The 67,340-nt window shown below is 55.5% G+C and overlaps 4 protein-coding genes across 8 annotated transcripts; 1 reads left to right on the top strand and 3 right to left on the bottom strand.

The window, feature by feature from the left end:
• Nucleotides 1-2,207: 2,207 nt before the first annotated feature.
• Nucleotides 2,208-22,209, bottom strand: CDH24 (cadherin 24). Of its 2 annotated transcripts, XM_077314141.1 has the most exons (12): nt 22,061-22,209; nt 13,966-14,281; nt 13,166-13,460; nt 11,136-11,255; nt 9,142-9,309; nt 7,432-7,622; nt 6,588-6,841; nt 6,317-6,453; nt 5,406-5,527; nt 5,192-5,306; nt 4,486-4,734; nt 2,208-3,712 (listed from the first exon to the last, which is right to left on the bottom strand). In XM_077314141.1, exons 2-12 carry the CDS (start codon nt 14,182-14,184, stop codon nt 3,198-3,200), a joined length of 2,385 nt encoding a protein of 794 aa, XP_077170256.1. In that variant the 5' UTR covers nt 14,185-14,281; nt 22,061-22,209; the 3' UTR covers nt 2,208-3,197. The 2 variants fall into 2 exon arrangements, with proteins under 2 accessions (XP_077170256.1, XP_077170257.1); XM_077314142.1 differs by lacking the exon at nt 22,061-22,209 and having other exon boundaries at nt 11,179-11,255; nt 13,966-14,174.
• Nucleotides 22,210-29,093: 6,884 nt separating this feature from the next.
• ACIN1 (apoptotic chromatin condensation inducer 1) lies at nt 29,094-57,103 on the bottom strand. Of its 3 annotated transcripts, none has more exons than XM_077315308.1 (18): nt 56,776-57,103; nt 52,148-52,213; nt 51,232-51,343; nt 47,447-47,535; nt 46,122-47,339; nt 43,848-44,075; nt 43,635-43,735; nt 41,039-41,177; nt 35,469-35,514; nt 34,375-34,517; nt 34,127-34,282; nt 33,889-34,036; nt 32,599-32,744; nt 32,397-32,504; nt 32,076-32,183; nt 31,171-31,489; nt 30,516-30,619; nt 29,094-29,763 (listed from the first exon to the last, which is right to left on the bottom strand). In XM_077315308.1, exons 1-18 carry the CDS (start codon nt 56,911-56,913, stop codon nt 29,461-29,463), a joined length of 3,672 nt encoding a protein of 1,223 aa, XP_077171423.1. In that variant the 5' UTR covers nt 56,914-57,103; the 3' UTR covers nt 29,094-29,460. The 3 variants fall into 3 exon arrangements, with proteins under 3 accessions (XP_077171423.1, XP_077171422.1, XP_077171424.1); XM_077315307.1 differs by having other exon boundaries at nt 30,516-30,616; nt 56,776-57,060; XM_077315309.1 differs by lacking the exons at nt 43,635-43,735; nt 43,848-44,075; nt 46,122-47,339; ... (2 more) ...; nt 52,148-52,213; nt 56,776-57,103 and adding an exon at nt 42,276-42,471 and having other exon boundaries at nt 30,516-30,616.
• A 115-nt stretch (nt 57,104-57,218) lies between these two features.
• Nucleotides 57,219-59,372, top strand: C16H14orf119 (chromosome 16 C14orf119 homolog). Of its 2 annotated transcripts, none has more exons than XM_077315310.1 (3): nt 57,219-57,409; nt 57,776-57,860; nt 58,406-59,372. In XM_077315310.1, the coding sequence occupies exon 3, from the start codon at nt 58,407-58,409 to the stop codon at nt 58,752-58,754; it is 348 nt and encodes a 115-aa protein (XP_077171425.1). In that variant the 5' UTR covers nt 57,219-57,409; nt 57,776-57,860; nt 58,406; the 3' UTR covers nt 58,755-59,372. The 2 variants fall into 2 exon arrangements, with proteins under 2 accessions (XP_077171425.1, XP_077171426.1); XM_077315311.1 differs by having other exon boundaries at nt 57,765-57,860.
• Nucleotides 59,373-64,496: 5,124 nt separating this feature from the next.
• CEBPE (CCAAT enhancer binding protein epsilon) lies at nt 64,497-67,095 on the bottom strand. The gene is made up of 2 exons (XM_077315521.1): nt 65,849-67,095; nt 64,497-65,022 (listed from the first exon to the last, which is right to left on the bottom strand). Exons 1-2 carry the CDS (start codon nt 66,293-66,295, stop codon nt 64,720-64,722), a joined length of 750 nt encoding a protein of 249 aa, XP_077171636.1. The 5' UTR covers nt 66,296-67,095; the 3' UTR covers nt 64,497-64,719.
• Nucleotides 67,096-67,340: the final 245 nt, after the last annotated feature.

Genomic DNA, 67,340 nt, shown 5'->3' with positions numbered 1-67,340 from the left:
ACACACACCCCTTAAATTTCCAGGAAAGTGTTGGCAACCCTAAGAGCATGGCAGGGTAACTTCAACTGAACTGCTTTAGGATGCTTAGGGCTAATCCTGCGTTGAGCAGGGGGTTGGACTAGATGGCCTGTATGGCCCCGTCCAACTCTATGATTCTAGGATTCTATGGCCTGTATGGCCCCTTCCAACTCTATGATTCTATGATTCTAGGATTCTATGAACAGTCTTTCCCTCTGTCTTTGCTGCGTTGGCCAGCCCAGGGCTCCCAGACCCATTTATTACCCGGCTTAAGGGCTTGGCAATTATTTAGGGCGTCTGTGCCGGCGTGTGCTCAGCCTCTGCCTCACTGCAATAATATCACAAACGGTTTCTGAAAGGGGACATTATTGTTTCTTTCCCCGTTGACCTGCGGGGCTTACGCCTGGCGGTACACTGCCGAGAAGTAAACAGCTTTCTGCAAAAATTATTGTGTTTAAAAAAAAACACACACAAACCCAACAGCTCGCCCTTCTGCATCAAGGTGGCCGAGTGCTGTCCGGATATGCCGAACCGCCAGGCCAGCAGTTTTGATCCCCGGTGAAGAGCAACTCCAGCGTTTTGCAAAGAAGGGGCAACTTTGGTTCATTTCCTCCCCTGTGGCATTTTTGATTTCCAAGCAGCGGGAAGAAATGCAAGTCTCTGGAGGGGGGGAGACCGAGGGGAGGGGAAGGGAAGGGAGAGGCAAGGGGGGAAAGGCAGGCTTATTTGGCTGCCCCCAGGTGCCCAGATTGGGGAGGAGTTGAGGAACAGGTCAGGAGTCAAATGACTGGGGTGAGACGCTGTGGGGAAGAGGCCAGAGCGTAATTGGGGAGAGAGCTGTAATTCTGGGGGGCAGAATTCCCCCCGAACAGCCACCTCAGAAGTCGCCTGCTCTCCCTTTGGCGATACCCCTAAACTCACTCTGAATTCAACCTCAGGGCCATTCAAGTACTGCGTTGTTGTTGTTTTTAATTCGAGCCCCCGGGGGTTGTTTTTCAGACCCTGAAAGGCCTCTCCATCCGACTTCATCGGTAACCTGAGGAGAATCCTCTGCTGGCAGGGTTTTTTTTCATACCAAATTGTGAGCAGCCAGGTCCAAAGGCCACGAAAGGCAGCCAGCGTGAATACATCAGCCTGTCTCGGAGGCGGCATCCCACACGTCCAGTCTGTTTTGGTGTTTTTCAAATTTGGGATCAGAAGGACGCAGGGAAAGAGATATTTGGGTACCCACTCCTCGCAACGAACCTGGATTCGAGGCTTTAGGATTTGACCGCCTGAGCATATTTCAGCGGAGACTTCTGGTGCATCTGTAAAAAGGATGCCTGGCCACAAGAGCCAGATTGGGGTCTGAGAGGCCGAGATGTCCAGAATGATAAGTTTTTGAGGGCCTAAGCCCCTTTGTCAAACAGCCAAAGGTTCCCTGTGTCAGAGAGGGAGCTTTGAGACTCGAAATCTTAAAATCCCTGAAAATCTTGCAGGCCTTTGAGGTGATACCAGCTTGGTGTAGTGGTTAGGAGTGCGGACTTCTAATCTGGCGAGCTGGGTTTGAAACTGCGCTTCCCCCAAATGCTGCCAGCTGGGTGAGCTTGGGCCAGTCACAGCACTGATAAAGCTGTTCTGACCCAGCAGTAATCTCAGGGCTCTCTCAGCCTCACCCACCCCACAGGGTGCCTGTTGTGTTGAGAGGAAGGGAAGGTGACTGTAAGCCTCTTTGAGATTCCTTTGGATAGAGAAAAGCGGCAGATAAGAACCAACTCTTCTTCTTCTTCTTCTTCTTCTTCTTCTTCTTCTTCTTCTTCTTCTTCTTCTTCTTCTTCTTCTTCTTCTTCTTCTTCTTCCACTGCCAACTAATAGGGCCACCCTTCAAAACTAGCTAAAAGAAAAGTTCAATAAGCTGCAGCTTTCCTTCCAAGACAATCTGAAGATGTGAGCAGGACTCATGAAAGCTTGTTTTTGTTTTTGTTTTGTTTTGAAAGCCACCTGTTTTGTCGTCTTGAAGGGGCTGCTGGACTTTGGCTCTTTTCTGTTTTCCTAGGACTGGCAGAAGAACCTAGCAAAGCAAGGTCGCACATACCTTGGTGTCCACCCATTAGACCCCAATGTCTAGACTTGGCTGGAGCCAAGCCTTTATCCTGGCTTCCAACAGAACTCAGGAGATAGAGTTCACAGACAGAAAACTCACGTTGAAATGCTTTTCTTTTAGAAAATAAATTGTTTATTACGAAATTATAACATGGATGCCCCCCCCCCACCTGATACTAATTATGCGTCGGCTTCCCTGGAATAAAATTGTCCTGGATACAGAAAGTCCCAGTGTGGAATTTGAAGAGGAGGGCTTTATCCAGGGGGCAGAGTCCCAGCTGAGTCCGGCACCCACCCTACCAGCCCCGACAGGGAGGTCCAGAGGTCCTGGGAAGGGGTGGGGCACTTAAACCCCCTGCCCGGGCTGACCAGTTCCCCGGTCACGTCATGGGAGGCCGTACATTAAATGAGAGGTAAGTCCATGCTGGCAAGTCTGACTAGTTAGGGTTTGGGTGAGGAGAGAGTTTGGTACCAAAGGACGCTGGGAGAGAATGAATGCATAGAGTAATTTATATAGGGTTTGGGGGGACAGGGCCGAGGGAAGGGGAGAAAAACATAATCAACACAGCACAGAGAAGCAGAGGAGCGAAAAGAAGACCCTGACAATGTGAACCCAGACAATGTGAAAGGCGGAGAAACGGAAAAGACGATTTTTTAAAAAGGCTGTTTGAGTGGGAAGGGAGCAACCTAGGCAAGGACGCAGCAAAGGGAGACAGCAAAGAAACGAGGGGAATGTGTGAAGTGAGCTGAGGGGACAGATAATCAAGGGGGAAGAAAGAAGAGAGAGAGTGCGAAGGAAAAATAATTTAAAGTAAAGGCGGAAGAAGCAGGGGAGAGGCGGGACTGACAATGGCAAAGCGACAGTAGGAAGAGACACAGGAAAGAATGCGAATGACACAGAAGCCAGGAAAGAGAGACCGACGTAAACGGGGATGAGAAAGAAAAAAGCGTTCTCCAATCATGGACAGCTTCAACAGAGGACGAATAATTCAGCAAACTGAAGAGGGAGGAAAAGAACAACGAACACAAAAGGGATCGAGAGGGACGGGAGATAGTGCTGTTCCGCCTTCGTGGTTCCCCCCCACCCACGGTTTCTTTCAAGTTGGGGGTGGCCCGTCTGGGGCCCCGTAGAGCTCGGCCAGTGTTCGGAAGAGGGGCCCCCATTCCTCCAGATATTCGTATCCCCCCGCTTCGCTGTCACCGGCGCACGAGGAGCTGGGGGAGCTGAGGGAGCCGGCGGAAGAGCCCTGCCCCTCGTAGCCGTACACCTGGATGGAGTCGTAGGGAGGGACGGAGGGGTCGGCATCCACCTCGCTCAGGCGGGCAGCCAGGAAACTGGCCACGTCGTGGGGCTGTGGGGGGACACGGGTGGCCAAGGAGGGCGGAAAGAGCGGGCGAGGCAGCACGTCACGCCGGAGGAGACGTCGCTGCTGCGGCGGCGGAGGGGCGGCGTCCGGGTTCTGCAGGGCGGCCATGTCGAAGGCCTCGGTGTCCTCTTCGCCCCCGCCCTCATCGTCGTACGTGATGATGTTCTCGCGGACATCTTCTTCTTCAAAGGGCAGCAGCGCCGCCTGCTTCTGCCTCCGGAGGGCGACAAACAGCAGCACCAGCGCTGGAGGGGGATTGGCACGGAGACACGGATGGCGTGGCGGGAATAAAGCAGGCGGAGATGAGTAGGGGTTAGTCAGACAGAATGTGAACCCCTCACACACTGCTTCTCTCCTTTTTGGGGAGGGGGGAGTGCTATGTAGGATTCAGCACAGCGCATCCCTCCCTAAGACTCTTGGGTCCTTGGGCTTCCGTACTATTTGACCTTCCCGATATTGGTGGAGCTCCTCTCTCTGTGGTTACAATCTGGGAATTCCAGACTGACGACCTTTGACACAAACAATTCCTCTTTCTTTCCAGTCATTGCCCTTTCTGGGGAAGGCTCAGTGCCCCTCCCTTTCTGTTAAGCTCCTCCCATCTCCTCCCACCGTTTGGGACGTCGCCATTCAAAGTTGCCTTTCCGTATTGAGGGAGATCCATGCTAGGTTGTATCCTGCTTTTGCTGGAAGTCCAATCCAGGGTCTCTGCACACCCACGGTTCTGCAGGTCCTCTCCCACCCCAGTAACTTGGACGCCACCGTTTCAACCAACCTACGGAGATTATTTTGTTTCCACAGAGCCTGACATTATTAAGAGCATTTGTTCTATGCTCTCTAACCCCTCACTCCTAGGGTATTATTTTAACTAACCCTCTTCTTCCCTGCACTTGGGTTTCCTCTGTGTGCGTAACTCCGCCTTCTGTGGCAGCCATTTTGTGTTTGCGCACACCACCCTCCGTCCGAAGTTGCCCACGGGCTACCGAAGGTCGGAGACCGCTGACCCCACGCCCTTTCTCACCAAGAAGTGTGCCGACGCATGCGAGGATGGCAAGCAACGCTCCTGTGCTGAGGCCGGCGGGAGATCCCAGGGCCTCCGGCCCACATGAGTGCATGACCCCGTCCCGTCGACACCGGCAAATGCTGACCGTGAGAGTGGGGGAGCCGGTGCGGGTGGGGGAGCCGCCGTCCACGATCTCCAGGGGCACCAGCAGGGATCCCCCTTGTGCGGGCAGACGAGAAGCACGGAGAAGCAGAGACGCAGAGTTATCTGGTGGGGGAGGCAGAAGGGAGAATCTAGGTCCCTCCTCAAGGCCGTTCTTGACAGGTGAGGCATGGAAAAATCTGCTGCTTAAAAAGTTTCTGACACATTTTGGGGGATGTAGCTGTTCACGCACTCATTGACCTCCTGCTTTTAGACAACAGCCAAAAGTGAGGAAGGGCCAGAAATGCAGGGGCCAAGCACACCGAGAGCAGTGAGGGCAGCGAGTCCTTAAATAAATCATGGCATAGTTTCTAACTTCTCTGGAGGGCCAGTTGCATTGCGAAGGAATTCCATTTTAATTTGTTAAATAAGTTCCTAAATAGGAGTGTCCAAACTGTGGCTCTCCACTTTTCCACGGACTACAATTCCCACGAGCCCCTGCCACTGCTGGCAGGGGCTCGTGGGAATTGTAGCCCATGGACATGTGGAGAGCGGGGAAGTCAGCCATGGGGGCAACACCCACCCTTGTTGTCTCGCACGGTCACGTTGGGTTCCCTCGTCCCAAGCGGGGAGCGGATGATGATACGGCTCACGTTCCCGTCCTCGTCCCGATCCATCACCCGGATCAGCTGGATCAACTGGGAAGAGAGAGGACGGGAAAGGAGGAACCAAATTCATAATTGTCGGTCGTCTCTCGCTCAAGCCCATTACGCTCCGGCATGCCGGCACATACTTACTTGACCGGGCGTGGCCGTGTCACAGACAAAGGGCTCGTAGCCGTACTCCAGTTGGGGTGGGTTATCGTTGACGTCGAGGATTTGGATGGCCACTTGGGCGTGGGAGACCTGCACGGGGCTGTCTGATAGCAAGAGAGGGGTGTGTGGAAAAGAGATGTCACGCAAAAGCACACACGCAGCGCAACGCAATGAAACACAGCCGGGTGTGGTACGCCCCAGTCCGATGCGGGAAAGACGCGAAATGACATGTAGCCGGCACATACGAGCAACAGTGGATTATCCGAAGGAGTAGACGGAGCCACGTTTTTGAAGAAAGCACACAGCCCACCCACCCCAGGCAAAAAAGTTGCAGCGGGCGGAAGCCAATGAAACAGAATGACACGTGGGACACGCACCACCATCCGTGGCCACGGAACCACAGCGGCCGCAAAGAAGGAAGAAGGCAGAGAGACAAGGTGCAGGGAACGAACGGGCCAGTGAGATGCCACCGCACCCCGACAGGCACCCGACGGCCATGATCAGGAGCATGCAGGAAGTAGCATGGGCACAGAACACCCACCCACATCACGTGACCGGCATGCGACCAGCAAGCCATCCCATGCGAGCAGAACACAGCCGACGAGCAGCCACGTGCAAGAACGCATAAGTTCCCACAGAGACAACAGCCCATGCAGTGGAGCCAACGACAGACCACCAATCCCATAAAATGGATGTGCCACAGCCCATATGACAAGTGGCAGAGATGTGGGCAGGAGGGAGCAGGCAGAGAGGTGCAAGGAAACAAGCCAACCAACATGCAGTGACCGCCACAAGGACATGGAGGAGGAGAAAGACGTCGGGTCAATATTGGCCAACGGGGGAATCTCGCCCACAAGTGGGGCGTTCCCCTTGCAAACCCACCTGACCCTTACCAAGTTCAGTGGCCACCACGGTCAAGTTATGCCAGGGCAGCACCTCCCGGTCGAGGGGCACTGAAGTCAGGATCGTCCCGTCCTGGGAGTTGATGCTGAAATAGCGCTCGGGGTCCGTGTGCGGCAGGACAGAGTATCTAGAAGATGGGGGGGAACCTGGGGTCTCAGGTTGTCGTGGCAACCAGGAATCAAGGGCGTCACTGTCACTCCACACACACCTACACACAACCAGCAGTCCCCCCCCACGTGTACGGTAGCCCTCTGCCGTTACCGGATGACGCTGCTGGGGGAATCGAGGTCCACGGCCGTCACCTTGCCCACTAGAGTGCCCGGGGGGCTGTTTTCGTAGATGGCCAGCCGGTACTCCGGGCGCGAGAAAGCCGGGGGCTCATCGGCATCCTCAACCGTGATGCGGACGGTGGCCACGTCCTTGAAGGGCCCTTTGCGGATGTACTGCGGGTCGATGAGCGTATTGGTAGCCTCCACGCGGAACGTGTACGAGCGGCGGGACTCGAAGTCCAAAGGCTGGGGCAAAAGGCAGGAAGATTTTGAGCAAGACGAAACGTAGGGGAGGGGGTTTGGACTAGATGACCCAGGAGGTCCCTTCCAGCTCTATGATTCTATGAGAAAGAACAGGTTCGAGTCGTTTCAGAGGGTAGCTGCATCCGTCAGTCGTAGAACGGCTCGGTTTGAGTCTATTCACATATTTTTCGGGGTACGGACTTTCGAAGTACGAACTTTCGAGCGCCAAAGGTGTCAAAGGGAGCTTTGACTCTTGCAGCTCATCCTCCCAAAACCTTGTTGTTCATAGAATCACAGAGATGGAAGGGACACCCAGGGTCATCTAGTCCAACCCCCTTGGTCATCTACTCGAGGGTCATCTAGTCCAACCTGTTCTGGGTGGCGCTGAACCCCATTTCCTGAGCACTCCCTTGGCAGCCGCTCCCAGACATATGTTATCCCTTACACCACCACTTTCGTTCAAACATGTTCAGCAGCCTCTGCTCCTGTCCTTCACTGCCCAGGGGTAGAGGGGATCCCTGGGGGTAGGGAGGAAGAAGGGTCAGGGACCCCGAAATCCAAGGTTCATCGAGAACGGGGACTCGATGGCCTACCTTGCGTACAGTTATGATTCCATCCTGCCCCAGCGCATCAGTGTGGACGGCAAACGCCTCTGCGCCATCTCCTCCATCCAGGATGCTGTAGGCTAGCACCGCATTCTCCCCTTCATCAGGGTCGTGAGCCCGCAGCCGCCCCACTGCCGAGCCGGGGGGTGCTGTCTCCACCACAGAAAACTGGTAGGAGCCTGAGGTTTGGGAAGGAACAGAAACCATAGGAGACATCCGTGCACACGTCAGAGAGAGACAAAGAAACACATATATATAACTAATAATACTGAACCCAGAATGATGCTCCCTGCGACAAGGACCCTAAACAGTTCCACAGGGCCTGTAAGGTAAAGGTTAAAGGTAAAGGTATCCCCTGTGCAAGCACTGGGTCATGTCTGACCCTTGGGGTGACGCCCTCTAGCATTTTCACGGCAGACTCAATACGGGGTGGTTTGCCAGTGCCTTCCCCAGTCATTACCGTTTACCCCCCAGCAAGCAAGCTGGGTACTCATTTCACCGACCTCGGAAGGATGGAAGGCTGAGTCAACCTTGAGCCGGCTGCTGGGATCGAACTCTCAGCCTCATGGGCAGAGCTTCAGACTGCATTTCTGCTGCCTTACCACCCTGCACCACAAGAGGCTCATAAGTGGCCATCCAAATCTTACAGGGCCTGTAAGACGGAGCAATTAATGACATTGAAAGTCTGGACTCCCTATTTAACACACCCAACTTGAGGACAAAGGACTCCACCGAGGGTCAAAGAAAGAACACACCTACATGCCTTCTCTCTCTAAAGAGGCCGCCTATCTGGAATTTTAAATCTTTCTGAGATTTATGCTAACCATTCTAGCTTTTGTATGATTTTAGCAGTTTTATTTGATTTCATGTGTTATTTATGACGATTGAGGCAAGCCACCCTGGGCCCTCTGGGGAAGGGTGGTATAGAAATACAAAAATAAATTAAAAAATAATAAAACCACTTTATTTATCACAAACTCAGAGGCATAGAGCCTGGGGAGGACATAGCAAAGGTTTGGCGTCTGTTCACAACCCTGTTTCCAAACTGCCTTTTTAAAGCCTTTGTGATCGCCGAGCGCTCCGTGTGAACAGCAGACTGAAGCAGGCCGTTAGATGGGAACGTCTATTTTGGGCCCCGTTTGCTTGTTTTCGCAAAGAGCGTCATTAAGGAGCCTGGCTAAGCAGGTAGGCCGCTGCAATCGAAGGCCTCCCAAAGGTCTCTTGAGCTCCGAGCCATCTCGCAGGCCGTAGTTAGTAAAACTAATTAACTGATGAACTGTGAAGATTGCAGCTGAGCTGGGCAATTTCTTTGCTTTGTTCCTGGCACTTTGATCCCGCCGGCTCAGCCGGTTGGCCTTCCTTCTAATCTGAAGGGGCCTGGTGTCGTGGTTGAGAGCGGCAGCTTCTAATCTGGAGAACCGGGTTGGGTGCCCCACTCCTCCTTCACGCGCAGCCCGCTGGGTGACCTTGGGCCTGTCCCAGTTCTCTCAGAGCTCTCTCAGGCCCACCTCCCTCACAGGGTGTCTGTTGTGGGGAGAGGAAAGGTAGGCAATTATAAGCCACTCTGAGACTCCTTTAGGTAATAAAACCCAGCTCTTCTTCTAGAGTTCCCCGTTCGGGATACAAAAGGCTGCCTCTGTTTCCCCAGCTGACCGGCATTTCGAACTCCGTGACAAAGACTCGATTTTTCCAACTCACTCTGTGGGAAGCGGGGTGGATTATCGTTGACGTCGCTGAGGGTGACCGTGACGGTGGTGCTTCCGGAAAGGCCCCCCGCGTGCCCCCCCATGTCCTTGGCCTGCACCACCACAAGGAATTCCGGCTGTGTTTCCCGGTCCATGTTGGGGGTCGCCGTGCGAATCACGCCTGCCGTTGCCAGGGAGCAAGAGGAGAAAGGAGAGTATCAGAAAGAGCGAAGAGAACAAGGGCTGGCAGATGGATGGATGCGGAAACCCCCCCACTCCAAAATCATGGTGAATCCCACGCAGTTAAGAAGAGTGAGTAATGAAGAAACCGAGATGCAGAAAATCTAACCTATGCTGCATCAGACCTTGGGTCCATCGTGTTCACTCCTATCTACTCAAGATGGCAATGGCTACCCTTCTGGATCTCAGGCAGAGGTCTTTGCCATCACCTACTACCTGGTCCTTTCAACTGGAGATGCCGGGGATTGAACCTGGGACCTCCTGCATGCCAAGTAGAGGCTCTACCACTGAGCCAGGGTCTCAGGTCAAGGTCTTTCCCATCCCGTCCTGCCTGGTCCTTTCAACTGGAGGTGCCGGGGATTGAACCTTGGACCTCCTGCATGCCAAGCAGAGGCTCTACCACTGAGCCAGGGTCTCAGGTCAAGGTCTCTCCCATCCCCCCCTGCCTGGTCCTTTCAACTGGAGATGCCGGGGATTGAACCTGGGACCTTTTGCAGGCCAAGCAGAGGCTCTACCACTGACCCACGGCCTCTCCGCAAGGGACAAAATGGATGAATGAGAAGAGCATCGATCCGGTGAGCCTATGAATGAATACACGGATGGGGAGCGGAGTTAAAGCTGGACCAGGTGGCCACCAGCAAGCGAACAGCCTCCTCCGCAGAGACAAAGAGGCACCTGGAATTCTGATTGATCTTCTTGAAGCACTTCCTCTAATCACATACACCCCTGCTCCGTTAATGAATACCAGCGCGCTCATCTATCACTCCCAAACCCAGGAACGCTGGCATAGCACTCCCTGGATTTCAGATGATGATAGATCTGCCACACCAGCGGTCTCGAAGTACGAGGCAGAGGAGCGACAATCTCATCCGAAGAAGACAGTGTCTTGTAGGGACGCCAACTCTGGGTCAAGAAGTTCCTGGCTCTTTGGGGGTGGAAGGTGAAGGGTGGTCTTTTTCAGACAGGGCACCTTCGTGGGTCTACTCCTATGAAGTCCACTGTCCAGGGGAACTGATCTCTGTATTCTGGGGATCTGTAGTCATTCCAGAGGGTCGCCAGGCCTCACCTGGAGACTGGCATCTACAGCACCTTCACAACAAGAATTCTGCCCTTCTAACCCAGACTTAATTTGAGCAGACCTCTGAAGGTCAGGACTGGGCTGCGGAAACATGAGGTGCAGACCTGGGGTGGATGGGGGACCTTATTTGAGTATGCTGTGCAGGTCTCTGGAGGGCATGAGCTTAAATAGATTTCTACCAGATCTGTGTTTACAGCTTGGTGTAGTAGTTAGGAGCAGTGGCTTCTAACCTGGCGAGCTGGGTTTGATTCCCTGCTCCTCCACTGGCAGCCAGCTGGGTGACCTTGGGCTAGTCACAGCCTTGATAGTTCTGCTCTCACAGAGCAGTCTCTCTCAGAGCTCACTCAGCCCCACCTACCTCCCAGGGTGCCTTTTGTGGGGAGAGGAAGGGCAGGCGGTTATAAGCCACTTTTGAGACTTAAAAGCGGGATATAAAACCCAACTCTTCTTCTTCATCTTCTCCCAAGCTCAACTGGTATCTGCATTCTACCAGGGGTTGGGCTAGATGGCCCTGGAGGTCCCTTCCAACTCTATGGTTCTATGATTTTCACAACATGCTCCAAACCCATTTGAACCCATCAGACCCCACAAGAGTCTGATGCCTTTCGCTTTCCCCCCCATCTCTCCTTCCCAGCACAATGGGGTGATGTTTGTAATGCTGCCCTCCATCCCCCCTCCCCGTTGTGTACCCGTCTGGGGGTCGACGGAGAAGAACGGCAACCCCTCGAGTACCGTATAGACCAGCCGGGCGCTGTTCCCGTAGGCCGGGTCGTCCGCATCGTGGGCCGTCACCTGGATCACAGATGTGCCTGCGGAAAGGGGCGAGAGCGAAAGAAGAACAGAGCGCTACGTGCCTGCAGAAGGTTTCGGGGACAACCACGTGTGGCGTAATGTGGGAACGCAGGCCTACTAGCCTGGCTGCTGAGCTACCATCTGCGGGCGGCCCATCAGGGAGAAGGCAGTGCGGCCGTTAAGAGTGGCAGCTTCTAATCTGGTGAGCCAGGTTTGATCCCCCGCTCTGCCGCACACAGCCAGCTGGGTGACCTTGGGCTCCTCACAGCCCTGATGGTGCTGTTCTCACAGAGCAGTAACATCAAGGCTCTCTCAGCCCCACCTCCCTCATGGGGTGTCTGTTATGGGGAGAGGAAAGGGAATTGGGTTTGTAAGGCGCTCTGAGACTCCTTTGGGCGGTGAAAAGCGGGGTATAAAAAGCAACTAAGGCAGAATCCATGCATGACGACAATTCGACACATCCGGTAGTTTCGGGTGTCTGACGAGGCCCTGATTTATTCATTTTCCTCGTTGCCATTTGGACCTCCGCTGCTATGCGTGGCTCGAAAGAGTCGGCAAGGCAGTTCTCAGATCTCCATAAAAATCCCAATCAATAAAACGCATTAAAAATGGAAGAGCAGCCATGAAACAACAAACCCAGCAGCAACGGAGACCCGAAAGAGCAAGTGAGGGTGGGAATAGCTCCCGGACGGGGCCGCAGACGAATGCGTGCGGAGGGGACGCCATCTACAGGCAAGCTAAAATTTCCGCTGCCAAACTGCCTGCTGCAAAAATAAAATAAATAATTCAAGACACCTGTGCCTCCCCAAATACCCACCCCGACAGCGGGCTTCCTGCCGTGCCTGAGTCACTGCACTGAGCTTGCTCCCATCCACCAGCCACTGCCGAGGACGGATCCTTCTGCCGGGAGTCAGCATGGGGTGCAACTGGGTCAGCCCCCCCCCCACCAGCGCAGAGATGCAGCAGACGAGACTCCGCATTAGGTCTCTGTCTGAGTCACTGTTCTAACCTCCCGCCCATCAGGAATCAGCCCCGGATCACAGGACAGGGAGGGGGAGAGCAGAGCAACAACCAAAATCTGCATCTGGCGTTTGCAGATACGAGCTGCAGGGCCCGAAGGAGTTCTGGGCAGACACGGCCCCCGTGGCGCTCCGAAACGAGCCGTCTTGTGAACAGGAGCGCACGAGAGACGGGAGCAGCTCCAAAAGATCTGATCCCGATTTGTACCTATTCGTTCGCCGGCAGGAATCCGGAACGGGTTGTGGGAGAAACAAGATCTGGCCCCGCCGTGGCTCTCCCTGAAACTTTTATGGCTGCTGACACTCAAGCCATAAGGCCAGCTGCAGGCGGTTAGCAGCCCGAGGCAGAAAAATCAAACCAGTCCCCTCTCGCACATGAAAGCACATGGAGGCACGCAGCCGACAGAGAGGCCCCAGACCCTGCCTGGGAGAGAGGAGGGGAGGGGTGGACGATCCCATTCTGTCGGGGCCCTGGCAGAACGAGCCCTTCTCCCTCCGGGTTCTGTGTTTTTCCCACAGGGGGAGGCGAGGAGGAGACGAATCTGAACTCGCCTCCCGCTGGGACTCAGCAGGAGAGCTTTCTCCTGCCTCCATTTCCTGGCTTCTCCCGCAGAGAGCGGGCACAAGAGGAGGGCGGGGAGGCAGCTCTGAGCACGCCACAGGCCCAGCTGGATTGAGCTTCTCCCTGTCATTTTTTCCTTTTCGGGGAAGTGGAGAAACAGCCCCGAGATGTTCGCCGTCCAGTTCGGAGTGTCCTTGACGCCTGTATTATTCATGAATCATTCCCCAGGCCTGCCAATCCCTGCAGGTGTCGCTCCAGATGTCCTTCTGCCCCGGAAGGGCACTGAAGGGCATTCTGTGGGTCAACGGGAAGGGGGCTGCCCGGTGTTTAGACGCGCCACACTCACCCACGTTGCTCATCTCGGGCACCGTGGCGTGATAAGGGCCCTGCAAGAAGACCGGCGCATTGTCGTTGATGTCTTGGACTTTGATGATGAATTCGGACGGGGGCTCCAGGGGCCGGTTGGACGCCCGGTCCACGGCTTGAGCCAGCAAAGTGTACTGGGCCTTCTCCTCCCGGTCGAGCGTTTTGGTGACGTGGATGTTGCCCGTCTTCTCGTCGATCACGAAGACCGTGCCCGCCCCCTCTCCGGTGAGCACGTACTTGATGCGGCCCTCCCCACGGTCCACGTCCGTGTGGAGCTGTCGGAGAAACAGAGCAGAGAGGTGGGTGAGCGGCACTGACCTCGCGGTGGCCAGGTGTGCGCAAGGCGCACAAGTCCTTCCAGGGCTCACAGGTTTGCACACAATTTGCCCCCAGGGCTTCTGGATTCCCCCAGCCCTGCCCCCTGGGTTTACTTGGTAGCCTCTGTGAAAGAGGGCAGAACTAAACTTGCCACCAAAGCAATGTAATTTCCACCTGCAGAGCCAATCAGGTCTCCTGGGTTCTACCCAGCTTATGAAAACACCTCATGTACAACCTCCAAGCTCTCAGCAGGTGCCACGGCGCCCACGGGCACCACTTTGGGGACCCCTGCTTGCAGGCTCTTGGGAACAAAGGGCACACAAACGAGCCGCGCAGAAGAAGGAAGGGAAAAGGGGGAAGAAGTGAAGGAACCCTGCAAGTCCAATGTCCCCTGCCAAGCTGGGAATCCCTGCCAATCCAGCCTCTTTCCTCCACCCTCCAGACCGAATCCAGGAGGCTCACCCTCCCGATGAGGACGGGTTCTGGTCCGGCATACTCCTCGATGACGAAGAACTGGTTCCAGACCCAGCTCCGGCGGGACCTCAGCAGGGGCCGCTCCCAGCGCTGAGACACGTTCCCTCGGAAGGACCCGGCTTTCGTTCCCTGGCTGGGGGGCGCCAGCCGGCCCACGCAGCCGCAGCCTCCCAGCCAGGCCAGCAGGAGCTGCAGAAAGCTAGCCATGGCTCGACCCTGCAGTTCACTCCTCCTGCGGCGGAGGGCGCCACTCGACAGTACGGCCCATATATAAAGAAGGATCGACTACCCCATCTGGGCGGACCTGTTGGGTTGGAGGAGAAGAATGGGCATTAGGCAAGAGCTAGCCACCCGTCGCATAAACCCCGGGTTGGCCAAACTGCGGCTCTCCAGAGGCCCCAGTGGACTACAATTCCCATGAGCCCCTGCCAGCATGGTTAACTGGCAGGGGCTCATGGGACTTGTAGTCCCTGGACCTCTGGAGCGCTACGGTTTGGCCAGCCCTTGATTCCAGTCCAGAATTCCGTCTCACGCGGCGGCCAACCAGGCCAACCGGACAGCCAACCGCAGGGCACAGAAGCCGAAGCCGAAGCCTCCCCCGGCCGTGGGGCTCAGAGGTCGACTGCCTCTAAATGTGGAGGCTCCTTCGGATGCCAGACCCACAAACGGCGCCCCCCACCTCCCCGCAGCACCACAAAACCCGCCACTGGTGTGCCTCAAAGCTGCCTTCTACTCCTCACCCCTCGGTGGCGGCCGCCTTCTCTCGCTCCCCTCCCCTCTTCCGTCTTCTCCCCACCCGCTCAGTCCATCTCCTCGAACTCTCCCCCCGCCGTCATCCAGCTGTCCGCAGAGATCTTCAATATGCCCGTCTCCACGTTCGCCTGCCTATCACCAACCTGTCCGTAGACAGCACTTAACTATTCATCGGAGCCATCTGCCCATCCATCCGTCCATCCGTGCAGATTATTTATCTACCCCTCCGCCTGTCTCTCCCCGCCTCCCCCCACCCTCTCTCTCTCTCTCTCTCTCCGTTTTGTTCTCACTTTCTCGTTCTCCATTCCCCTCAGGTCCTGCTCCCCCGGCCGCCCCGGAGACAAGAGAGAGAGAGAGAAAGAGAGAGAAATGATGGATGGAGCCAGGAAAGGACAGACACAGAGAGATAAACGCAGGCACAGGCAAGGGCGGCCCAAGACCGGCAAACGGCCTCAGAGCGTACGTCTTTTGGAAACAGAAATGGCCCCCCCTCCCCAGTACCCGGTATGACCCAGTGGTGCAGATGGACAGAGGACAACGGGGACGGTGGCGGGCACCAGGGACTCGTGGACAAGATATTTCAGACGCGTTAATCTCCCCGCTTTCGTGGCACTGGCAGGACCTCGAGGGAACGGGCGTGTGCCTCCTCCGTCAAGGGTAGCAAGGAACCAAAGCCCACTGTCCTCTCTAGTCGAGGGCCGTGGAGCACAGAGCCATGCTATGGTTGCCGACTCAGGGTGGGAAAATTCCTGGAGTTATGTGGGGGCAGCCTAAGGAAAGGCTCCCGGGGATACCTGGGAAGGTGTCCCGCTGTCAGAGCACAAGGAAGGCCACCAGGCCCCGCTGCAAAGGCCCCGTGAATCCTTAAACTGGCCCTGGTGCTACAAGACCCCCGAATCCTTATATGGGGACTCTTGGTTTGGTGTTATTTCGACTGGCGGAAGAGCTCTGTCTTACAGGCCCTCCAGAGCTGTTTCAAGTCCTGGGAGGCCCTGGTCTCACCAGGGAGAGCGTCCCACCCGGTTGGGGCCAGGGGCGAAAAAGCAAAGGAAGGAGTCTGGTGGTAAAGGCCCCATGCCGAATGTGGGCAGCTGGATTACAGAGGAGAGGAGCTGTGGTTCCAGGGGACCTCCAGACCCGACCTGGAAGTTGGCACCCACGTTGCAGTAGAAAAGAGCGCGAATCCAAGCCGTGACTCTCGAAAGCCCCTCCCCTGCCACGAATGTTGTCAGCATTTCAGCTGCTCCCGGACTAGCTCTCTACTACTGCTACAGATAGACTAGTGCGGCAACCTGTCCTGACCCCAGGCTCCAAATTTGTCCCACTGGGCCCCAGTCCACCTTCCAGCCCAGCCATTGCCAATTTGGAAGGTGGCCACCCTGCTCGCCCCTCGGCCCCCGAATTGCCCTATCCCAGCAGCACCATTCAGCATGCCTCTGCGGTGCCCTCTGCTGGAGGGGGCGCCCAACAGCCCCCCCCCGCCCCCCGCCGCACGGCTCTCTCCCTGCGCCCTAATCGCCACAATTCATTCCGCACGACAACAGAGTCCGTCCCTCGGCTGCTCCTTATTGATTGGAAACGAAGATAAACAGCAAGGAAATGAGCAGGGGGGGGGAGTGCGCAAGGAGGCAGAGGGCGCGGGTCCAAAGGGGTCTTCTTATCCCCCCCCCCCGCTGATCTAATTTGAGACACCCGGAGGGGGTGGATGAGTTGGGGACTGATCCTGGATTCCTGGCCTCCGTTTCTGTGCTTGCAGGGGCCGAATTCTAGCCTTGAGATGGCTGGCTGGGTGCATACATGCATGCGCTCAGGGGTCTGTGGCTTCATGTGCTGGCATGGGAACAGGGGTGTGGAGGGGGGAGACAAAGCCTTCGACTACAGGGAGTTGAACTTATGCAAAGCATCCTCCCCTTGCCCCTGGGAGGCTGCTTTGCCTCCTCTTTCCCTCTCTCCCTTCCTTCCTTCCTCCTTCCCTCTATTTCACTTCCTTCCTTCCTTCCCTTAGCCCTGAATCCTCTTCTCCTTCCTTCCTTCCTTCCTTCCTTCCTTCCTTCCTTCCTTCCTTCCTTCCTTCCTTCCTTCCTTCCTTCCCTCTATTTCTCTTCCTTCCTTCCTTCCCTCCCCTCCCCAGGAAGGAGCCCTTGTCTGCAAAGAGCCCTGTGCACCATCTGGATGTTGCCCCAGCACAGGGGAGGGGGGGCCTTGGGGCCAAGAGCCAGGCTTCTCCAGTCCCAAATGTCTTTGGCCAGTCCCTGAGGAAAGCGGGATAGGTTGCAATTTCCCCCCTCCTCCAAGGCTATCCGGAGGTGACAGATTTCAGATACTGGAAAAAGGATGTCGGGAACAGGAGAGGGAGAGTAATAGTTTGCCTTATCAGCCGCGGATAAGGGTAGGAAGCAACAGGTTTAAATTACATGAAGATAAGAGAGTCCAGACAAGGAGGGGGGGACAGAACTCCCCTTCTAATATTCTTAGTCGCTCAGCCACCCAGCCCCAGCAAGCCCAGTCCTGCCAGATCGCAGAAGCCAGGTCCTGTTGGCCCTTGCTCGGATTTGGGTGGGACACCTCAGAGAAACGCTAGAGCAGGAGTAGTCAAACTGTGGCCCTGACCTGAATGAAGGAGAGCTGGTTTTTATACCCCACTTGTCCCTGCCTGAAGGAGTCTCAAAGCGACTTCCATTCGCCTTCCCTTCCTCTCCCCACAACAGGCACCCTGTGAGGTGGGTGGGGCTGAGAGAGCCCTGGAAGGACTGCCCTGTGAGAACAGCGCTATCAAGGCTGGGACTAGCCCAAGCTCACCCAGCTGGCTGCATGGGGAGGCGTGAGGAATCAAACCTGGCTCGCCAGATTAGCAGCTGCCGCTCTGAACCACAACACCACAAATGGCTCAGGCTAGTCCGCCCTGAAGCAGGGAGACCCCACCAGGCAAAGCCGTCTCCTGTCTCTTGTTTTGACCTGGACGGCCCACAAAAGGCTGACCTCAACAGGTCTCGGAAGTGATGGCCAACCACCTCTGGGCGAGTCACCGTAAATTGGCAACTGGACGGCACTCTCCACCCCGGTTCTGGGCCTGGCCCTCTTCCCCGGCCTTTGTCTCTCCCGTTTGCCTTTTGTCCCCAGACGAAGCGACAGGTTGCTCTCGCTAATGGGAGCTGGCAGCGGCCAGACAGGCGTCGCCAGAGTAGAATCGCCCAACCGGGCCAGGCAAAGCAGGGTCAAGAGTCCATTATGCCGGTCAGCAGGGAGTTCCCCTTCCCGCGTGACGTTTCTAATAAGACATTATTTCGTTTTTACGTCTCACCCTTCCCTAGTCGGCTCAGGGCGGCCAACGGCAGGTTCCAAAAAGCCGGCGCATAGGACAAATATCAACCCACGCTACGTTTCAGTTTAAGCTAAAACAGCGTCTTCTCCCCGATTCAAAAGTCCTGCTAGGCGGCTTCCGGAGGGATCTCGTGGGCCGGACGGTTATCGAGCAGCGAGGCCGGCGTCTGGACCCGGAATCCAGCCTGCCCTTGTGAAAATCCCCTTTCTTCAGTGTCGGGCCTTTCCCAGGATAGTCCAGAGCCCTGGGTGGCCGCTGGATATTTAGTTAGCCGGGCTGCTTCCTCCCCCCACCCAGGCCTGCCCTTCTCCACTGGCAGTAAACCGAGTTTGGCAGTCCAGCTCCTGCCACCGCGTTCTGCACACGCATGCCTCTCAGCGCCAGGGAGGCAGGGACACGGAGGGGGCAGAACTCCGGCCCAGATGACAGCGGCTCCTCGGCTGTCCGAACCATGACCCGGTCTCATCGGATCCGGCAAGGTGAGCGGGAGCAGCTTCGGCTGGATCTTGGATGGGAGACCACCGGGGATCTTCGGAGCTGCTGTGCAGAGCACCCAAGGACGAACCAACCGGCTCTGAACGGCCCCGGCCCCGAAAACCCCAGCGGACCCCCATGAGTCAGCTGTGAGTCGACGGCACCATCGGATCATCCCAGAGGGCTAGCTGTACCGCTCTGCAGAGGAAGGGCACGGTTTGAGCCCGAGGGGCACCTTAAGGACCCCAAGGTTTCCAGGGGAGAAGCTTTCCGAGTCAGAACTGGGGGGTCTTTAAGGCGCAACCGGACTCGGACCCCGTCCCTAAATTGGCACCCAAATCTACTGACTGCAGAAGGGTTTCGGCCCACGTTCAAAAAGGGCAGGCCTTGCCAAAAACCAAGGCCTGTGGATACAGAATGGGGAAAGGGCGGCCGTGGATTAGCAGGCCCCTCGAACACAACGGTCACCCTCCTATTGAAAAAATCTGCACCATCAGTCTTTCAAAAGTGCCAAAAGGCAGTATTCTCTCCCCCCCCCCTCTTCTTTCAATGCACATTTGATTGGCCGGGTGGCAGCTCTAATCTGTGCTAATGATTGCCTGTGCCACACAAAACGGATGGCCGTTCTTCCAGATGACTCAAAGCGAAATAAAAATGACTTATTCCGTAGGCACCCCGCCTCGCTCCTGGGTTAAAACGGTCTCTCTCCCCTCAGAGCCTTCCCCGGGAGATCGAAGGGCCCCGTCTGGGATTGTTCTCTGTCCAGACTCAAGCGCCAACCAGCCCGCACCCTAGCTCTGCTCCACTGAGGGCACTTTGGCCATGCTCAGAGCACCTCTTTCTGTGGCTGAGTCCCCTGGCTGAGTCCGTCCACGTTAGGAGCTGAAATCTGGCACCGACTGAGAGCATTTTTCACCTGTGGACACCTTCTACTCTGGAATGTGACACATTAACGTTATTCATGTGGAACAACCGAAAGCCAGGCGGCCAATTTTTAAAGCTCCGACGTCCGGTCTAGTCCAAGTCAATGGAGCATTTCTCCCCCCGCCCCCGTTTCATTGTACAGATCTAGGAAATGCGCAGAAAGATGATCTATATTAATTATCCAGTGTGCCAACGAGGGAATATCTAGGAAGCCTGGTTCTCCTCCGCAGCAGGGGCTGCCGTTTTGGAAGCAGGTATTTATCCTGGATTAATTAATCCCGATTTAAAGGCACCGATTACGGCCACCCATCCTAATCGGCTTGAAGCAATTTCGAGCCACCGTGCCCAGGGCTTCCGTCCATTCTTCCTCGAAAGGGTTGCCAACTGTTTTATGGATCCCGCTCCTGTGCAGAGCATCATCCGGCGATTGGAAACAGAGCCAGCCAGAGCTCTGCTCGAGATCACAGGGGGGCAACGGCTAACCTCCGACTCCATTCCTCGGATTACATCTCCCACCCCACCACCACCTTAAAATGCCCCCCTGCTTTGGCATAAGAGCATCTCCTTCCACCAGGACACAGGGGCAGAGGAACAGTCTTAGGAGCTGCGCATGGGAGAAGGCCCACCCTCCCCACACGTCTGCAGGAGGAAAGTGCTCGGCTTTTAATTTATATGCATAAATATTCAAAAGAAGAAAAGTCCACATATAAATTTTGCATGTAAACCACTGCTGCTTAAATTAACGTTTTTAATAGGCTAATTTGGAAGGAAGGAAGGAAGGAAGGAAGGAAGGAAGGAAGGAAGGAAGGAAGGAAGGAAGGAAGGAAGGAAGGAAGGAAGGAAGGAAGGAAGGAAGGAAGGAAGGAAGGGGAGATTTGCACCCAAGGATTCCTAGATGACTGCTTAAATCATCCATAGGTCCGAATGGGCCCCCTGACAATGGAATATTAATCCCCCACAGTTTCTTCTCTGTTTCCTCCCCTTCCCATTTCTGTGCTTCTGCTCAGCCCCCCTCCCCTCCTGCCTCTGCTGATGCATTTCCCCCTCCAGCCTGCTCTCCCACTCCCCCCCCCTTCAAATCTAAGCGGATTTTTTAGGATTAGTTATTCCCAGACCCTAGGAGAATAAACTCAACAAATCTTATTTCGCCTCATCAGAAAATTGACTCCAAGCGACAGGGGGGTGGGGGCGCTGAAGCTGGGAGTGTGCGCATTTGCGCGCCGGGCTCAGATGTGGGGAAGGGGACCCATGGCAGGAAGGGGATCAACGTGGGATAAGGGGAAAGAAGGGGGCTCCGGGCAGAGGGGAAGGAGCCGCAAAGGGACAGTAGGGGTGGCCCACTGTGATCTGCATTGGAAGAGTTGGATGATCCTGCTCTGGGGAGAGGGGTCAGACTAGATGTCCTCCTGATCACCCCCCTCCCCGCTCAGGCAAAGGAGACAATTCTACACGTTCCTCGGCGTCTGCCAGAATTCAAAGGTCTCTGCAGGCGGTGTGGAAGGATGAGCCGGCATGGGGGAGTCACAATACAGTGGGGGAGCAAGGCCAAGAGAGGGGGAGGACTGAATATTGAATCAGAGGGCTGCCCAAGCAAAGGCAGCCAAATATCCCGTGGAGCATTTTGAGGAGGACAGGTCTCCCCCAGCATTGGGGAAGGGACGCCTTGGGGGAGAGGTGAAGGGGGGGGGGTGAAAGCCAAGGGACAGGATGTGGGGTTCTACCCTAGGGAGCAGGGGGGCAAGATGGGACATTGGGGGGGGGCGCCTGAATCAAGAAGGGCTGGGAGGTGATGGGGGGGGGTCTTGCAGGGTAGCTGGAGGCATTTGGGCCAGGTTTGAGCATCTGGGATGCGGGAAGAGGCGCACTTGGGGGGGGGGGCAGGGACACCTGGCGATCCCCTCCAGCCTCCTCCTCCTCCTCGCCGGTGCCAGCAGGTGTCCCCCCTCCCCTCCCTCCCTCCCTCCCCGGCGCTGCAGTCTTGAGACTCCCGGGGTAGATTTACGACCCGGGGCTGCGTGAGCGGAATTCCGAATGAGGCGCCCCTGAGCCGCCGGAGAGACAGACGGGAAGCGGGCGCGAGCGCCGCGGAGGGCGGGGGGGGGGGGATCTGGGGGTCCCTCGCCGTCGCCCCCCCCCCCGCGCCCAGCCCAGCCGGGAATCCCGCCAGCCGCCCACCTGCTCTCCGCCGCGGGGGAAGTCTCGCCGGGAGGGCGCGCCAGGAGGCGGGCGGGAGGGAGGCAGGGAGCCCGGCGGGGGCGCCTCGGAGCCCAACCCGGTCCCCAACCGGCACGTCCCTCGTGAAACTTTCCGTCCCCGACGCCCGCCAGACGGTCGGTCGGTCGGGGGTTTGGGGAGCGGACCCGGAAAGTGGGAGGGGGGGAGGGGGAGGGCGGCAGATGAGCCCCCCCCCCTTGATGCACTTCTTGCAATTGGGGATTCCGGGGCGTCCCCCGGCCACTCCGGCGACAAGGCGCTTGGAAGACCCCCCAACCCCCCCCCCAAAATAAAAAATTGCAAAAGGCAAGCCTGGGCTGGGGGGGCTCAGTCCCTCCTGCCCCCTCCCCACTTGGGAGCGCCCCCTCCCCCTCCCCTGCGGGGGGGGGGTCCTACCTGGCTCGGCGGGGCTCCGGAAGGGGGGGCGCGGTGCGGGGGGGGGTCCCGGCGGCGGCGGCGGCGGCGGAGGGTTGCGGGAGGCGGCCGCCGCTTCTGCAGAGCTGCTCGCCCGCCGCCCGCCCGCCTGCCCGCCGCCGCGACTACGCTCGCTCGCTCGCTCTCCCGGGAGGGGGGCGGGGGGGGCGGTCTGAGCGGGAGGGAGGGGGGAGGGAGGGATGAGGCCGCCCCCCCATCAGGGAGCCACCGCGCCCCCCCCCTCCAATCCAGGTCGGGCACTGCGACAGTGCCCCCCCCTGCCCAAATTGGGTCTGCAGTCGGAGGGCAACTTCCCCCAGGCACGGAGACCCCTCCGGACCAGCCTCGCCCTCCCCCCGATAGCGGGGGGCTCCTCAGCTCTAACCCCCCCTCCAACTTGACCCATCGCCCCCAATTCTGACCCCACAAGGCAGCCTGACCCCCTCCCCCAGCTCGGAGCCCCTCTCATTACTGTCTCACAGACCCCGATAACAGTTGAGCACCCCCCAAAAAAATCACACCCCTGCATTCAGACCCAGGCCGGGGGTCCCATCTCGGCGCCCCTTTTAGGGCCAAGTCCCTCCCTCCCCGTGTGCCCCTGGCTCCCACCACAAGGCTGAGAGATGCCCAAAGGAATCCGGATCGCTTTTCGGGAGCAGGGGGTGCATGCATTAAAAAAGAGCGGCGCCTCGGTTCATGTGCAGAGTGCATTTCCTCTGGGCGCTGAAGGGGATGCGACGAGTCTGGGGGAATGGCTATAATAATCACAAGGACAGACAGCCGCTCAGTTCCCAATACTGAACCTCGGTCCCTCTTGGCTTAGAAATTGAAGCCTCCCAAATTTGCCCCCTCCTCAGTTCCTTTTAAGTTTGCAGCGCCCCCTTCTGAAGGCTTCCTCCACCTCCCCCCCCCCCCCAGCAGTCTCCCTCTCCCTCTTTCTCTTCCCCCCAACCGGGGGCAAGCCCATTTCCTCCCCAAAATGAATTGTTTGGCTGTGATGGTGTTTTAATGAGCTCCTGAATATTTCAAGGAAGCGGAGAGGTGAAGGGAGGCAGGGAAGGGGGGGGAACATGGAGGCCAGGTGGGGCCGGGCGGGGGTCAGCAGGGAGCAGGGGGCCGGTCCCCCTGCGCTCCCCTGTTCCCCCTCCCGGGCCTCCCCGGCAGCCAGGATCCTGCCCAAAGGGGGAGCACAGCAGCCCCCTCCCCTCTCCCCCCCCCCCACTCCCCAACCGACTCTCCGGCCCCCTGAATTATTCAGGCGAGGGAAACTTTGTGAATTCCTAACGAGGGCTCATTTTAAAAAATTGATGGTGGGGCTCCTGCTCCTGCAGCCTGCCAGACAGGCAGAAATGGGGGTCCCCATGGCCTCCTGCCTTCTGCAAACTCCCCCAGGGGAAGAAAATGGGGACTGGGCCTTCGAGGGTGCAGGTGGGGGTGGGTGGATGGATGGGGGGAGCCTGGGGGGGGGAGCGTCTTGCCAAAAGCGCCAAGGAGATCCAAAGACGGGGGGAGGAGGAAGCAAGGAGGGGGTCCCCCCAGAAAGGGGGTGTTGGAATGCAGCTGCCCAGCAGGTGACCCTGGGTCAAGACAGGGAGGGAGGACAAGAGGATATTGTCATCAAAAGGGAGGGGGGCTGAAGCTTGAGGGTGGTTTGGGACCCTCGGCCGTTTTGGGGGGAGGCCAAGCCAGCAGGGGGGGTGAGGGTTGGGGGGTTGCTGGGGGGGGGGTGCGTCACGCTCGTAGAGGCCCAGCGGAGGCCGCTGGCGGATTCATTATGGGTCTGCTTTTAACGATCGATTGAGGTTTAATTAACTGGCTGCGATTATTTGAGGGAATTTAAATAGCGTAATTAACCCGGCGGGGGAACTGGGCTGTGAGATGGAGGTGGGGGAGGGGTGAGATAAGGCCTCTGGCCAGGAGGGAAGGGGGGCGAACCCCAAGGGCCACGGATGGGGAGCGTGGCGGGCCCGGAAGGTCAATTTCGGAGCCGGCAAAAAGATTGCTGCTCCAACAGCCGGTGCTGGTCCCCGGCAGCATGGTAAGGTTACCAGTCTCCAGTTGGGGCCTGGAGATCTCAACACAGGTATTCCTGGAGATTTGGGGGGGGGGTGGAATCTGGGGGCGGCAGTGTTTTGGATGTGGCGAGGCCTCCTTGGGGCATAATGCCAATTGAGTCCATCCTGAAAAACGCTGTTTTCTCCAGGGGGAACTGGGATCTGCAATCTGGAGAGGTTATAATTCCAAGAGATCTCCAGGCCGTACCTGGAGGTTGGCAAGCCTTGGTGGCTGATGGGAGGCAGAGAGGAGGAAAGCCGGGAAGGCCGTCGGGAGGGGTGGGACTTTAGTGGAGAAGGTCAAAGGGCAATTTCCTCACTCAGATCCTTGTGCCTGCTTGGGCCTTTTGGGGGAAGGCCACACCTGGCTAGGGCGCCGGCAAAAGATTTGGGAGCTGCTGTGGTGAGTGGGGGGTCAAAGGTCAGGGCGGAGGGGACCAGGCCTTTTGCAAACCAGCACCACCACCCCTCCCGTGCTCTGGGGCTCCTCCTGGTGCCACGGCATCAGCGCACATCAGTGGCGCAACCAGAGAAAGAGGTGAAGGAGAAAAGCAAGAGCAGAGGAGAGATAAAAATAGACCCACCAGGAGAAAGAGGACCCGGGGGAATCGCGTGGGATCCGCTCTGATCCCTTCCCCTCCCCTCCCAACAGGCCTGCCTGCCACTTGCTGCCTCCGCCCCCTTCCCCACACTTTTTCGAGGCCTCCACTGCCCCACAGCGCAAGCCCTCCTCTCCTGGCCCTGCCTTGCCAGGGAAGCCATCCAGGCTGTTCCAAGCCAGCGCCTTGCAGGCTGCCCCCTCCCAACCTCCCCAGGGCCAAGAAAGTTCACAACTGGATGGCCTGATTCCAGCTAGGGTGTGTGGGGGGGGTGTTGCCCAAACTCCCTAGGGTTGCCAAACTCCAGAAGCAGCCTGGAGATTCCCTTGGAATTACGACAGTTCTCCAGAATGCGGAGACCAGTTCCCCCCGGGGGGGGGGGGTGAGCTCGAGGGCATTGTGCCCCAGTGAGATCTCTCCCCTCCCTGAGCCCTCTTTTCCCTAGCCTCTCCCCCCCACACAAAAAAAAATCTCCAAGAATTTCCCAATCCAGAGCTGGCCACCCAGTTCCCGCCCCCACAACCTGGCGTCTCATACAAAGCAGCCGGCAGCCCTAAACGGAACGGTTGCGTAAAGGTGTATTTTAACATGAGGTTTATTGATTCGTAATGGTTTTTTCATGCCGCTATTTTGCTTTATAGGAATCTTGCAGGATAGAGGCAGAATATATACATTAAAAAAAAAAAAACCTACAGCATACGGACCCCATAATTCAACGAAAGGGAGTCAGATGGAAGCCCTGCGCTCATCGGCCGACTCTGCCTGTTCATCTTCGTGCTTTATTTTCCCGGCATAAGAGCGAGAAATGAAAGCTGTGCTTCACAGGGCTCTGAATTTTACGCTTGACACCCCATCCCGAGTTTCTGTCCCCGGGAGGCCAGCATCCCCACAGAGCGGGAAATAGATCCACAAAAATACGAGAGATTCAACTAGATATGTTTGTGGAGGAGAAGACCGACCGGCAAGGAGCCGCAAGAAAAGCTCGGTGGAACCTCCTTGTTCAAAAGCAGCGTACCTCAGTCGGAACGGAAGGAGCTGAGGATCGCCGCCAGAGAAAGGCCTCTCTCTTAGCACCCTGCTTTCAGGTTCACGCATTCCTTTCAGGGTAACCGACCTCTGCCTGGAAATCGGCGGTCACTTTGGGAGACCTCCAGGCCCAACTGGAGGTTGGCGGCCAAGAGCTTGTGGGAGGCATGACCCTGACCTATGCCAGGGATGGCCAAACACGCACGGAGAGATCTCCTACAAACCCAGTGGAAGCACAGCCAGCTGGTACGTAGTGCGGGGTCCGGGGTCCCCGCTGTGGCCCAGGGAGAGCCCCATCCCTCCTGGGTGCAGCATCGGCAGGAGACAGTGTGGCGTACGCAATGCGATCTGCTCAGGGGGAAGCATCTCAGGTCTGTGGGGAGGACTTAGCGGGTTTCTCCAGCCGGCCTTTTCGTTTCTCGTCTCCCCGAGGGGTGCCAGCTTCCCGGAGGGACCTGGGTAATGCCCAGAATGACAGCCAGTCTCCAGATGATGCAGATCTCCTCCCCTGGGGAAGACGGATGCTCTGAAGGGTTATCTCACACCCACAACCACAGCACTGCTGAACAAAAGGAGAAAAACCCACCCTATGCAAGTATAGCAAGGGGTCCTTTCCGAAACCGGAAACTCAAGAGCACCCTCCTTCGAACCATCTCGAGGGGCGAAGTTCAGAATCCGAGCCGGCGCTGCTACAAAGCTTTCCTTTTGATCTTTGCCCGTTCCGTCGCGATTTCTAAACACCGTGCGTGCTTGTTATTCCCTTATTAAATTTTCTGACATTCTGAACACGGGCAGATTGATTTCTGGACTTGCCCGCAGCCCAATTCAGTCGCGCTTATTGAGGAGGAACAAAGGGGGCGAGGAAGAGGTCAATTCCTCTCCATCCCCGGTTCGTTTGTGCCTGTACTGCCCGCAAAGCGACAGGGAAGAGCCTGCAAGTGCCAACCCAAGAGCACTGGGAGTCTAGGAGATACTATTCGCGATTAGGTATGTTCTCCAGGAATAAGGGAGAGAATGAGAAAACTGCAGGCTTTCCAAGTTTCCATGAAGCATAAGCTAGAGAGACCATTTCCCCACACTTGCCTTCCAGTTTATTTTTTTGACAAATCTAGGCTTGGGCTGTTTTTGTTAAAATAAGTTTCCTTTTCTGAAATAATGCATTTTTGGGAGTGGGGGGACAACTTTTCATTTGTTGAGCTTCACGATAATGCAGTTACCATTACTATCTGTGCAGCGGTAGATCTTGCACTCGGGACCGGGTGCAGGGTCGCCTCCCCTCTAGCTGACTCCCCACCTGACCCCGCCAAGATGCAGTTGTTTATACTGCCTGGCTTGGTCCCACGGCGCCTTCCCTTGTTGGGGAACGTGCAAGAGACTGTGCCTCGCCGTGGAATTTGCAGTCGAAGTAGCTTCGTCTTTTGCCCCTTGTTGAATGCGGCCTCTCCACAGCTGTCTTGCTAGTAGATTAATGTGCATGTGTGCCCCTAGTTAGGGAGGGGGAAACTGTGAATTCTCATAAGCAACTGAACACTGACGCCCCCTCTAGGCCAAGAAGGGAACTGGTGTTTGCCTTTCCTTACAGCAAATTCTCACTAGGTACAGAACACGGACGCCCCCTCTTGGCCAAAACAGGAACTGCAGGCTGGACTTCATTCTTTGTTTTTCTCGTCCTTGGGTGAACTTACACCTCAATATACCACCTCTCTGCACGCAGAACCTAGGAGAGCTTCCCTCAGGCACTGGAAACCTTCCTTGACTTTCTCCCACTCCGATAGGCAGGGCTTTACACCGTACTAAACAAACAAACAAAAAATCTACAAGGTACAATTTCTGCGAGATGGAATTTGAAATGTGCAAAGTCCTGTTGGCATGCGTTTCTGAACATTGCCTTGATGTGATCCTGCAATTCAAGGAAGACAGCTAAGCCCTACAGGCTGCTGGCGCATGATGCGTTTCAGCGCATCAAGCATTGCCCAAGTAATTTTCAAAGTCTATCTTCAAGATTAGATAGGCATTCCCCAACTAACCAAGGTACAAAGATTCTGAGAATATAAAACTTTTGTTACCTTTCAGAACGTGAGCGGCTTGTCTCACTGGGAGGGTCCCTGTGTTGAGCGCATGGCTGTCCCCTGCAGAACCCGCCACTTCCATAAAGAGCTATTCCGGGACTGACAAGCCAATCAGGCGAGAGTGGCCCATTTGGTCCTTAAAAGAGTGGTTGGACTTAGACTTGGGTAGACTTAGACTTGGGTAGATTCAAGCAGGTGGTTAGCCTGAAAGCAGCACAACAAAATTTGAGTCCAATGGCGCCTTCAAGACCCACAAAGAGTTATTCAAGGCGTGAGCTGGCGCTCTTCCTCAGACAAAATGGGACAAGAATCATGAGAGTACAGATATACAGAAAAGGTAAATCGGAAAAGGTAAACCACGTCTTGAATAAATCTTTGTTGGTCTTAAAAATTCCTAAACCGGATAGTCAGCGTTGCCAGCCTGCCTCCTAGTGGCTACGGAGGGCACAACATGAACAGATGAAAAGCCCAACAGGGAAAGAGAATATCCGACTCCGAGAAGAAAAACAGGCTCTTGTTACTGCATTAAGGCAGGAGGCTGGAACGGCTACCTTCAGCCTGGATCACAATGCTATCCCCCAGCAGGTGAGTCACGGAATCAAATCAAATCATTCCAAGGGGAAAAAACCAGAAATCGATCCTAATAACAGGCCCTGCCAAGACCCGGATGGCTCAGTTTAGACCAATCTCACCAGGTCTTGGAACGCGAAGCAGAGTCAGCCGCGGTTGGTGTTTGGACGGGAGACCATGAAGGAGGCCGAGGAGTTGCTACGCAGAGGCAGGCAATGGCTGGCCCCCTCTGAATGTCTCTTGAGAACCCTACAGGAGGAATAGGTTGGCTGCTTGAGAACAGTTAATTATTATTCCCCCTAAACTGGACGGCCCAGGCTAGCCCAATCTCAGCAGAATTAGGGCACCAAGAAGGCCTAGTCTGGTGAGTACTTGGATGGTGGACCACCAAGGCAGAGTTGGGGACCGGCCAACCACTTGTTTCTCTCCCACCTTGGCTGGGATGGCCCAGGCTAGCTTGATCTCATCAGATCTTGGAAGCAGGGCCAGCCCTGATCAATTCTTGGATGGGAAACCGCCCAGGAAATCGAGGGAAAACCTCCTCTGGACGTCTCGCGCCTTGAAAACCATCCAGGGCCGCTGTAAATTAGCCACTACTTAAGGGCCCTTTTCTGCTCTCCTCCTAGCGCCACCCCCTCCTGTCGCCACCTCCTCCCGTCGCCTCTTCCGTCCGCACAAGAAAGACACACAGCGGGTATAAAACTAACGCCATCTCTTTATTATGCTCTCTTTCCTGTATCATCAGAATAAAAAAAACCATTTTCTCAAAATAAAATACAAATTAATGGGGAGGGGACCTGGCCCCGGGAGAAGAGAGGAGCGGTGGAGAAGGGGGGGGGGGTAGGGATGAAATGCACTCCCTTGGGGGGCGGGGGGAGAAAGGCCCCCACAGCTGCCTCATCCACACACACCTTTCTTCTTCCCCCCCTCTCCATTTGCTGCTGGAGAGGGGAACCCCAAACCTATGCGCCCCAGTCCCCCCCCCCACCCACCAGGGCTAGATTTGGGGGAAACAATGCCACCCCCTCCCCCTCAGAAGGTCAACATAAAGATGCTGGAACAGCTCAGCGGCGCCCCCCCCTGTCCTGTACAGGCGTACTGCGACTCCTGCTCCGGCTGTGGCGGGTCTTGGCCTCGCGCCGGTCACGATCCCGGCCGCCGCTGCGCTCGCCTCCCCGGCTGGCTCCGCCTCCTCCCGAGGCGTTGGGCCGCTCCCGCTCCCGCTCCCGGCTGCCGTGCTCCCGCCGCTTCTCCCGCTCCGCCTGGCGGTTGCGCTCCTGCTGGCGGGCCTCCTCCGCTTCGAGCTCCTTGCGCCGGCGCTCGCGTTCCCGGGCCCGGGCTGCTCGCTCCGCCTGCTTCTGGACGTACTGGGGAGGAGGAGAGCGGAGGAGGGCGCAAGGAAGCGGAAGTTAGCCGCTGCCCGGAAACACGCGCAGTTCCAGGAATACGGAACGCAGCGGGATCCTTCCGCTCATCTCTCGGGGACAGGAAAAGGCTGCCCGCTGTCAGGATGTCAGATACCTGGAGAACTCTACACCTCCCCTACACCTAGCAGTAGGAGGATTTAGGGAATCCCAATGACGCCGGCTTGGTTGACTTCCTATTTGTGCCACCCCAGCCTTCAAAAGACCCTTGGGAGAGCACCAAGGAAGGCCAGGGTTGGCCACCTCCAAAGTCTCTTGGGAGAGCACCAAGGAAGGCCAGGGTTGGCCACCTCCGAACGTCTCTTGGGAGAGCACCAAGGATGGCCAGGGTTGGCCACCTCCGAACGTCTCTGGCCTTGAGATCCCTAGGGGGCCATCTGTAAGTCAGCACCTTCCCACACCATCGCCTCTCTTCCAAAAGAAAAGACAATCCGATGCTTTAACCGTCATGGGGAAAAGCTGCCACCTTCTGCTCCGTGCCTTTCCTTTCCCACACACCAATGCCATGTTTACATGGAGCGCAACGGCAGACACTGGCTTTCCAACGCCCCCTTTCAGAATCCGGGGAAGGGGAGGGGACCAAAACCAGATAGCACTTTCTCAAAGGAACACAATTAAAAAGAAAAAAAAGCGGGTGGAAAACAAGGCCCACACGACACGAGCTGGAAGCCCAGCATCTTTCCCAAATTCCTTACCTGGGTGTCTGTGAGGGGGAGCCAGTAGATGCACGGCGCGGCCTTGGTTTTGCGGAAAAGGTCGTCCAGCAGCTTGGCTGGGGGCTCCTCCTGGGCCTTTTCTGCTGGGTAGGGAAGAGGGGCACAAACGTCCTGCTTCAGACGGCCAGGCCAGATTGCAAGGGAAGCCCTGCCTCCCCTGACAGACAAGCCTTCGGGCGACACTTGGCACAACCCAGAAAGGAGGGGCTGGGGTCTCTGAAGGCCTGCCTTCTCCTGCATGTCCCGCCCTGTGAACTAAGACCCCGGGGGAGAGGTCTGCTTCAGCGTCAGCCCCACTGTGGTGGAACAGCCTGCCCAAGGGAGAATGTCCCCCCCGGCCCCCACTCCCTATCTCCGAGAGGCAGCTGCAGGTGACTTTATTTAGGACTGCATTGGGTTAAGTTTCCTAGGAGATTGATGGTCTTTAAATTTTGGGGGTTTAGTATGTTTGGTTTCATGCATTTTGTTTATCTCTACTGTGGGCTGCTTTCAGCTCTGTAAGGTAGAAGGGCAGCTCATGTTCCAAAACAATTGAAACAGGAGGGTCATGCGCTGATCCCCCCCGCCCCCCCCAGATGACGCAGGGAGGGAGAGAATTTGGCGCCCGCCTCCTTTCACACCAACCCCGGCTTACCCTTCTTCTCCGCTTTCTTCTCCTTGGACTTGGGCCGCTCCTTGCGGCGTCTCTCCCGGGAGCGGGAGCGGGAGCGCGGCCCCTCCCGCACCTTGTCGCGGTCCCACTCCCTCTCTGCCCGTGTCCGCTCCCGGCGCTCCATCTCCCGCTCCCGCTCAGCCCACTGCTCCCGCACGGCCGCCTCCCGCTCCCGTGCTTCTGAGCGCCGGGACATCTCCCGCTCCCCTCGGGCTGCGGGCCCCACTCCCGGGAGCGCCAAGGGCTCATCCGCCTTGGCTTCTGCGGGACGCTCGGCCAGCAGGCCCCGGTGGAAATCCAGCTGCCAAGGAGAAGGAAGGCAAATCAGTGACGGAACATCCTTCCCACGCAGGGACGCCCGGCCCCCTCGTTTCACCGAGACCTGCATTTGACTCATTTACATTTCATTTATCGCCAGTCCTGATTTGAGATTTTATGTGTTTTTATAATCATTTTTAAATGCTATAAGCCGCCTAGAATCCTACAAGGCAGAACCAATAAATAATAAATGTTTTGAACTAATAAAAGCATTTTAAACTAATAAAAGAAGTACCCCAGGGGGGCTCGCAAACCAAGCGACATCACTTTTCGAGTCCCTCGGCGGTACCCAGAACCCGGCAGTTAAGACTAGCCGAAACCCTGCCGCTCTCCTTCCTCACTGTCCTGGCCAACAGCCAGCCGTAAGATCAATTCGCCTCTTTTCCAAAAGCCCTCTTGATTTACTGGTCACCGACGCATCTTACGCCAAAGAGCTCCATGAGAAAATATGCACCGAAGGAGAAACACGTCTGCTCTCGGCCTCCCCAGCGGCACAGATCCCGGGAGCCCGCAGCGTTCGCGCCCCCCCCCCCCCGCCCCACGGCAGGCAGGAGCAGGGACGTTCCTACCTCATCTTGTTCAGCAAAGTCAGCCGATAAGAACTTGGGGTTCGACTGCGGCCACTTGACCCCGTGGAGGGCGTTGCGAGTTGCGACGGCTTCCTCCACCGTCGAATACTGCAGAGGAGCGGCAAAGCAATGGGACAGTTGGCACCCTGAGTTTTAGCTCAGCTTCCCAACGTGGCTTGAGGCGCCAGGCGAGTCCTCCCCCGACAGAGGAAGGCAGGGAAATGTTTCTTCCCACCACGCCATTGTTCTTTCTCCATCTCTCCCGCCAAAGGGGGCGGCCCTCCCGTTCTTCCCCCAGGAGCACCGACCCAAGCCACTCACCGTGACATAGCAGTGGGATTTGATCTTGTCAATCCAGAAGGCGTCCTCTACCAAGGTGCCTGTCCGGCCCAGCAGCTCCTTCAGCTGCCCCAGGGTGAAGGGTCTCACCTGCGTGCCACAGGTCCACGGGTTAGGGAGGGGCCGACAGACCTGCCTCCCATTCACCTCCCGAGCGTCACCCGCGGACCCCCTGAATACTCACCAAGTTGCAGATGTGGACGATGCTGCTGACCTTACCACGAGGGGGAGAGGGAGCCTGGGCCGTGCGGACAGGGTCGTCGATGGTGATGGAGACGCCAGATCGCTGCTGGCTAATGGACCGCCTTGTCAGCGTGTCGCTCAGTGTGACTGAGGGGGGTGGAAGTAAGAATACAGTTTAGCAGCGGTATAGGCGGGCGAGGTGGTAAAAGTCCCGCCTCTCCTCCAGGGCTCTGAACCACTCCTTGTGATTTAGACCTCACGCAAATCCAAGAGATGGTCAGTCAGTCAAAGCCCAGGAGCTCCACTGGATGGAGTTATCCTTAAGAAGGAAACATTTTTTTTTTCTTTTTGGGCAGAGAATTTTATGGTTCCGGAACGGAATGTCAACTTCACCTGGTATTAGTTGGCTTTTTAGTTGAAGGTTGGCTTAAGGGGAAAGAAAGGTTATCTTATCTTAGTGGTATAAATAAGCATCCAGTTAAGGGCCCAGCGATGCTAACTGGTGTGTGAAAGTTTTGTGGGAAAGGGCTCTTGGAGAGAAAAGAGCAGCTAGCACCGGCTGAGCTACCCTGCCCAGCCTTATGGGACTGGGATCTCCCCTCAGGGTCTATTTACCTTCTCCAAGAGCCAGCTTTAGTTTGCATATTCAGGGTACCTTTTCAAATACTTCATTTTCTGTTAAATAAACCTTTGTTATCCATCTCCAGCTGCACCTCGTCTGTCAAGTCAAAAGTCTAATAGACGTACTCCCTTTACCTGACCCAAGCATAGTGAGCAACCTTTCCAATTGGAGACCTCTAGGGGGCATGTGGCTCTCACGCCATCAATCTTTAATTTAACACTCGTGACTCCTTTTTTATTTGAGCATGGATGGTTGGGTTATCAAGAATCTACACGAGAGGCTTGGGGGTGGGGTGAGCTGGATATTCTTTGGTCAAAAAGGCAGGGGCCGTCCCCCCATCCTCTCACTCAATGGCCACCAGAGAGATCAACAGAATTATGCAAAGCGCACAGGGAGAAGAGAGCGGGGAGAAGGCCATCTACTGAAGCTGAAGGGCAGGAGGTTCCGGACAGACGCAAGAAAGCGCGTTTTCATACAGCCGTGGAACTCGCTGCTGCGGGATGTGCGGATGACCACCAACTTGGCAGACGTTAAAAGGAGGGGATGGAGAAATGCATGGCAGATACGTGCTCTCCAGAGGCCCTTCTTGAGTTCTCAGCTACGAAAGTTGTTCAGAAACGCAGCAGGCATTCCTGACCCCCTTGCGATGTCCCCAGGCCCCGTCCTCACCTTTTTTCACTTCATGTTCTACAGGCGGAGGTAGCACCGCCTCCACAGCGACAACTGGAGGGGCTTCCGGCGGCTCTTCCTCACGGGCCTTCTCCTCCTCTTCCTCCTCCTCCCCTTGGCCATTCTCTTGGCCCTCAGCTGGCACCACCTGCGGAGAAAACAGGAGTTGAGGGACAAGATCTTGGGAAATGAGAAGATGGCCAGATCCCTTCTGGACACGAGAGCTTTCCAAGCTGACCTGTGTCACGGTACGGCAGATCTTGAGGGCTTTCTCGTGGGCCGGCTCCTCTGCGTGCCGCTCGGCTTCGTCCTCCGAGATGCGTGAGTCATCGGCGTGAAGGTCCACCACCGCTTCCTGGCCTCCCGGCGGAGGCTTGATCTCGGGGATCAGGCTCTGGAAGAGAGGGGAGCGGCCCGCGTCAGGGCACAAGGGCCGGGTGGGAACGGGCCTCGCTCTGCCCGCGCTCCAGGTGGCTGCCCCCGTACCTTGAGGGACTCTGTGGTGATGCTGATGGAAGGTTTCTTCTGTGTGGAGGCTGTGCTGGCCCCCCAGCGCCGCTTCCGGCCTCCTGGCTGGCTCCCTTCCACGTCACTGTTTGTCGCCGGGGTCCCCTTGGCCACTGCCGACGCTGCAGCCAAGAGAGAGGGGGACTGAAGCTGAGACCCCTTGCTGGGACCCAGATTCCCATGAGGTTCAGCCCAAGGACAGCTAGCCCTCGCTCAGGGCCCAAACGGGAAAGGGCCAGCACCGAATCTCTGCCCACCTCACACGAGCATCTGCAGTAACAAGCTGTCTGGGACTCACACACCTTGACCAGGTGAAGGGAGGAGGGGCTTTGCGGGAGACGCAAACTGCACATGCTCCAAGGCCGAGGGGTTCACTAGCCAGTGGGGTAACCTGGCTGATGGGCTAAGGACTGGTCAACCCAGTTTTTATTCATTTTTGTATTGACATGCAGCCCTTCGCTTGAGGTTCAATTCCCTGCTCTGATACAGAGGCTTGTTGGGGGACCTTGGGCCACTCCCAGACCCTCTAACCCACCTCACAAGGTGGTTGTGAGGAGGAAAAATGGAGACAAGAATGGCCTAAGCTCTTTCGGGTTCCCGCTGGGGAGAAAGGCAGCAGAACAAACGAGGCAAAGTCTCTATTTCATGTGTCCCCAAGCGTGAGCCTGAGAAGGGCCACGAGGTCAAGGCTTGCTTCAGGATCAAATGACGTATTCACTAGACCAGGGGTAGTCAAACTGCGGCCCTCCAGATGTCCATGGACTACAATTCCCAGGAGCCCCTGCCAGCGGTAGCTGGCAGGGGATCCTGGGAATTGTAGTCCATGGACATCTGGAGGGCCGCAGTTTGACTACCCCTGAACTAGACCCTTCATTCCTTCACAACACTATACTGAGTTGGGGGAATATCAAGGACTTCCTCCTAAAAAGTAGCCAAAGCCGTCCCCCCATGGCTGCTCAAAAGGGAGGGCTGGAGAAGTGCAACCCCCAAGCCGATGTTTTCCCTGCCCAAACCACCCTCGGAAGGCAGAGGAAGCCGATTCGGAGGTCCCCAAAGGAGCCCCTGGTACTTACAGACGACAGATATCTTCCTCTTGAAGGCTTTAGGCTGGGCTGAACCCTGCAAGCGAGGAGGGGACAGAAAGAGGGGGGAGGGGAGAGCGAGAGAGAAGAGAGAGAAAAGCCCCGCACAGAGGGGGTAGTCAGGTCAGCATCCGGAGTCTGGAAAGTGGCTGCCATATCAGGGGAAGGGGGGGGGGGGAGAGGGCATCAATAACAAAAGAGGGGCCCAGATGGGAATACGGGTTGTCTGCTGACTCAAGAATAAAGTGGACGCTGCAGAATGCCCTGGCTCAAACCCCCCCCCCCCATGTTAGCTCCATGCAGACCTAACCTAACCCCTCCTTGGAACGCTGGCCCTGCCGTTCTTCCTCCAGCCTGGAGATGCTCATTGAGAGGGTCAAGGGAACCGTGAGGCTTTTCCTGAGGGGCTCAAGCAGATGCCGGGCAAACGGCCCTCCTGAGTGCAGGTCTGTGCTACAAGGCTTTGAAATCGATTTGGTCCTCACGGCAGGCTGGGGAGGCCCTGCACAGAAAGAACAGTCTGTAATCGAAGGGTCGAGGAGCACGCCCAACTCAAAGTGTTGGTTTTGTCCTTTAAAGCCCTACGTGGCTTCAGAAGGGCTACCTGAAGGAGGGTCTTTTCCTGTACGTTCCTGCACAGAAACGAAGACCACGGGGAGAGGAGCTACTGGCTGTCCCATCGATCGAAAATGCTAATTTGGGAGGAACGCAAGGGAGGGCCTTGCTGGTGGCAACCCCATGCTCTCTGGGGAGGGCTGCCCCGGCCCCTCACTTTTGATCTTTCGTTAGCAGCTGAAGGTAGGTTTTATTTAGGACTGTACTTTTTTACTGGCAATCCTGACTGAGTTTCTAAATTGCGGCCTTTTATGTGTCATTTATCATGAGGGGAAGGTTCAGCCTGGAGAAGAGGAGGTCGAGAGGGGACATGATAGCCCTCTTTAAGTATTTGAAAGGTGGTCACTTGGAGGAGGGCAGGGAAAGGTTCCTGTTGGCAGCACAGGATACGACCCACAGTAATGGGTTCAAACCACATGTAGAACGGTACAGACTAGATATCGGTGTGGGCAGGGAATTTACAGTCAGAGTAGTTCAGCAGTGGAAGGGGCTGCCTAAAGAGGTGGGGAGCTCCCCCTCACTGACTGTCTTCAAGCAGCAGCTGGACAGATCCTTCTCCTGGATGCTTGAGGCTGATCCTGCATTGAGCAGGGGGTGGGACTTGATGGCTTCATGGTTGCTTCCCACTCTTGGATTCTATTGTTTTATTTACATTGGAAGCCACCTTGCCTTCCGCGAGGCAGAAAGGTGACTAAAAACGTTTCCAATTAATTAAATAGACACGTTACTGCAGTATGCATACAAAGAATCCCTAAATCAAGATAATCCAAATATGGAGTAATATTCCAGATTACCTTGCTTTGTATGGGACAGACAATTGGAGGCTGTTTTGACCTCAGAGGAAGCACCGGGGAAGGTCAAAAGACACCTCCTCACAGCTGAGAGCCACATGCAAGCCTGTAAGAAAACGCAAGCCCTAGCTGTGCATCACCCTGCCAAGTAAAGACTTGTGTGCAACCACTGAAGATGGCCCAACCATCTCCACCAACAAACTGCTACAATTCAAAGCCTGGAACAGCTTTCTCCAGGTGGGCTTCTAACCAGTGTCCTACCTGGAGAAAGCTTTCTTTTGGATAACCATAGCAGAGAAGCTTTTGCCAACTAGCTGTGGCATGATGGGCCATGTCTTTTTAGTCTATGTCAGGGCTGGCCAAACTGTCTCCAGATGTCTATGGACCACAATTACCACGAGCCCCTGCCAGCATGGGACAAGCTTTCCCCCCTTAAAGGGAATAAGGAATGCCGGAAATGGCACTGGGGACACTCTAGCAACCTGCAAAAGCTCTATGGATCTACCATAGAGTGTTTGCAAAATGCTAGAGCATCCCATCACTTCTAGCTTTAGCCGGAATTGAAATAAGTGCAGTGGTGCGATTGGCCCTGACCCCGATTTCTCCCAGGGCTCGTCGGAAAGGCACCTCTAGACAAGGGTCTTGTGTAACCTGAAGGATCAAGGACCAAGCTCTGGGGAAGAGGCTTTGTTGGGCTGCCACGTTAGCCAAACAGGATCTGGGCTTGGAGGGGAAGAAATGTTTTACAGAACATGAACTAGCGAGCCTAACTTCCCTGCACCCTACTTTCTACTCTGCCCTCAGAGCTCTCTCCCAGTTCACTGTACGTCCACTTTATTCCTGGGCAGCAGGTCCCTTGAGACATGGATGGAGCAGGTGACTGGGAGCAGAGCCCCATCCCAAGGCCAAGACATCTCTCAGTTAAAGCAAGGATGGGGGACGTGGCCAAACCAGATTGACACACAGACTAAGCTTTAAGTCCCCATGGGTTCTCTACTCCCCCATCATTAAAACCAGAAAGGAGGGGAGAACCCTCAATTTAAACTAAAAACAGGACCCACCCACCCCCAGGAGAAGTAGCAACTGATTCTTTTTTTTTTCTTTATTAAAATAAAAGTAAAAAAAAAAAAACAACCCAAAAAAAATTAGGACAAGTGCTCCAGGTACCCTCTCACACCTGGGGCAGGGTCTTCTGTTCAGCCAATTGCACCTCAGTGTGTGCGCAGTATCTAGGCAACGGCTGGTCCAATCGGAACGAGCCCTCCCTGGCCTGAAAGGTGCGTGCTTGGTTGGGTTGGGTGACAAGAGAGATGGTGGTTGATTGGTGGTAGGTAGGAACCTAGCGCTTGATTGGATGGTGGTCGGAGTCAAAGTGTCCCAGAGGAGAGAGGGCGAGACAGAAGCTCCGCCCCTCCCCATGAGCAAGGCAGGGGGGCGGAGGGAGGATCAAAGCATCAGTTCTTGGTGGGCAGAGACTGAGCCAGTAACAGGACTAAGCAACGGTGCAGGATGAGTCCCATAAGTGGTGGGACCTTGGTGAGATTAGGTAGAAAACTCCAATGGAAAACTGAGTGAGCGGTGGGGTTAACTGTCCAGTCACCGGGTGAAAACAGGGTAACTTGCATCCAAAGTCCTTTTCTGGAAAAGATCTCAGAGGTGGCAGAAGGGGATGGACATCGCTAGAAGTCCTTGATGGTGAGAACTTCCAGGGCGTAGAGAACCCCAGGGAAACAAAGTCCTCTCAGGTGACACTCTGCCTTTCAAAGAACTCTGTGGAGGTGAAAGTCCTTGCAGTGTGATGGAGAAAACCAGGACTTGAGAAGAAGAACACGGGAGAAGAGCTGCAAAAACCGGCTAAATTTCGACACCCAAGATATCACAGGAGACCTGGATGGAGGAGATTCTCTGGAGCCAAAGAAGCCTCCCAAATCAAGTCGCAGAAACAGGAGAGCTGCCAGCAGAGCAGCCCGGTTTCCGGAGGGTGAAGATTCGAGGAGGTCCACTCTGAGATGTTGCAGTCGAGCAGGCAAAGAACACAGGCGTCTCAACAAGTCCGAAGGGGTGGACCAAGTTCTCTGGGCTGCCTCTGAGCCAAGGATGGAAGCGAAAAACACCTGGCAGAAGTTTCGCTGGCGGCGGAGAACTCCAAAAGATCTTGGGAGACAGATTCTTGAGAAGTCTCTGAAGCGCCATCTTGCACGTGTGGAAGCCCTGGGTGGTGGGGCAGGAGGTACGGACATCGGACCCTCGGCTGAGGCCTCCTAGCTGGGAACGCAGGCGAGCACCGAACGGACTGCAGGAGATTCCAAGCGGTGGAACTTTCTCGGAACCCATTTCTTCCCGCCGGCGGGCTTTGCGCCTGGCAGAGTTCAGGCTGCAGCACCCCGGTTTTGAGGCATGTCTAGGAACCAGCTGAAGACAGGTGCGGTCAGTCACAGGCCCCGAGCTTGGCTCTCTGACCTCGCAGAAGAGCAGGACGACAGGATCAGAAAGACCAATGAGCACCCGGGACGCCCACAGTCACGTATTCCTTAGCAGAAAGGCACGTACGCATTGAACCCAGAGGCTTCCGGAGTGCAAGCAGCAGAAATGGTCCCAGGAAAGGCCAACTTTGGGGGAGGCCAAAAAGACGGTATCCCAGATCTTTCATCCACCTCCACACGTGTCGCCTGCCCAAGTACGCTCGCGCTCTCTCTCTCTGGTCCTCTCTCTCTCTCTCTCTCTCTCTCTCTCTCTCTCTTTCGTATTCCCGGTGGATTGGAGCCTCTTTAAAACGGGGATCAGAACAAACGAGTCCAGAGGAGAACGTCAACGGGGTTGGGGAAGCTATCTTTAGGATGGGGGGGGGGAAGCAAGCTCTGGCCCCGCCCCGCCCCTCTTCTGAGCAGCTTGACAAGAGAAGTCCTGTGTGTGTGCACGGGTGTGTCCTTCCACATCCCCCAGAGAAGCTTTGCCCCCACCCTAGCCACTGGCCTTCTTGCCGGTTAGCAGACGGAAGGGGCCGGGCTTAGCGAAGGGGCAAGTCAACTGCAGGAAGTCACCAGCCAGGGAGAAGGGGGGGGGTAAGACAATCCTTCCAATAAAATGACAGTCAGCAAACAAGTAATAGTCAACCCACCCAAAAATCAGGGGTCTGCGCTAATTGCTATTTCTACAAGACTTTGGTTTTTTTTTGGCGGGGGAGGGTTTCCCCACCTCCCTTTGACATGTGGTTTCATGCAGCTGTTACGTGCCATGAAATATTGGTATAAACCACTGGCTTAAGGAAGGGCAAGTTTCCACAGAGAAAACGGTCTAATCATGGAATGTGACCCTCCCATACAGCCCCAAATGCCCCCCCCCATATTATTCCAGTAGAATTGGGGGAAGAGAGTATTTGAGGCTGCAAGAAGGGTGGAGAAAGTTTTGTTCTACAAATGCCCTGCTGAATTCAAGCCATAGCGTTAATGTTGTCAGAAGCTAGGTAAGCCAAAAACCCACACCGTGCATAAATTAGGCAAATCAAGAGGGTTTGCATAATTTATTCTGTTTTAATACTAATTTGCATAATGTATTCCCTGCTTTGCTAGGCCCAGGAAGGGAGAAAAAAGCTCTGCAGAACACTGAAAATCCTGCTCCCAGACTCTTGCTTAGCCACCTCACTGACTTTCGAGATTCCAGAAAACGATGGCCTTGTACTATTTCAAGTGGTTTCCCAAGCTGCAAGGGACTAGAAACTTTCCGCTTTTTAAAAACAAACAAACAAAGGAAGTGGAATTGTTTGCCCGGCACCAGACTTTGGGTTTCTGGTGCACCTACAGATCGAATCCCGCTGCAACTGAAGCCCAGGGTCATGGTCCCCATGTGCAAAAAGTGACAAAGGAGAAGAGAGGGGTTTGGGGGAATGCCACAGAAGAGGAAAATCCCACCCTACCATTCGAGGGCTCAGCAAAGGAGCAGTGGCCAAAACAAGCACTCAGCCCGCACTGCAGGGATTCCTCCTCAAAGACCCGCCCCCAGCAGGGCCTCAAAATGCAGGCACTCAGAAAGAGAGACAACGGCTCTCCCTGGGGCCTTTCTACGCCCTGTGGGGCAACCGGCCCTCTATCCCGCGCCCCTCTGCACGCTGAGGTCCCCTCTCCGAGCCAGACCGCAGGGGGAGCCCTGACACGCTACCTCTTTCTTCTCCTCATCTTCGGGGGCTGCGTCGGCACCGGTGGGCTCGGCAGAAGGGTGGTCGTCGGAGCCGGCCTCGGGGGCCTCGCTCTCAGGACGGGGCTCCGACTGCTCCATGGGCACCTCTGGCTTCTCCTCGCTGCACAGAGAGAGGGAGGGAGGGAGGGAGGGAGGGAGGGGTGGTCAGGGCTGTCACAGGGAAGGAAGTCCAAGAAGCTCTGAGAAGCCCCCCCCCCCAAACTCCACGGAAGCCCTCCGCCCCTCCTATTCCACCCCCAGCGGAACTCTCCTGACCCCCCCCAAAGCAAAAGTTCTGGGGTTCCCGTTATTAGAAGCCACCCAATTACCACGAGCTTCAAACTTCCCCAAATGACTCCCCCCCCCCGTTTTTGAAACTGTTCTACAATAAACCTCCCTCCTTCTCCTCTCTTTGCAGACTAGAGATCATCTGTTTTCCCAAAGTGATTCTCCCACCAAGGTATGACCCGACCCCCCCCCCCCGGGTCTGCTTCAAAAGGGAAGGGATGGACTCGATGACCCAGGAGGTCCCTTCCAACTCTGTGATTCTATGATCCTAAAGCCCCTGGACACGGATGCCCCCGACGTGTACCCACCCCCACCCCAGCCAGGCCCTTGCCCCCTTCCCTCTGCCCCAGAGGCACCAGCGCCTAACACCCAGGAGCACAGGCCAGAGTCCTACAAAGGGTGGTGGCTTGGGGACCAGGAGGGGGGGGGGTGGATAAAAGGAAAGTGCATCTGGAAGGCGAACCAGGAAGAAAGGATGGTGGTGCCTGTGTGTGGGTGGGGGGGGGGGCAAGAGCATGTGTGGGTGAGAGAGAGAGAGAGCGTGCGCATCCCGGGAGTCCCAGATGTGGCGGAGGGGGAGAGAGAGGGCGGGGGGGGGGGTGGAGGAAGGGAAACCAGCAGATGGAGGGGCGAGGAAAATGGATGGCGGAGGGGCCCGGAGGAGCGCGGAGGGAGGGAGGGGAGGAGGGAGCGGCGCGGCGCGGCAGAGAAAGGCCGGCGGGGGAGGGGCAGGGGTCGAACGAACGAATGAATGAATGAAAGGGAGGGAGGGAGGAAGCCCGGGCGGAATGAATGGGGGCAGGCAGGCGGGCGGGCATGGCGCAGGGCGAGCAACGTGGGCCGGGGAGGGCGGCGGGGGGATGAATGGGGGGGCGGTGGGGGGGGGGCTGCGGGCAGCGTCCTCCGGCCGAGGGGCCAGGCCGCGTCTCACCCTCCCTTGCTCTCCGAAAGCAGCATGGCCGGGCCCGGGCCGCCCTCCCGCGCTCCGCTCCGCCTCTAGGCCAGCGGGCGCCGCAGCGACGCGGGGCCGAGCGGCGTCGGGAGCGGCGGCAGCGGCGGCGGCGCACCGGAGATGCGGACGGGCTGCGGAGCCATCTTGCCGCCGCCTTCCCAGCAGCCCCCGGGAGGGAGGGGGAGGGAGGAGGGGTGGGATTGGGATCGACCACCCGCCCAGAGCCCACGAGGAGGAGGAGGAGGCGGCAACGGCGGCGCGTCTCCGCGTTGCCCCGGCCCGCCCGCCCCTTTCCGCCTTTTTAAAGGGACGAGCGGGACGGCCCCGCCTGGGACAGGCAGCAGCCCCACCGGTGCCCCAGCCGCGAGGCTTTGCACGCCGCTGCAGGAGGCGAGTGCGCAAGAGAACCCCCCCCCCGCCCTTTCCACCAGCATCTGGCACACTTAGTTGGTGGGGAACCCACCCCCCAAAAAGGGAGCAGGTGCCCCCCCCCATCCTTGCGTGTGTTTGCAGGTGAGCGATTTTAGGAGGCCAGCCGGTGGGAGGCTTGGTAGGGGCCGGGGGGGGGGGCTTGGCCCACTCGGCTCGGCCCCTGATCCTGGGCCGAACCTTCCTTGCACATCCAGGTGGGCGATCTGGGGCCTGGAGGCTCCCCTCCCCGCTCCCCTATGGGGCCTGTTGCCAGCCCTAGCCCTCCCGCAGGACGGTCTGCCCTCTCTGGCCCCCCACTTTCTGTCCAAGGAGGAAGGCCCTTCCCTGTAGGGCGCCTGTCCAGGGATGATCCCCCCCTGGGTTTTGGATGGAAGCTTCAGAGGGCTACTCGGGAGGAGTTCTAAAACAAACACACCCAAACCGCTAGATTCCAGTCCTGTGGCATCCTAAAGGCCAGCAAGGCATCCGAGGGTCAAAGCTCCCTTTCATCTGACAGTCTCAAAAACTCATTCCCACCCCCCCCAAAAAAATTTTTGTTTGGCACTATGGCGTTGCTGCATTCAATTCTAGTTGCTCCGCTGCAGCCGGACACAGTGAGCCTCCGAAAACTCCCTTCAAGGCTGAAGAAGCAAAACTTGGCCGAAATCAAGAGCTTCAAGTTGCCCGGAAACCAAACCTTTGAACCGACCCCAAACCTGGGCAGGCCTTGCTATTTAGTGGCAACGAAGCAGCAGGCTGGCGGCTAGTGGGGGCCCTGCTGAAAGAGACTCGGGGGCTGTCCCCTCTGCTGTGGGGCTCTGGGCTGAGATCCCCCGGAGGGTTCCCTTCCCGGGCTCCTTGCCTGCCAACGGGCTGAGGTGTCGGGCTTCCTGCCAACCTGGGCTCTGCCGGGCCTCCGATACTTACATTTTGCTCTGCTGCCCTTCGGGTGGCTGCTGGGGCTCAGCGTCAGGAACCCTGCTGTCTAGGCCTGGAGCCTCCGTGGGGAAGGAGGGCTCCGAGGGGTCCTGTGGGGAAAGGGTGGATTTAGTGGGAAGGGCCTCCGGCTCCTCAGGGGCGCCTCCCCCCGCCCCCGTGGCACCCCTACAGAGGAGACCCTCCCGTCCGTCCGCTTCGTACTCTCTCCAGCACTGGGCTCTCCAGTTTCGCAGTGCTGCGCTGCTGCTGCTGCTGCATATGGCTGGGGTGTCTGTGGGGGTCCGGAGCTGGAGAAGGGGTCCTCCTTCCCCCTTCCCTGGGACTTGACGACACGTCCTGGTGGTGGGCCGGGGGGCTCCCCCCTGGCGGGGAGGGCTCTTTGGTGGGGGGGTAGCTGGTGCTGTCCCTTGAAGCTTCAGGGCTGCGGGACTGAAAGGAGAGAGACAGAATCGTTGAAGCGCCTGGCTCTTGCGCATGCTAGCGGGGTGGGGTGGGGTGGAGTGGAGGGCTCCAAAATTAGGGACAGGAGAATTCCCTCCGCCAACTCCAGGCGGGGGGAGTCCAGGAGATCTGGGGAGGGATGGGCCTTCTGCTCGCAGCCTTTTTCTCAGAGGGAACTGATCTTTGGAATTCCAGGAGATCCCCCGGTCGTGCCTGGAGGCTGGCAGCCCGGGCAGTTCTAGGACTCTTATTCCAAAAAGCACAAGGGGACATCAAGGAGGATGCATGAGTAGCAGGGGAGGTCTAAGGAAAGACCTCCGGAAAAGCTGCATGAGAAATTCTACATCGGCCTGGAAGAGTGCCGAAGGAATATCGGTCGAGAGGGCTTCTCCCTCCCCTTCAGGCTTGAGACCTATGGGCCAATCCCACCAGAAATGGTGCTTAAACTGGGCATGGGCCAAGAATTTCCCATTCGTTCGTGGCTCCCACACGCCAGGGGTTCAAAAGCCTGGCCCGGGGGTGATCGGCGCTCCTCTGAAGCGTGGTGTCGTCACACCGGCCAGGCTTCCCTCCCCACCCAGCCTCCCACGCATGGCGCTGGGCACACCCTTTCCTTTTGAGGAGCTGTCCTTTGCGCACCCTGGGCTTGCAATGCGCGAGATTGGCTTCTTCCCCAGCAGTTCCAAGGAGGCACATGGATCTAGTGCAGAGCGCTGGCTTGGTGGAGTGCAGGGGCAGTCCAACGGCGGCCGTCCAGATGTCCATGGACTACAATTCCCATGAGCCCCTGCCAGCAGGGGCTCATGGGAATTGCAGCCCATGGACATCTGGAGGGCCGCCGTTGGACTACCCCTGGTGTAGTGGGTTAAAGTGTCAAACTAGCATCTGGGGCTGGGCTCAGGTCTGAATCGCCATTTCTGCTCGCTGCACGAGCTCCAGGTATTCGCGCTCTCTCGGCCTGACCTACCCCGCTGGGTTGTTGTGAGGGTTAGAACGGAGGAGAGGAGAACAATGCAATCCGCTTTCAGCCCTCATCGAGGGGAAAGGAGGGCATAAAATAAAGTAAATGAATGATAAACTAAATCTAACTGAAGGAACTGAGTTCGAATGGTGCAGTGCTGATGTCGTAGGGGTTTCTGACACATCTCAATACATTTGTAAGGCGGTTGTCAAAGGAGATCCTGGGAAACAGGGTGACCTGCTGGAGGGGCAGCTCCTAGAGCTCCCTCACTGGCTAAGAGGCCAGAAGGAAGCCTGGATGGGACGGTCCGGGTGCTGCACAGAATCAGCAGCCATAGCGTGCAACGGATCGCCTCGAGGTATCACTTAAAATAATCCTCGGTTTTTGGTGCTGTATGCTTTCTAAAAATCTGTCTTAGGAACACTGAGAGGAGTCCTGTTGGGTCAGCACACACACGCCCCCCCTCCCCACTCCGAGCCCCTCCCCCCAAGCACTAAGGTCGAATGATCAAAATCGGCTCAGGGTCTCCAGCCCAAAAGCAGTAAAACTGGACTTGACCCTGGCCTGGAGGAATGGTCTCCCCGAGGAGATCGGAGCCCTCCAGGATGTCAGGCCATTCCGGAGGGCCTGCAGAGACAGAGCTGACCTCCCCGCCTGAGAGCATCCACAGAAAAAAACTCTGCCTGAAAACTAACCAAGCCCACCCACCCCTCTTTCAGTAAGAGTTTAATTATAATGAGGTGGATTTGGGCTTAAATTAACTTAATTTTAAAAGCTAGCCCTAATGTTTCATCGTATAATTGTCATTACTGAAATGGTACGTTTCAAATTTGGACGTTTCCAGCCCTGAGCTGACTAGGGAAGGGCAGGCTATAAGAACGAAATCATTCATCCTATCATCGTGGCCCTTCTCGTCCAGAATCTTCTCTCCCAGGGCACAGAGGCCGAGGCCTTCCCCGGAGTTGCCCCTGGGATTCAGAGGTGGACTGCCTCTGGACACGGGGGTTCTCCTCTTTAGCCCCCAGGGCTAACGGCCACAGAGACCTGCCTCGCCACCCTAGACTCGGGCTCACCTTCCTGCTGCTCCCGCTGCTGGATCGGGACCGAGACCGGGATCTGGAGCGAGACTTGGAGGAGGAGCTCGTGCGGCGCTCGGAGCCAGACCGGGATCTCGAAACCCGTCGTTTCCTGGGGGGCGACTCGGAGGAGCCCGAGCGGGGTCTTCTGGCGCGGGACGGTGGCTGCGAACTGCCCCGGGACCGGGAGGAGCTGGATGCCGAGGAGGAGGAAGAGGAGGAGCGGGAGGAGCCGTTTCCCCCTGGCCTCTTGCGCTGGGGGAGCCGCGAGGGAGAGGGCGAGCGGCCGGCCCGCTCCTCCGGCACACCGGGGCTGCCTACGGCTGGGAGTTCCTGAGAGGGGGGAGACGGCCGGGACAGCTGGGGAGGAGCCTCGTCTTGGGCAGGGCTGGATCCCGCCGGGGCTTCCATGGTCAGGATGGGAGGAGGCGGCTCGTCGGCTGCCTGCTCCTGCTGGGGATGTTGCGCTTCCGTCAGCTGCGGGGGAGAGGGGGACGCCTGGACGAGGGCGGCTGTGGCGGCCGCCACCTCCTCCAGCGTCCTCAGGGCCTCTGCAGCTTCCTCCTGGTCTTCCAGCCTTAGGGGCTCCTCCACCTCCTGGGGGGGCTGCAGGGGACCAGCTCCCCCCTCCCCCAGAGCCGCCTCTGCTGGCGCCCCACAGGCCTCCGCCGCCCCTGGCTCTTCCTGCTGGACTCCTCCTTGCACTGGCCTCTCTTCTGGGGCTTCTGGCGGCTTGGCTGCAGCCTCCCGGTCTATGGCTTCAACAGGTTCCTTTTGCTCGCTGCCCTCCTGGGGCTCTTGAGTGAACGCGGCCTGCTCCTCTTCCCTGCGCTCCGGCACTGCGGGTTTGGGCTGTCTCTCCACGGGACTCTTGGGGAGAGAGGGGAGCGGGACGGCCGCTTCGCAGCCCTTCGCCTCCAGGGTCTGGACCTCTTTGAGCTGGGCCTCGGGAGCGACGGGGGTGGAAGCCTGGCCCAAGCCGTGCTCCGGGAGAGGGGCTCTTTCCCGCTCAGCCTGCCCCTTTGGCAGGGGCACAGAGTCCTCCTCTTCCTCTTCCTCCTCGTCATCGTCCTCCTCTTCTTCCTCCTCTTCCTCCTCCTCCTCCTCTTCGTCCTTCAGGGACACCCGCTGGACAGCCCTCCGACTCCTAAGGGACGTTTCCCGCTCCTCGCTGGCCGGGCCGTGGGTGCCTCCCGGGGCCTTGACGGCTCTGGCCTGAGCAGGAGAAAGGGAAGGATGAGCCCACGGTGGCCGTGGCCAAGCCAGACCCTTGCCCCTCCGCCTCGCAGGGCCTCCCGCTCCGATTCCTGGGGGTCACTCACCTGCCGACCCCGGGCAGGATGCTGCTCTGGCCTTCGGGCTCCTTCTTCATCAGACTCTCCCCTCTCCCGGGACACGACGCATCCCTTGCCTGGCAAAGGAACGGGAAAACGATCAGCGGGCTGGACCAGAAACGAGGCCCCGGAGGAAGAAGGCCAAGCGGCCGCTGGGCCCCGGTAACCGAACTGGGACCGCTTTTTGGATGAGAGCAAAGAGACTCCAAACCCACTTGCCCCTCGTCAATGGGAGCTGGACCGGCTCTGTTCCCCCTTCCCCCCGTTTGTTTAATCTTTTCACACCCCACCTCTCCAGTTTTCAAGCAATAAACAGTTTCAAACAATAAGCAGATCCCATATTGCAAACAGTAAATCAATACATCCATCAAGGAAACTCATTTCCCCACAGTAAAACCAGCAGTGTAAAATGGCCATGAACATAAAGGGAGGCCCATAAAAGCCATGGGCAGGGCAGGATCGATGAGGCACGACAAGATGGGATAACGCTTTCGTCAAGAACCTGGGTGAATAGAAGAGTCCAGGAGCCCCTTAAAGACTAACAAAACGTCCAAGGTACAAGACAAGGGTTTCCGATGTGCTACCTGTGACCACTATAGCACTTGTCAGCCATTTCTAGAAAGGGGGTGAAGCCTTTAGGATTGGCCACTGGAGATCGGCCAGGTGCTGCCAGGTGAATGCTTCCTTGATTGATTCCAATGGGTCGCCGTGTTGGTCTGAAGTAGCACAACAAAATCAGAGTCCAGTAGCACCTTTAAGACCAACAAAGATTTATTCAATGCCTTGGTCTTAAAGGTGCTATTTTGTTCCCTTGATTGTTCAGTATGTTCCCTTGCATGCACGCACAAGAATATTTTCAACCATGCAGTCGTTTGTAAAGGCATCCCACTAAACAGAGCTCCTGTCCGGAATGCTGAAGGGCCGCTTTCGGAATTCTGCCGTTGTGCGGCTGGCTCCACATTCTGCAACACCTGTTTTGCGTCGAACCCCCCCCCCCAGCTGCTGTCATGTTTCCAAAGGCACTTGCGGGTTCCAAAAGGCTGGGGACCCTGGTAGGGGCATTCAAGAGCCAAAGCTCCCTTTGTCAGAAAGTAAGTGCTATGGGTGAGCAGACATGTCGGATGAACTGGCCCGGGCCCTTTGTAGCCAGGGAACCCCCACTGAGAAGGCCCCTCTCTCTGCTTCCCACCCAGCCTCACTGCTGCAGGCAGGGGCATATTCATATTAATTCAGGTATTCCCCCCCCTCGCAAAAAAAACCAAACCTGTCACATTGAATTATTTTTAAATTAGAAGCCCACAAGGACCTGTCTGTAATAACGTGCAAAATTTCGGAGAGTGAGAGAGAACGCGTGCTGCAGGTGCCATGAAGAACACCTGGGACCTAGGAGCCTGCTAAGAACAACTGCATCGTCTCCCCACTGTCTGTCCCGTTCTCAGCCTGCAGAGAGCAGACAGAAGCGCCAAGGCAGGCTGGTCTTCGTTCCACAAGGGGGCTTACGGACTTAGCGGCCTGAATAGTCCAAGTCCGTCACATCTTGGGAGGTAGCCGGGGTTAATCCCTTGGACAGGAGACCACCAAGGGGTGCTTTGCAGAAGAAGGCCCCCTTTGCCTGGAAAAACCCCTTGGCAGATCGGGTACCACTTGGCGGCACTTGGTATTTCACAGATGTATCCTTCCCAGAAATGTTGAAGTCGTTCCCCTCCGCCTCCAGGAGGGGAAACAGGAGAAAAACTGAATTATCCACAATACTTACTTTCCTGTCCGGCCTCAACTTGCTTTGCTGCTTTCATTTATTTATTCGTCTATTAAATTTCTATGCCGCCCTCCCATAAGGCTCTGGGCAGTTTACATAAAACGCTGTGGGCATGCATCGAAATTTAGTGATAATAACGTAACAGTGGTTCCAAAATTGAACACGATTATAACAGATTCACAGCGTGACAACAACTCTCAGCTTTTAACACGAACCTGTGGAGGTCAGCATGGCTCAGATCATGGAGGGGGGTGTTTGGGGGACCAATGGATGTTGTTGAATCGGCTGGCCTCAACCAAATGCCTGGTGGAGGAGCTCCCTTTTACACGCCCTTCAGAACTGTGGTAGTTCAGGAAGGGCCCTGATCTCTTCAGGGAGCTCGTTCCACCCAATGGGGCCCAGGACTGAGAAGGTTCTGGCCCTGGTTGAGGTCCAATGTGCTTCTTTGGGACCAGGGATCACCAGCCAGTTGGCAGTGGCAGAGTGTGGGGCTCTTTGGGGGGAATAGGCAGGGAGACGGTCGCTCAGGCACACTGGGCCCAGACCGCAGATGGCCATGAAAGTGATACCAAAAGCTTAAGCCTGATCCGGGATTCAACTGAGAGCCACGGAGTGTTGAAGAACAGGCTGTATGTGGGACTTCCACGGCGTATTTGTGAGGATCCTGGCCACAGCATTTTGGACCACTTGCAATTCATTTTAGCCAGTGATTTTCTACCTATTCCGGCATGGCTTTTTCAGAATTATCCCTCTTTTGCCAGCCTAATTTTCTTCTTTTTAAATATTGCATCCTTTCATCTACATTTTTGTCTATTCCTCCAACTGTAATTGTATTCCCCCCCCAAAAAAAATATTTTGCTTTCTGAAATGAAGATACTTTTTAATGCTTTAGTCCATGAACTGCCACTGTTACTTCTATTCTATCTTTCCCCTGTTAAAATTGACTGTCTGCATTTGGACGTGGGAGACCTGAGTTCGAATCCCAACTCTGCCAAGGAGCTTCATTGAGAGGCCAGAAGCCAGTTGCTCTCTCAATGCCTGGCCTACTTCATAGGTTTGTTGTGAGAATGAAATGGAGATGGGGGGAAATGACATTATAAGTTGCTTTGGGTACCAGAGAAGAAAATCATGGTACAAATAACTAAACAAACTTCTTTCAAACTTAGATATCTGCAAACATACGGATAATAAAAGATGATTTATCTGTGAACAAATCAGTGCTTTTGTAGGTGGTAAAGGTTTCCCCTGTGCAAGCACCGAGTCATGTCTGACTCTTGGGGTGACGCCCTCCAGCGTTTTCATGGCAGACTCAATACGGGGTGGTTTGCCAGTGCCTTCCCCAGTCATTACCGTTTACCCCCCAGCAAGCTGGGTACTCATTTTACCGACCTCGGAAGGATGGAAGGCTGAGTCAACCTTGAGCCGGCTGCTGGGATCGAGCTCCCAGCCTCATGGGCAAAGCTTTCAGACGGCTGCCTTACCACTCTGCGCCACAAGAGGCTCTTAGTTGTAGGTGGTACGAGTCCCCAAATTTCACAGAAACTCTTCAATAAATAACAAAAGAGGTGAATCAGGTCATTAGGAAAGCAATCTGGGTTTATCTAGAGAATTACTTTTCCAGAAAAAAAGGCAAACTCGAATTCCTCTGGACCAAAAGGTACGCGGTTTCTTACGTTACTGAAGACAGCCCAAGGAAAACAATGGGATACAGTTTAATTTGAGCCTTTGGCTTTCCAAGACAGATCTGTGGAAGATGGAATGGTGCGTGATGTTCGTGGCTGGCACATTGATGTGGAAGGAACTGCCAGTGGGGAGATCTCCACCAAGATTTTACCAGATGGCCAAAGGCAAGTCAGAACGGCAAGGCTGAGCCGGCCTCAGTGCCACACTCCTCCCCACAGCGCACGTTCACACTGCCTACCTCGCAGGGCTGTTTTAAGGACGGCAACAAGATAACACGCATGGCATTCTTCGAGCAAGGAGAGCTCTCTGTGAGCGCTGGGCACGCGATACTCACTCTCTGAATCGGCAGCTTCCCGGGCCTCCCGTTCCAGGCGCTGCCGGAGAAGCTCTTGCTGTTTTTCCAAGTACTGTTTGATGAAGCTGTTTTGGCTCATCTCCTCACCAATCTGCTGGGACATGAGAAAGCAGGACTGAGAAGGGCCGGAGTCCACGGTTTTCAACCCACCCTCAAAAACAGCTGGGCCCCAGCGAGTTAGAACGGGGAGGCTGCTTTCCAGCACCCAATCTCCCAGATACTTTTTCTGGACTAAGGAGGAGCGTCTGGGTGCGTGCGCATTGGGTGGGGGGTCCTGGCAAGTGGCAGGTGCTTCTTTGTCACTAAGGTGTCCCCTAGGTGGCCCAGGCTAGCTCGGCCACATCAGAGAGTGGAAGCTAAGCAGGTCAGCCCTGATGAGTATGGGGATGGGAGGCCCCCAAGGAATTCGAGGCAAAGGGGGGATAAGGAAGCTCATAGGACCTTCCTTCAAAGAAGCACCGAGTGGGATTCTCCAATACCCGGGGGTGGAATAAGGGATACACTGGCTGAGAACTCTGCTAATACGAACACCTTGCAGGATGGGAACTAGCCAGACCAGACCAAATAAGCAAGCAAATAAGTTTTTTACCCCCCCCAGTTGAAAATTGTATATTTATTTTTATTTATTATTTTATTCATATGTCATTTACATGTGTGTGCATCTGACCTCCGATGAAGAACTGTTAGATCGAAGCATGTAAAGTCTAGGTCCTAACAATTTGGTAATACTGGTGTATTTACCCAGATGTTTTCTGTATTGTTTTAGGGATTTTAAATATCTGAGCTCCAATAAATATATATTGTTTACATTTTGCTAAAACTGATTTCATCCCTAACCTTTTTGGTTCTCGCCCAAAAAGGTTGGGTTTTTGCGTCCCTTAATGACGTCTCTCACCTGGGAGTTGGGCTGGAAGGTGGTGTGGGGCGTAGAGTGCTTCTGGAGGTTTTCGAGCATCAGGGCCTGCAACAGGAAGGAAGACCAGGTCAGAGAATCCCCAGCTGACCAGACCTTTGGCCTGAGCTCCAGGCCAAGCTGCACAACAAAGCCCATCCCAGCATCCGTGAACACCTCGAGCTGGCTGATCGCCAAAAGCACGTACCATAGGTTTCCTGTTCAACACAATATTGGTCTGGCGATTATCAACCTTGGCTTATGGGCCTGGCACCAAACTCCCCCCCCCCCCCCAACACCTCAAGAAGGATCACCCACCGAGGCCAACTTGACATTTCCCACCCTTGCCCTGAAACCACCGGAAGTCCAACTCGCCCTCTGTCAACAAATCCCTGACCGGGATGGGCCAGTCTAGCATGATTCCAAGTTCTCGGTTAAGTTGGGTTGTTCCGGGCTTCAGGGTTGGGTGTGGGTCCACCGTAGAAGGGCAGGGCTGCTGCTCGGAAGGCAGGCCATGGCAAACCATCCCAACATTCTTTGCCCTGCTCTTCAGGTCTGTTGAAGATCTGCTTCTCCCTCTCTAACATCTCAGTCCCCGTGACACCAGTCAATTCCACACTCCTAGCCGAGGCTTCTTCGTGTCCTCACCAACAGCCATCCCACAATTTTTCTGCTCAGTTATCAGTCTCACTTAAGAGAGCAGGAGAGGGGAGAGCTGTGGTTTATAGCCTCTGTTCACTACCCGAAGGAGGCCCCAAGCGGCTTACGAACACCGTTCCCCTCCTCTTCCCACAACAGGCAGCTCGTGAGGTAGATGGGGCTCAGAGAGCTCCAAGAGGGCTGCTCTGTGAGAACAGCTCTAACAGGACTGTGACTAGCCCAAGGTCCTCCGGCTGGACGCAGGTGGAGGAGTGGGGAATCAAACCCAATTCTCCGGAATAGAGGCCACCGCTGTTTAGTCACTACGCAACTTTAACCGGTACACCATGCTCCGACCCCAATTAAAACCCACAAATCTTCTCAATCCAACCACACATGCACACCCATTGTTCAGTTCAGCTTCCTTGTGTCCTAATTAATCATGCCTGCATAATAGGGACTCATATGTGGTTTGGGTCCAGCGTAACTGAGAGGCTGTCTCTCTGCCTAGACCCCCCCCCCCCAAAGAGCAGTATGCTCAGCCAATACCAACCAGCTAGGAAGCACGTCTGGCCAGGCTGCTCTCTGTCCTGGCCCTCACCTGGTGGAACAAGCTCCCAGAGATCTGTGTCGCTGTCCAAACTAGCCCGATTCCACGAGGCCTGAAAAATACAGCTCTTCCACCAGGTCAAGGTCAGTGACAGCATCTACTGGGCCCCCAGAACCCCCTCCCACCCAGGTAAGCACACCCTATGGGATTGCGGGCGAAATGTCACCTGAACATGTTATGTCTTATTATGATCAGCGAAGACATTAAGATTGCTGATGCAGTTAACGGAACATCCTACGCTATGTTAAGATCACCGTTTGTGCAAAACGTTGACACAATAACCAAATTCACCCTGCATTGTTACTCGCCTAACGTTTTACTGCAAACTGCCCTGAGCCGCAAGAGGGGGCGGAATGCAAATGCAAATAAATAAACATAAATAAATCTGCCCTTCAGTTGGAACTTGGGCTCAACCATTTCCAACCCCAGCTCTTTCTGGATCGTCAAGGGGAGTTCGCATCTGCCCCCCAATAAAATGCCAGTGAATCAGCCAGCTGACATCAACTGTCACCCACACAACTCCTTACAGGGGAGGGGGCTTGCAAAGTGCATCACAGGAGATGTCTCTGCAGCTCCGCATCGGTTCAGATTTGCAAAAGCAGCGTCCTCTTTTAGGACAAGTCATGATAAAGGCGACCTTTTAAAGATGCTAAGTGGAAGCCCAGGCACAGCACCTGGTTCGAGCTCACACAGAGATCTTCATCGTCAGCTCTTTGGTCTACCGGCAAGTGAATTTAATTTAACGTAAAACTCCCAGGGCAAGTCTTTACCCAGAGGCGATCCAACAAACAGAAACTGCTTCCAACCCCAAAGGCAACCCCGTTCCCTCTCAACAGGCCTCTCTGGTAGGACGCCACTCAACCACCCCTTGGGCATGCAGGCGGCAAGCTCATGCCAGTGAAGCCCGGTTCTTCGGCAGGATCTTACAAAGGGACATCTTGACATTCTTCAACAGGCCACCTAGGCAGGTCAGTCTGGTTAGATCTAAGCAGGGCCGACCCTGGCTCATATTTGGATGGGAGACCTCCAAGGATTTGGGTGGCCGTTCCTCAAAGGGACACTAGAGGTCACGAGGCAGAGCCAGGGAACAAGCAGAGCACCTTTGAATGTCCCTTGCCTGGCAGCCAGACAATCCTCAGATCTCCTGGCTTCACTGCAAAGGCCAAACCAGGTTTGATTCCTCAACTCTCCCCCACATGCAGCCAGCTGGTGACCTTGGGTGAATCACAGTTCTCTCGGAGCTTCCCCAGTCTCACCTCCCTCACAGGGTGTCTGTTGTGCAGAGGGGGGAGCGGTCGCAAGCCGCTTTGAGACTTCTTCAGATAGCAAAGAGCAGGGTGCAAAAAAAGCTCTTCTTCGTATGATAAATAACCAGTCTTCAAGCCTTCCTCATCAAAGAGGCCAGAAGACCAGCAGACACAAAGCACATGATGGAGTAAGGGCAAATTCCTCCCTCCCATAACTCAAAGCCTATTTGGCTGGCAGCGAAGAAATAGGCAGTGGCGGCCAGGGACATCGCTGCACTCCCAAAGCGAAAACTACATCTTGCTAGTTTATACAAACATACATCATTGTTATGAAGAGTTACACCAATACTGTTTTACTAGCCACGCTTAATCCTTCTCCCAGTGGCTCCTTTCAGCAAAAGACAACTGAGTTGGAAGTCTAATCCCAGGTATGTGGGGCTGGTTGTGGTTGCCCCCTTACATCTCCCAGGGCAATGCTCATGAGCCACTGGTCAACTGAAGTCCCAAGTAGCGCCCGACTCAGGATCCATTGACTGAAGGGAACAGAAATGTGTGTATCACAAAGAAGGATGCTCAATCCCAACTAACCTGCTCCAAAATACATACCTGCATTAGGGCTGCCAGCCCACCGACCCCAGCCCACCCCAGCGGGAGATGAGGGGGTAGAGTTGCTAGATCCAAGTTGGGAAACTCCTGGAGACTGGGGATGGAGCCTGGGGGACAGTGAGTTCAGTGGGGTCCAATACCGCCGCCCGCCCCCCCTTCCAAAGAATTCTGGGAATTGATCTTTGCAGTTGGGAGATGAGGTGCAATTCCAGGGGGATCCCCAGAGACGGACATTCCTAATACGCACAGGGACAAGCCTGCCGGTGGCACGGAGACAGACTGTAACTGTGTGTCCTCAGTTTGCAGCTCGCCTCTGCTGTGAGCCCAAAACGAGGGCTTAGACAAACTACCCTGAGATTCAGCCACCTTCTAGAAATCCACTGGGAAGAATGCCGAGCCACTGAACAGGTTGTAAGACGGATTACTGCAGCTACGGGACACGCTAGGAACATTCCGAGACGGAGCCAAAAATGCAAAGCGATACCACGAGCAGGCACACGTTACTAAGGAAGCGAGGGGAGGAAAGGTTGATTATCTTGCACTTGTCCCAATAAGTTACTAAGCGCTGTCGGCACTTGTCTTTTGCTTCGACGAGTATGGCGCCCGAGCCCCGTGCTACCAAGAAGCAGGGCTTTCCCTTTTCCCGCCTCACTAACAGGGGAAGTTCCTGTAAGGTCTAGAACTCCTCATGGTAGGCCTCTACCCTGGGCCTCCATGGTATTCAACAACCGCTGTTTGTTCAGATCCTATCTCACATCTGTGTGAAATACCAAGCAAAGCCTTGCATCGTGTCAATAAGCTGAGCGGGAAAGAGAAACCTGTGTTCTTTCATGTTCCCTTATGCAACTCTAACGTCAACCAACTCAGGGAAAACTCATTGAAAACTAAGCAAGTCCGTATTCTGAAGAGAGGGAGGAGACACTGCACGGTATAAAGTACTTGGCCAGAAAAAGAAAAAAAAAAAAGGGAGGGGGGAACTTTCGCCAAGCAGAGTTTTGCCAGTACGCTCAACCTCTTGCAAAGCCGATCTTGCTTATCCCGCTGACCTGTCACCTCCTGCAGGGAACTTTGATGAACAGATTAACCAAAGCAAAGCAAGAGACACAAACACCAGAGAAGCCAATGAAGGAGCGAACAGCCCAAGAAGCGAACTTCCCACGACAACTCCGAGCAGCAACAGCACCCCAGCAGGATGGCCACGAGGGCTTCCCGCACGACTCCTGTTTCAAAGGAGACCCTCCTTCCCCTCCCCTCGTCCGGGGAACTCAGAAGCCGCGTCCCAAGAGGACCCCCGTCCTCCCTCCCCTACGGGGATACAGGAGGATCCTTCCCCGGTATTCACGCAGCCGCCAATCCCCACCCAACCTCTTGGTGGCAGGAGTGGGATCCTGCCCCGCGCATGCGTGCCAGCCGTCCGCACCCCGGGGCCACGGGCCCCGTCGCTTGGAGGCAAAAACTGCGCGCTGGTCTGCGCATGCGCGACGCGGCCAGGGCCCCGGGCCCCCCTTCCGCAGGGCCCTTTTCCTCACCCCGCGGAGGCGCTTGACCAACGCGCTCTTCTGCCCGCTCTTCGCCAGGCCGCGCTCCTCCAAAGCCGCCTTCAGGTCGGCGACCCTCAGCGCCTGGAGCGGCCTCCCGTTCAGAGTAACCTCCTCCCCGTCCGCCATCTTGTGTGGCGCCGCTGCCTGCCCTCCCCAGAGCTTCGGAGGCGTTCGGCAGCTTCCGGAGGCGGCTTCGGCCCGGTCCAGGGGCCTCCGCCACCCTTTTCGGCCTCGCTCGGGGATCTCCGCCCGCGCTTCGGCAGCACTCGTCTCTTTCCGGCCACTTCCGCTCGGCCCCCGGCTCCCGATTGGGGGAGGTTCCTCCGACGCCTCTCTCGCGCCCGGCAGGCCTTTCCGGCCGAGCTCGGGTGCTTCCGGTTCACCCGAAGAGCCCTTCGCTCTTCTTCCCCCTCCCGCCGAGGCCAACCCGGAAATAAGTTCCGGAAGGGGCTCGGGAAGCCTTCGGTAATTTCCGCCTTAGGCCTGCCTGCCTGTGCCAGCTTCGGGAACTTACGCCTCCTCTCGGCCTTTTCCGTCCCTGCGACTCCGCCCCCTGGGTCGTGTTCCTGGCGGAGATGGAAGGGGCGGCGGGAGGCGCGCGCTGAGCCCGGGGCGGACGCAGGTGAGAACAGGGCTGCTCTTTGCAGGGCGCGTCTGCCTTTTTTTGGGGCTGGGAATTAGGCGGCCGTGCATGGCGGGGTGGAGGGGAACCGCCCCCGAAATGCTGCCTGCCCCTTCCAGGCATTGCATTAAGCCTAATGCACGTCTCCTACCTCTTATCCAAAGCTGTTTACCCGACAGTTTGGCTCTACAGAGGTCCATGGACTACAATTACCATGAGTCCCTGCCAGCGTGCTGGCAGGGGCTCATGGAAATTGTATTCCATGGACCTCTGGAGAGCCTCAGTTTGGCCACTGGTGGGATGCACACACACACACTCCAAAAAGCTTTGCACATTCTCACTGGTGTTCTTCATGTTCCTTTCCAGGGTGCAGCTTTGCTGTCTAAAGCAGAGTCCGGCGTCCGAGACCTGGCTCCTACTCACTGGAATTCTCGTGGCCCCACCGTCCTGGGTAAGAAATCTCTTTGATGTGTTATAAAATTGTGAAATGCTCCTGGAAAGGCTTAGTGCTAGTTATAGGCTGCTCTTTTCCAATTCTGCCCCCGGTGCGGTTAAAAGGCAGCTGACTTTAATCCGATTTTCACTCAGTCATGCAGTAAGTGCCAGGTACGGCTCTCTTCGCTCTCCGCCCTTAGCGGATGGTTGGATTTGAAGTCTGGTTACTCTCAGGAATGTTCACGCGCACACCCACCCCGCAAAAGAAACCCCATAATCTGTTCTGAAAATGCTCAGCATTCATTCTCGAGCTAATCAGGGAGACCTGCAAGTCTCCTAATGAGACAATCGGGACACAGGAAGAGATTACCTGAAAGAATACCACGAAGGTCCTATTCTAACTATGCTAAATTCACATTCCCCTCTGATGCCCCCTGCAGGACAGTCTTCGTGTTCTCTTCAGTCATGCATGCTGCAGATCTGGCATATCCTGGCGCCTTCTCTGTCCCTTCCCCTGCCTCTCTCCAGACTCCTGACATGTTTCCCCGCCGCTTTCCACAGGATGGCTGAGCCGCTGCCCCTGTCGTACGTGACCGCTCAGGAGATCCGCTGCCTCTTACACTGGCTGTCGGGCTGGGCCCCGGCCCAACGGGAGCGCTTCCTCCACGACCTGGTGGACAAGGCCGTGCCCTGCAAGGTGCTTCCCCTCCTGGAAGGACTCGCTGGACTCAGCATGGAGCCCGGGAAGCCCCCGTCTATCTTCGAGTGCCAGATGCGCTTGTGGGACCAGTGGTTCCGGGGCTGGACGGAGGCCGAGCGTAACGAATTCGTCCGGCGGCTGGAGGAGTTGGAGCCAAACCTGGCCTCCCGCTTTTATCAAGAGGTGGCCAAAACGGCAGGACAGGAGTAACAGGGATCCTCTCTTCCCCTGGCTTCCCCCAAATGCTCCTCAGTGGACTTGTTCTTCTTGTGCTGGACTGATCCCCCACCCCCACCCCCCTTGAGTTGTCAACCCATGTGTGACTAGGAGTCATTGCAAAAGAGAATAAAAGGGTATGCCAAACATTCAGCGCTTTATTCTTTAAAGCAGTCCAGTGGTGGAAGCTGCCATTAGGCTATTGTGATCTGAGGAACCTGAGCCATCCAAGGCAAGAGACGAAGAGAGGTGGTTGGGCAGCTGTGCCAAAATCACCCAGGAAAGAGGGGATTGGAACTCAAGGCGCCCTAGGTCCTAGTGTGACTCTTAACTCCTATACCACACTGGATGGACTTTATTTCCCCCACCACCACCACCACCATTCTGCAGCATTGAGCTAAGCCCCCGGCCAATACCACATGCCCCATTAAAATGCATCTTGGCCTTTCTCTTCTACACCCTCTTGGTGGGAGGAAAGAGGGCACTGGTGCTTCTCCTTTGAAATCAGAGTCCCCCGCTGCACAGATCTATACATTCCAGACATTCCTCTTCTGAGGAAGTGTGCCTGCCTGTGAAAGCTTATGTCCAGAATTAAACGTCATTGGTCTTAAAGGTGTCTCCGGACTCTGATTTTGTTCTGTTCCAGGGGGACTGTAAGAGTAGTGTCCGATCCCTGCCTGAATGTGCCCCCAAGTGAAGCTGGAATCTCTTGCACCAGCAGCCCTTCCCTCTTGGGACTGGATTGCTGAATTCGTTCCTGTGGATCAGACTTCTTGTCTGCCTTTTGCTTGCTCCGTGATAGGAGGGGTGGCTTTGTTTTCCTCTGAAAACCTTTGGTTGATTGATGGTGGGAGATATGCAAAGGTAGTGATGACTCCTCTGGAGCGGCTAGCCAGGCCTGCTGTAACTGGTTTCTTGTCTCAGGCTGCCTCCCTAGCCTGTGGATCTTTGGACTTTCAGGGGCTTACTCTCGAGAGCCTTTGTTTCGAGATTTTCGAGGCCCAGGAAGAGGCGAGCAGACTCACTTCTGAATCCTTTCTCTTTTTCATTGGGATTTTTAAAATTGCAACAAAGCGATCGTCCCATTTGTAAACCATACGATTCTCCTGCAAATGACGGCATTCCTGCTGATACATTCGGCATGCGAGTTGTTTAGGGGGAGGACGGAGACCAGGCTAAGGAGGTCTAGATGCTTGTTGAGTGACAGAGAGATGGGCTACAGCCTGGTCTCCTAAACCTCATTGCAATTCATGCACTAATAAGAGAACACGCCAGTGATATTTTTGGCAGCCTTTGAATGAGAGCTAATGACTGATAACGAGACATCTTTCATTAAGTGACTCTGGTACTTTACAGCTCTTACTTTGGAGCTTTTATTGGCTGCTGTACATATTTTTTATGTGCTAAGAACTGGCGTGGGTGTTAAAACCAGACCTTTAATTCTTGCATGCCCAGCTGGTTTGTGACATACTGCCATTTACTTGTGTCGGTGTGCTAATTCACTGCCTTCACAGATTTTAACCAATCTCAACTATAATCGTACAGTTTCCTATGCATGCAACTAGCCCATCCTGGAAATTAACCCCCCCACACACACCTTCTCACTACCTAAATGTAATGATTGAGGAAATTTTCCTCCTTCATTGTATCTGAAGAAGGATGCATGCACCCGAAAGCTTATTCCTTGGATGAAACTTTGTCTGTATTAAAGGTGCCCCTGGACTCAAAACTTTTTGTTATGAAGGTTGAGGAGTAATTCCACTCTTGGCCACTAGAGGCCCTCGTGCCCCCATCCCATTACTTGGAGCCCAGTCGGATGCCTGTCAAGGGACAGCCGATATTTATGCTCTGCAGAATTGGGCTTCTCAAGTATATTCAGAATTGCTCAGGGCTTCTTAGGCTGCACATCTGTCCTTCAAAGGGCTCGCCACCTACAGACCCCATCCAAGCCACAGGGCACAGCTAGAAGGAGGCCCCATGAAGGTGTGAACAGGAATTTTGCAGCATTGTCTGCAAAACAGACATCCTTTCGTGGGTGTGCAGCAGATGGCAGCTACCTGGAAGAAGGATGCATGCTGTAGAACCCTGGTTTTTGTATTAGTGCAACAGAGTGTCAGGCTGGGATCTGGAAGGCCTGGATTGCAGAAATCTGGCGTAGAGCCACCGCGAAGCATTTAAACAGGGCTAACTCACAGCTACAGACCGTATGCGGTACTACATCCCACATTCCCTATATTTTGGGCTGGGAACAGCAGTCCCAAATAACAGGATGGGAATCAAGGACTGGGGGAAATATTCCCCCCCCCTTTTTGGCAGTGTGGGGCTGGAGGGGAGAAGAGAAGGCTAATTTCTCTCTTCTTGGCTGAGCCATTGGGGATTTCCAGACCACAGGATGGCAACAGAGGGTATTTCGCAAATGATGACCCATTGGGAGGAGCATTACTACGGGGGGGGGGGGTGATTGATGCTACAGAAATAGAGCAGAGGGGTGAGGGGACAGGTGGGCAGGCATCTCCGTTGGCCTTGCTTTTCTAGGAGAGCCTCGCTAATAAGGGCCAGCTGTCTATGGGGCAGGGGTGTTGGTTCTGTTTGGTTGCAGGTTGGAGTGACTTACGATGCCGGTATGTTGTAGGGGGGGGGAGGCTGTGGTTTGTGGCGGGCATCTTTCGCCACCGGGATGGAGTAACAGGTTGTTTCACAAGATGATGCAACTGGAGCAGCTTACCTTGAGGTTGGCTCTGGAACACGCCTGTCTTGAGGGGGGTGGGCACCGTGTCACCCCCGGGGAGGGGGGGACCAAGTCTCCAACCTTTCCGTTTTTGGAGAACTCCCCAAGGTACTCCAAGGTTTCTCTGAAAGCAGGATGGCCTTCCGAGAGCTCAGAAGTGACGGGAAGGATCGCGACGCCTCATCACCTCCATCCTAAAAGCTACCGGCCGGAGATTGTAACATCAACCACTGGCTTGTGCAACTGTTGTGTTTTGTGTGTGTGTGTGCGAGAGAGAGGGGGGGCAGAGAGAGCAAGAGAAGGGTCCCAGCTGCAGTGAGGAAACCTCTCTGTTCAAGCTTCCCTTGGGTGGTTCAGCAAATACTGGTCAGGGAGATATCGATGAAAATGTGCTCTTCCATAGGTCAAGAAACTGGACTGTGACATTGGTGCGGCAGTCCATAAAGGTGTGATACACCCTGGGAAGGGACTGTGGCTCTGTGGCGGAGCCTCTGCTTGGCAATGCAGCGGGTCCCAGGTTCGAAACCCAGTATCTCTAACAGGTAAAAGACCAGGCAGGAGGGGATGGGAAAGACCTCCGTCTCAGACCCTGGAGAGCTTCCACAGCAACCTTTTCCTCATAACCACGGACCCCCTGCTGGAATTATACAGGGGCCTCCTGAGCTGTTTGGTCTCATGCATAAACGCAGAGAGGACGCCATGCTCAGCTTTTCTTTAATAATTTTAATACGTTTTTTTCAATATATAAAAGGTAAACAAGGTTATAGAACAAAAAGAACAGGGGGAGAGTGAAAAGATAAAAGTATAAAATTGTATAAATTGTATAGATATTTATACAATTGCGTTCTGAGTTTACCCATCTCTTCCTCTCCCCAATTCCTATAGCCATTTTCCTTCTAGTCTGATATCCGTATTTCTCTCACCTAAAATCTCCGATCCTTATTTCCCATAGGAAGTTTCCAGTGAACTCTAAAGAGGAAGGAACGAGAAAGATAGCTAAGCTTGATCTCATTAAAAGTACCGCTTCAACTGCTAGTAAAAACTTCCTCGTTCGAGATTCAAAATCAGATTGGGACGATGTCGAGGACTTGGCCTTATTTAGTTTTAAATTTGGATTAAGACTATTGTTTAAAAGGAAGACGTAACATGTATAAATCGTGGAGGGCAGTAAGTTAAGAATTAGAAACTGACTAACGGATCAGAATCAAAAAGATCTGTTTAAAAGGGGGGGGGTTTAAAAAGGAGAAAAAGGCTGAAATATTGAGAGAGATCTTTTAACATACAAATTTAATTTGGAATATAAAAATAGGGAGAATTTGGGGGGGGGGATTTAAACGGTGGAGCCCACAGCTATTCTTGACGCAACTGCATGCAAAATTTTTGTTGCTTGCAGGCTCAAAGCAGGATGGGGGGAAGTTTGGGGTAGAGGGAACTGTTTGTGAGGCCTTGGCCGTTAGAAATGAGCTTGGTCTGTTTTCCCCTTCCTTTTTCTTGGAAAAAAAGCACAAGGGTGCGGGGGGGGGGAGTGGATGCATCTTCAAGCTTCAGATGTGGATAAACCTTCACAGACAGGCCGTGGAAGGGAGACTATCATTGCTTGCCTCCTGCAGTTCTGAGCGCTCCGAATTTAAGACGCAGCCCAATTCATTCTTTAAGCGTGCCACTCACTGCGTAACGTCAAAGCCCGGGGGGCAAGAGGTGGGCCACGGAGGCCGAAACGGGTCAGAGGCTTGGCATGCTGAAGCAGCCAGGAACATCAGGGAAGGAGCCTCTAAATATCATCTTGCTGGACGCAAGCAAGCCATTTGGCCGGTCACACACTCTCGGCCTCACCTACCTCGCAGGGATGTTGTGAGGATAAAATAGAGGAGGAACTTTGAGGACCTTCTGTTTGGAGTCCGGGGGAATGAAAATCCTGGCTTTTCCCTCTTTGTGCCTTGGGGGAAAAGAGTCTATTCCACCACCACCCTCCATGCACCGCAAAACCAGCTCAATCGTCTTTGGAATGTGGAATCCGCCTAGCAGCCAGAAAGGGGGGGACAGAAAAGCTGGCCGCAGAACACATGCGTGAATTGGCAACTTCTGACATGGGAGGCATTTGGACGTGTGTCTCGACATGCACCCGTCCTCCTCTCCAGGGCCGTGCCACTCCTGGGGAGAGCTTGCAGTGTCATCCCTGTTTCAAAAACATACTTTGGCACCCCAGAACCTCTATAAACCGGCTGTAGCTGAATCTCATGTCATGTTTTGCCCTTGTGCAAACACAGATAGCAAGTATGCCAGTGCGTGTGCATGTGTGTGTGTCTGTGTGTGTGTGTGTGGGGGTTATTTGCACATTTGGCTCTCCCGCACAGAATGTTGCAGTCCCGTGCAGGCACAGATCCATAACGTTTGACAGATAGGGTGCTAAGGAAGGATGGCTGACCTCTGGGTGGGCCCTGGAGACCTCCCTGAATTACAAGCAATCTTCTTGTAACAGGGATTGGTTTATCCGGAGAAAATAGCTACTTGTGGAAGGAGGACTCTATGGGGTTATACCCTGCTGGGGCCTCTTCCCCAAAATCTCCAGAAATTTCCTAACCCAGAAAGGGGGGGGGCACAGCAGCCTGCAAGAGATTTTCTTCCCAACCACACCTCCATTCAGAAAGATCAGAAGGCCTGAGGGAGCTGAATATAGTGTGGCTACATGCCAGAGCTCTGAGTTCAAGTCCCAGCTCAACTATAATATGCGCTGAGGATAGGTTTCCTGCAGGCCAGACTGGCTGGGGTGATGGGGCTTTGTTCGCTAGTTTTTAATTTTGGGGATGCTTCGTCATCTATTGATGAAAGCCACCCCGAGCCCATTTGCAGGTGGGGCGGCTTAGAAATCAAACAATAAATAAATTGGTGCATGAAAATAACAGAACAAAGTTTGAGTCCGGGGGCACCTTGAAGGCGAACAAAGTTTTATTCGAGGCATAAGCTTTCGTGTGCAGGCACATGGCTTCAGATATCTGCCGAAGTGTTGCGGGCATACAAAAGTTTAGACCTCGATTAAAACTTCGTGGTCCTCAAGGGTCCACTGGTCCCAAACCTTGCTCTACTGCTTCAAACCATCAAAGCCACTCCCCTGAATCTACCTGCATACAAACAAATAACTACGGTGAGCCACAAAAGGCCCCTTTTATTGACATGCTCCAAGCCAGCTCCTCTCAGATCCAAACACCACCCTGCTTCCCACCCCAGTGGGCTTCAGCTGCAGCCCCCCAGCCCTTTGATAAGCCCAGCCGCCTCGGGCACTTGGCGGAAAATGTCCCGCAGGGTCTCTGTCTCCTGCATCAGCTGCTCCACCCGGCTACGCAGGCGCTCATTCTCCCCCAGGAGTTCCACCATCCGCTGCTGGGTCTCCAGCACCCTGCGCTTGGCCTTGTCACGGCTCTTGCGCACCGCGATATTGTTGCGCTCCCGGCGCAAGCGGTACTCCAAGCTGTCCTTATTCACTGATTTCTTGCCCTTTGGGCCACAGCAGGATGGAGTTGGGCTGCAGGGAGGTCCCTGTTGGGGGAGAAAGGAGGAGAAGGCTAAGAACAGAGAAAAAGGCAGGCATCTTGCTTAAGTTTATTTTAGAAGAAGAGGAGTTTTTATATCCTGCTTTCCACTGCCCAAAGGAGGCTCAAAGTGGCTTACAATTGCCTTCCCTTCCCCTCCCCACCATAGACACTCCGTGAGGTATGTGAGGCTGAGAAAGCTCTGACAAAGCTGCTCTGTGAGAACAGATCTAATGGGACTGTGACTAGCCCAAGGTCACCCAGCTGTCTGCACGTGGAGACACGTGTGGGGAATCAAACACAATTCTCCAGATAAGGAGCTGCATATGTTCACCCCAACACCGAGAAGGGGGGTTGTGAGCCTTACATGCATGCTATCTCTCCTTAATCAGTTTTGGTTTGTAAATCAGGAGGCACCGGTTGGAGTCACAATCTTGGGCTATCTTGCTTCAGACACTGAAGCAAATAAGCTCCTTTTAGATTCTGGTTCGGTCAGTTTATCAGGGCCTTTTTCACGGTGGTGTTTGGTCTCTTTGGATTGGGAAATGTTTTGTCTCTCCAGGTTGCCCCGGGGAACTTTGGGGTTGGGAGGCAAATTTCTTCCAGGCCAGACTGGCCAGGGATACTGGTTTGGGGGAGCATAATCTGAGCATGAATTTGGGGTCAACTGAGGGAGGGGGGCAGGCAGTTGTGAATTTCCTGCATTCTGCAGGGGGTTGGACTAGATGACCCTGGGAGTCCCTTCCAACTCTATGATTCTATGCCTTGAGCAAGACAGTCTCTAAGTGGGGAGCAAGAGCAAGGGGGTAGAGGCGGACAGACTCTTTCCTTACCTTCAGGCCCCTCAGGGGTTGCCCAGCACGCATTCCGGGTTGACTCAGGACCACCTGGGCACAGTGGGCAGCCTGGAAGTGCGGGGCACTGTACGGGTGTCGTCCGCCCACCCGGCCAGGGTCCCCTCCTCCTCCTCCTCCTCCTCCTCCTCGTGGCTCCTCTTTGACAGCAACCGAGCGGGACTCAAAGGTGCCGAGAGCTTTGCGTTCCCCTCCGTAAGACAGGAAGGGGTACGGCTCCCCGGGGAAGTAGTTAGGGAAGGGGACCCCCTTGGGCATCCGTTGCTGGACCCCCTGCAGCACCTCAGAGAGCAGCTGTTCGTCCCCCATGCATGAAGCCAGGTCTGGTTCACAGAAAGGGGCCAGGTCGGCACCTGCGGGCCTGGCAGGGGGCATCTCCAGGGCTTGGTAGTGCCGTTCGTTCTCAAAATATCCTCCCTGGGACATGGCGCCGGGTCACACGTTGACGGCCTTTTCTTACTCTTCTCCCTCCTTTCCAATGGGTTTTCTTCTTTTTCTTTCTTTCTTTCCACGTTTGGCACAGATTTCTTCTCCTGGTCTGTTGGTTGTGCTGAGTGCCTTTTGCCTTTTCCTGTCGCAGGGGCTGGCTCGGAGTTTAAGTCCGGCCGTTCATGCCTGTGCCGACTCCTACCTCCTTGCTTCGTCCCCCTCCGTCCGTCTGAGCCTTGTTCCTTCTTTCTCTCTGCCTTGTTCTATACCTCCTTGGTCTTCCTCCCTCTTCCTTCCTCTTTCTGAGGCGCATCCCAGTCCCGCTCAACTGCAATTCACGTAGTACACCTAAAACTCTCTCCCCACGACCCTCCTTAAGGCAGACGAAGCCTCCAGATCAAGGAGGCCTGTGATTTATGTATTTATTTAACGATCCGGGGCCTGGGGACCAAGCCCTGTGAGGAAAGGCTGAGGGACTCGGGAACATCCAGCATGGAGAACAGGAGGTTGAGAGGGGACAGGAGGGCTCTCTTGAAATATGTGGTCACTTAGAGGAGGGCAGGGAAAGGTTCTTGTGGGCAGGACATATGACCTGCAGTCATGGGTTTAGACTTCATGTAGAATGGTACCAGGTAGATCTCAGGAAAAGAAATTTTCACAGTCAGAGTAGTTCAGCAGTGGAAGGGGCTGCCTAAGGAGGTGGGGAGCTCCCCCTCACTGGCCGTCTTCAAGCAGCAGCTGGACAGATCCTTCTCCTGGATGCTTGAGGCTGATCCTTCATTCAGTATAGGGTTGGACTAGATGGCCCAGCTGGCAGGGGCTCGTGGGAATTGTAGTCCATGGACATCTGGAGGGCCGCAGTTTGACTACCCCTGGCGTGGGGGAACTGAGCAAGCTTGAGTAAGGTCTCTGTCTCTCTCGGGGGCTCATTCCACCACACAAGAGCCAGGACGGAAACGGCCCTGGGTCTGGCTAAGGCCAGAGACATCTTTCCTTAGGGCCAGCAATCCTTAGCTGGTTGGAATTACTAGATTGAAGAGCC

The sequence above is a fragment of the Paroedura picta genome, chromosome 16 (assembly GCF_049243985.1).
Source record: "Paroedura picta isolate Pp20150507F chromosome 16, Ppicta_v3.0, whole genome shotgun sequence".
NCBI lineage: Eukaryota > Metazoa > Chordata > Lepidosauria > Squamata > Gekkonidae > Paroedura > Paroedura picta.
Note: the sequence above shows the minus strand (reverse complement) of the source record. Positions and strands in the feature narration are given on the sequence as shown.

What these genes read in the sequence shown, in the direction of transcription:
- CDH24 (XM_077314141.1), bottom strand. Translation starts at nt 14,184, where the DNA reads ATGGCTAGCTTTCTGCAGCTCCTGCTGGCCTGGCTGGGAGGCTGCGGC. An exon ending in TCCACCCCGCTTCCCACAGA is followed by an intron (nt 7,623 to 9,141) that starts GTGAGTTGGAAA and finishes CCCAAACCTCAG; the next exon opens with GCTCCTACCAGTTTTCTGTG. An exon ending in GAATCATAACTGTACGCAAG is followed by an intron (nt 6,842 to 7,431) that starts GTAGGCCATCGA and finishes CTTTTGCCCCAG; the next exon opens with CCTTTGGACTTCGAGTCCCG.
- ACIN1 (XM_077315308.1), bottom strand. Translation starts at nt 56,913, where the DNA reads ATGGCGGACGGGGAGGAGGTTACTCTGAACGGGAGGCCGCTCCAGGCG. An exon ending in AATCCCACTGCTATGTCACG is followed by an intron (nt 32,184 to 32,396) that starts GTGAGTGGCTTG and finishes GCTCCTCTGCAG; the next exon opens with TATTCGACGGTGGAGGAAGC. An exon ending in GAAGAAAGCGGAGAAGAAGG is followed by an intron (nt 30,620 to 31,170) that starts GTAAGCCGGGGT and finishes TTCCCTACCCAG; the next exon opens with CAGAAAAGGCCCAGGAGGAG.
- C16H14orf119 (XM_077315310.1), top strand. Translation starts at nt 58,407, where the DNA reads ATGGCTGAGCCGCTGCCCCTGTCGTACGTGACCGCTCAGGAGATCCGC.
- CEBPE (XM_077315521.1), bottom strand. Translation starts at nt 66,295, where the DNA reads ATGTCCCAGGGAGGATATTTTGAGAACGAACGGCACTACCAAGCCCTG. An exon ending in AACCCCTGAGGGGCCTGAAG is followed by an intron (nt 65,023 to 65,848) that starts GTAAGGAAAGAG and finishes CTCCCCCAACAG; the next exon opens with GGACCTCCCTGCAGCCCAAC.